This window comes from Triticum urartu, chromosome 5A, assembly GCF_056163025.1.
Source record: "Triticum urartu cultivar PI428250 chromosome 5A, HENAU_Tu73, whole genome shotgun sequence".
In the NCBI taxonomy this organism is placed as follows: Eukaryota; Viridiplantae; Streptophyta; class Magnoliopsida; order Poales; family Poaceae; genus Triticum; species Triticum urartu.
The window spans coordinates 573233843-573305931 of NC_141877.1; the positions used below are offsets into that span (position 1 = coordinate 573233843).

General features: G+C 48.1%; 3 protein-coding genes and 1 pseudogene across 3 annotated transcripts; 2 read left to right on the top strand and 2 right to left on the bottom strand.

Moving 5' to 3' along the window:
* Window positions 1-31192: 31192 nt before the first annotated feature.
* LOC147972986 (uncharacterized) lies at window positions 31193-32764 on the bottom strand. Its single transcript, XM_087524525.1, has one exon. The coding sequence runs from the start codon at window positions 32762-32764 to the stop codon at window positions 31193-31195; it is 1572 nt and encodes a 523-aa protein (XP_087380651.1).
* Window positions 32765-34549: 1785 nt separating this feature from the next.
* Window positions 34550-36200, bottom strand: LOC125554003 (cytochrome P450 81Q32-like). Its single transcript, XM_048717632.2, has 3 exons — window positions 35247-36200; window positions 35112-35164; window positions 34550-34853 (listed from the first exon to the last, which is right to left on the bottom strand). Exons 1-3 carry the CDS (start codon window positions 36198-36200, stop codon window positions 34550-34552), a joined length of 1311 nt encoding a protein of 436 aa, XP_048573589.2.
* A 4418-nt stretch (window positions 36201-40618) lies between these two features.
* LOC147972987 (uncharacterized) lies at window positions 40619-43031 on the top strand (annotated as a pseudogene).
* A 536-nt stretch (window positions 43032-43567) lies between these two features.
* On the top strand, window positions 43568-46002 carry LOC125510664 (cytochrome P450 81Q32). The gene is made up of 2 exons (XM_048675908.2): window positions 43568-44557; window positions 45256-46002. The coding sequence occupies exons 1-2, from the start codon at window positions 43637-43639 to the stop codon at window positions 45868-45870; spliced, it is 1536 nt and encodes a 511-aa protein (XP_048531865.2). The 5' UTR covers window positions 43568-43636; the 3' UTR covers window positions 45871-46002.
* The last annotated feature ends 26087 nt before the right edge of the window (window positions 46003-72089 follow it).

A 72089-nucleotide genomic window follows, 5' to 3' on the forward strand; every position in this document is an offset into this window, starting at 1 on the left:
GAGTTGTTGCGCTCGCCGTGGCACCGAGCATTGTTAACATCGTCAACGAACATGAGGATTCAGGAGATGACTTTATTTTGACTGGATGACACTAGGGACCCACTAGGGCCATAGTCGTATGTACGCAAGTGCCGCCTTATTATGTACAACTATTTTTTTTGCTTTCTCCTGGTTTCCTGACATCACGGTCCCACACCATTGTCAACCTATGTAGTCAATATAAATGAGAGAATTGCACAAGGTGCGGCCGACAGCTGGGACCAAGCAGCTCGAGCAGTATTTGTGTTTTTGAGGCGTGAGCATTGCAGAGTTTTTCTTGGCGATGATTTCGTTGTTGTTCAGAGGAGAGCAGGGTATTAACTGGGCGGGCTGTGGCCCGTCTAGCCCAGGCCAGATATCCAGCCCAGATACTAATTTTTTCAAGATGAAAATGGCTAGCCCAGCTATACGTCTTTTTGAGGAATACCCAGGGAAGGTCAACTTGTTATTCTCCGCCCCGCTGGGCTGCAAATCTTTCGTAGGAGGGATGCATTAGGCTTAACAGGAAAATGGGCTTTAAAAATAATAAATGGGGTGTAATTATAAAAACTAGGCAGTAACTATAAAAAATGCACCAAACACGAAATTAGTTTCTAAAATATTATTTATGGATTTTGAAAATCTTAAATTTTCATTGTTGCGCGTGCAATGTTTCGTTGGATTTTTACGTAATACAAATTTATATTTAATCTGACTAGAAATTTCGGGATAAAAATATTTTGAAGCCCATCAAAATGTGGGAAATTTTATTGAATTATGTCTTCAACGGTTGGTTGAAATTATTAATCATTGTCCTGGCTAGAAAATGGGTTGTACTTTTAACAAACTGTAAATGGGTTGTTGTAAATTGCATTAGAATTCCAAAATGGGCTGTACATTCTTACAAAACGCAATGGGCTATAAGTTCTCTACCACACACTTGTGGGCCTACTAAGTGACTCGTCCCCTAAAAAAATAAGTTGACGCGTATGCAAGGCTTTCCCAACTTATTATAGTCAACACACGGTTCTAGCAGCAGTGGCCGTTGGATGTCTATCCAACGGATGTCGTGCTTCTTCTTCAATCTCGGATATTCTTAGCTTCGGCCGCCCAAAAAATGATTCCTCCCCCTGACATCCGGGGCGCACCGTTTCGGAGGCTGACCTGTGGGCCTACTAAGTTGGAGCGTACCAAGGGCTTTGTCAACTTAGTCAATAATAAACGTTTCTAGCTTCAGTGACCGTACGATGTCCATCCAACGGCTGTAGTGCTTCTTCAACCTCTGGTCTTCTTGGTCTGGCCGCCCAAAGCAGCGCCGGTCGTGCCGCCTGCTCCTACCTCCCATGGCTAGCTGTGCTGCCGCGGAGGCCTCACCGCCCCCATACTACTCCCACCGCTGGCCAGGCCATCCCTCCCCTCACCCACACCCCATGTTATTCTGCGGTGACGGCAGCCTCACACCGCAGCCGAACCAGTGAACCCTCGTACTCCTCTCCGTGCGGGCTTCCACTGCTGCGTCTTCCCCGGCTCCGCGTCGTCCCCTTCCTAGGCCTCGCTGTCGTCCAGACCACCCCCCTGGTGCTCTCGGCGCGGCGTGGTCAACGTGGTCAACGACCGACTTCCATCGGAAGAGTACTGTACGTGGAGAGGCTGACAGCTGGGTCTAGGCGGCCGCAAGGAAGTGCCTCCTTATTATGCGCAAAATAATTGTTCCTCCACCTTACAGCAGGGACCCACCGGACGGGCCACCTTATTTCGCGAAAAAAATGTTTCCCCCCTGACTGCTTGGACCCACCGGACGGGCCAGCGTATTTCACGAAAAAAACGTTCCCCCCGCTGTCAGGTCGGACCCACCGGAAGTGCCTCCTTATTACGCACAAAAAAAATGAATACTCCCCCTGCTAGCTGTGACCCACCATGGTGGGAGGCTGACTTGTGGGCCTACTAAGTTGACTGGGATGGGGGCCTTTGTCAACTTTAGTCAATATGAACGATTCTAGCTCCAGTGACCGTACGATGTCCATCCAACGGCCGTAGTGCTTCTTCAACCTCTGGTCTTCTTGCTCCAGCCGCCCAAAGCAGCGCCGGTCGTGCCACATGCTCCTGCCTCCCGTGGCCGACTGTGCTGCCATTGAGGCCTCACCACCCCCTACTATTCCCACCGCTGGCCAGGCCCTGCGGCGACGGCAGCCTCACACCGCAGCCGAACCAGTGAACCCTCGTACTCCTCTCCGCCCGGGCTTCCACTGCCGCGTCTTCCCTGGCTCCCCGTCGTCCCCTTCCTAGGCCTCGCCGTCGTCCACCGCCCTGGTGCTCTCGACGCGGCGTGGTCAACGTGGTCAAGGAATGACTTCCATCGGACGTGGACTGTACGTGGAGAGGCTGATAGCTGGGTCCACGGCCGCAGCAAGGAAGTGCCTCCTTATTACGTGCAAAATAATTATTCCTCTACCTGATAGCGGGGACCCACCTGGTCGAAGCGTACGTAGCGTTGTCATTCTGGCCGCGAACGTGTACGTACATATATACTGGTCGATGTAGAGGCGCGCACGTGTCATAGTAGAGGCGCGCACATAGCATGTACACGTACGTACAGCGGTCAGGGTGCAAGAAAGAAAATACGGCCACGTATGTGTACATACGGGCGGGGTCTCGAACGCCTACTCGCGCATATGTACGGAGAGGGCTCGTGTACATGGCTGGGTCGGAATGGAGAAACAGCGTCGTCGTCGTGTTCATGGGGAGGCAACGGAATGTGGCGTGTTCATGGGGAGGCAACGGAATGCGTCGTGTTCATCGGGAGGGCTTGGACAGAACATGCGATGGAAACGAGGCCTGGTGTACCGCGGAACGGAGGAAACGGCCTTGTGTTCGACCGGCCACGTTCAAAAGGGGATCTTGTTCATCGGGAGGGGTGTGGCGTACCGCAAAACGGAGGAAACGGACCTCCTACGGTCGAAACGGGGGTCCTGTTGATCGGGAGGGGTGTGGCGTACTGCAAAACGGAGAAAACGTACCTCCTACGGTCGAAACAGGGTTCCTGTTGATCGGGAGGGGTGTGGCGTACCGCAAAACGAAGGAAACGGACTTGTGTTGGAGCGCTATGGTCGAAACGGGGGTCCTGTTCATCGGGAGGGGTGTGGCGCACCGCAAAATGGGACTCCAAGGGATAGTGTTCATCTCCACCGTCGACCTCCTCCAGCCTCCACGGGCTCCTATTCATCCAGCCTCCACGGGCTCCTGTTCATCCAGCCTCCACCGCGCGCTACTCCATCGGCTACTGTTCAACCACCCCTCCACCGTCTATTGTTCATCCAGCCCTCCACACCACGGGGTCCTGTTCAACCACCCCTCCACGGGCACCTCTCCACAGTCTACTGTTCATCCAGCCCTCCACACCACGGGGTCCTGTTCAACCACCCCTCCACCGTCTACTGTTCATCCAGCCCTCCACACCATGGGGTCCTGTTCATCCACCCCTCCACGGGCACCCCTCCACCGTCTACTGTTCATCCAGCCCTCCACCACACCACGGGGTCATGTTCATCCAGAGGCAACGCCACCGCTCACTGTTCATCCAACCCCCCCCCCCCCCCCGCAAAGCTCGTTGTTCATCCCATCGATCGGCTTCAGTTAGCAGCAGTAGTGAAGGGAATCGCTCGATCGGGTTCAGTTAACAGACATCGATCGATCGCTCGGGTTCAGTAACGCGTAGCCTGTAGTGAAATCGCTCGGGTTCAGTTAGAGCCCAACACCTCACTCAGGTTCAGTTAGAGCCAACACCTCGCACACACGCGCGTACGTGTACAAGAGAAACGCGCATCGCTCGGCCCCCGACCTCCCACCGTAACCGGGAACTCCCCGAAATATTCCTCCCCCTCGCTTCTACCACGGTTTTTTCCGTCATGGACGGCCCAAAGAATGTCATGCAGCTGTGTCTCCAGCCCGCCCAGGACAAAAGGCCCATTTTCTGTCATGATTTTTTGTCATAGAAGTAGGAGCCCACCACATCTATGATGATACCGGGTTTTGTCACAGTTATCGGCATAGAAGTGTCATATGTATGACAGAAAAAAAATTCATTTGGCCCAAAATGTCACGGATGTGTCTTTTTTTGTAGTGAAGGGATAAGGTACAATTACCTTGTCAAGTTCTACTTTCCTCCCACTCACTTCTTTCGAGAGAAACTCCTTCTAAAGAAAGGATCCATTCTTAGCAACGAATATCTTGCCTTCGGATCTGTGATAGAAGGTGTACCCAAGAGTCTCCTTTGGGTATCCTATGAAGACACATTTCTCTGATTTGGGTTCGAGCTTATCAGGTTGAAGCTTTTTCACATAAGCATCGCAGCCCCAAATTTTAAGAAACGACAACTTGGGTTTCTTACCAAACCCCAGTTCATAAGGTGTCATCTCAACGGATTTAGATGGTGCCCTACTTAATGTGAATGTAGTCGTCTCTAAAGCATAACCCCAAAATGATAGCGGTAAATCAGTGAGAGATATCATAGATCGCACCATATCTAATAAAGTGTGATTACGACATCCAGACACACCATTACGTTGTGGTGTTCCAGGTGGCGTGAGTTGCGAAACTATTCCGCATTGTTTCAAATGAAGTCCAAACTCATAACTCAAATATTCACCTCCACAATCAGATCGTAGAAACTTGATTTTCTTGTTACGATGATTTTCCACTTCACTCTGAAATTCTTTGAACTTTTCAAATGTTTCAGACTTATGTTTCATTAAGTAGATATACCCATATCTGCTCAAATCATCTGTGAAGGTGAGAAAATAACGATATCAGCCGCGAGCTTCAATGTTCATTGGACCACATACATCAGTATGTATGATTTCCAACAACTCTATTGCTCGCTCCATTATTCCGGAGAACGGAGTTTTGGTCATCTTGCCCATGAGGCATGGTTCGCAAGTACCAAGTGATTCATAATCAAGTGATTCCAGAAGTCCATCAGAATGGAGTTGCTTCATGCGCTTTACACCAATATGACCTAAATGGCAGTGCCACAAATAAGTTGCACTATCATTATCAACTCTGCATCTTTTGGCTTCAATACTATGAACGTGTGTATCACTACTATCAAGATTTAGTAAAAATAGACCACTCATCAAGGGTGCATGACCGTAAAACATATTACTCATATAAATAGAACAACCATTATTCTCTGATTTTAATGAATAGTCGTCTCGCATCAAACAAGATCCATATATAATGTTCATGCTCAACGATGGCACCAAATAACAATTATTTTAGTCTAAAACTAATCCTGAAGGTAGATGTACAGGTAGCGTGCCGACGACGATCACATCGACTTTGGAACCATTCCCACGCGCATTGTCACCTCGTCCTTAGCCAATCTTTGCATAATCCGGAGCCCCTGTTTCGAGTTGCAAATGTTAGCAACTGAACCAGTATCAAATACCCAGGCACTACTGCGAGCATTAGTAAGGTACACATCAATAATATGTATATCAAATATACCTTTCACTTTGCCATCCTTCTTCTCCGGCAAATACTTGGGGCAGTTCCGCTTCCAGTGACCAATTCCTTTGCAGTAGAAGCACTCAGTCTCAGGCTTAGGTCCAGACTTAGGTTTCATCACTTGAGCAGCAACTGGCTTGCTGTTCTTCTTGAAGTTACCCTTCTTCCCTTTACCATTTTTCTTGAAACTAGTGGTCTTGTTGACGATCAACACTTGATGCTCCTTTTTGATTTCTACCTCCGCAGCCTTTAGCATTGTGAAGAGCTCAGGAATCGTCTTATCCATCCCTTGCATATTATAGTTCATCATGAAGCTCTTGTAGCTTGGTGGCAGTGATTGAAGAACTCTGTCAATGACACTATCATCAGGAAGATTAACTCCCAGTTGAGTCAAGTGGTTGTGGTACCCAGACATTCTGAGTATATGTTCACTGACAGAACTATTCTCCTCCATCTCGCATTTGTAGAACTTATTGGAGACTTCATATCTCTCAATCCAGGCATTTGCTTGAAATATTAACTTGAACTCCTGGAACATCTTGTTGGGGAACGTAGCAGAAATTCAAAATTTTCTACGCATCACCAAGATCAATCTATGGAGTAATCTAGCAACGAGGGAGGAGTGGATCTACATACCCTTGTAGATCGCGCGCGGAAGCGTTCAAGAGAACGGGGTTGATGGAGTCGTACTCGTCGTGATCCAGATCACCGATGATCCTAGCGCCGAACGGACGGCACCTCCGCGTTCAACACATGTACGGAGCAGCGAAGTCTCCTCCTTCTTGATCTAGCAAGGGGGGAGGAGAGGTTGATGGAGATCCAGCAGCACGACGGCGTGGTGGTGGAAGTAGCGGGATTCCAATAGGGCTTCGCCAAGCGCTGCGGGAGGAGGGAGATGTGTCATGGGAGGGAGAGGGAGGCGCCAGGGCTTAGGTATGGTTGCCCTCCCTTCCCCCCACTATATATAGGGCCAAGGGAGAGGGGGGAGGCACAGCCTTGGCCCTTCCTCCAAGGAAGGGTGCGGCCAGGGAGGAGTCCCTCCTCCCCAAGGCACCTCGGAGGTGCCTTCCCCCTTTAGGACTCTTCCTTTCCCTTGATTCTTGGCGCATGGGCCTCTTGGGGCTGGTGCCCTTGGCCCATATAGGCCAAGGCGCACCCCCTACAGCCCATGTGGCCCCCCGGGGCAGGTGGCCCCACCCGGTGGACCCCCGGGACCCTTCCGGTGGTCCCGGTACAATACCGGTGACCCCGAAACTTGTCCCGATGGCCGAAATAGCACTTCCTATATATAATTCTTTACCTCCGGACCATTCCGGAACTCCTTGTGACGCCCGGGATCTCATCCGGGACTCCGAACAACTTTCGGGTTACCGCATACTAATATCTCTATAACCCTAGCGTCACCGAACCTTAAGTGTGTAGACCCTACGGGTTCGGGAGACATGCAGACATGACCGAGATGACTCTCCGGTCAATAACCAACAGCGGGATCTGGATACCCATGTTGTCTCCCACATGTTCCACGATGATCTCATCGGATGAACCACGATGTCAAGGACTTAATCAATCCCGTATACAATTCCCTTTGTCTATCGGTACGACACTTGCCCGAGATTCGATCGTCGGTATCCCGATACCTTGTTCAATCCCGTTACCGGCAAGTCTCTTTACTCGTTTCGTAACACATCATCCCGTGATCAACTCCTTGATCACATTGTGCACATTATGATGATGTCCTACCGAGTGGGCCCAGAGATACCTCTCCGTTTACACAGAGTGACAAATCCCAGTCTCAATTCGTGCCAACCCAACAGACACTTTCGGAGATACCTATAGTGTACCTTTATAGCCACCCAGTTACGTTGTGACGTTTGGCACACCCAAAGCACTCCTACGGTATCCGGGAGTTGCACAATCTCATGGTCTAAGGAGATGATACTTGACATTAGAAAAGCTTTAGCATACGAACTACATGATCTTGTGCTAGGCTTAGGATTGGGTCTTTGTCCATCACATCATTCTCCTAATGATGTGATCCCGTTATCAATGACATCCAATGTCCATGGTCAGGAAACCGTAACCATCTATTGATCAACGAGCTAGTCAACTAGAGGCTTACTAGGGACATGGTGTTGTCTATGTATCCACACATGTATCTGAGTTTCCTATCAATACAATTCTAGCATGGATAATAAACGATTATCATGAACAAGGAAATATAATAATAACTAATTTATTATTGCCTCTAGGGCATATTTCCAACAGTCTCCCACTTGCACTAGAGTCAATAATCCAGTTCACATCGATATGTGATTAACACTCAAGGTCACATCCCCATGTGACTAACACCCAAAGAGTTTACTAGAGTCAATAATCTAGTTCACATCACCATGTGATTAACACTCGATGAGCTCTGGGTTTGATCATGTTATGCTTGTGAGAGATGTTATAGTCAACGGGTCTGAATCTTTCAGATCCGTGTGTACTTCGCAAATTTCTATGTCATCTTGTAGATGCAACTACTACGCTACATTTGGAGCTATTCCAAATAACTGTTCTACTATACGAATCCAGTTTACTACTCAGAATAATCTGGATTAGTGTCAAAGTTTGCATCGGCGTAACCCTTTACGACGAACTCTTTTACCACCTCCATAATTGAGAAAATTCCTTAATCCACTAGTTACTAAGGATAACTTTGACCGCTGTCTTGTGATCCATTCTTGGATCATTCTTGTACCCCTTGATTGACTCATGGCAAGGCACATTTCAGGTGCGGTACATAGCATGGCATACCGTATAGAGCCTATGACAAAAGCATAGGGGACAACCTTCGTCCTTCCTCTTTCTTCTGCCGTGGTCGAGCTTTAAGTCTTAACTTCATACCTTACAACTCAGGCAAGAACTCCTTCTTTGACTGATCCATCTTGAACACCTTCAAGATCATGTCAAGGTATGTGCTCATTTGAAAGTACCATTAAGCGTTTTGATCTATCCTTATAGATCTTGATGCTCAACGTTCAAGTAGCTTAATCCAGGCTTTCCATTGAAAAACACTTTCCAAATAACCCTATATGCTTTCCAGAAATTCTATATCATTTCTGATCAACAATATGTCAACAACATATATTCATCAGAAATTCTATAGTGCTCCCACTCACTTCTTTGGAAATACAAGTTTCTCATAAACTTTGTATACACCCAAAATCTTTGATCATCTCATCAAAGCATACATTCCAACTCCGAGATGCCTACTCCAGTCCTTAGAAGGATTGCTGGAGCTTTGCATACTTATTAGCATCTTTCAGGATTAACAAAACCTTCCGGTTGTATCACATACAACCTTTCCTCAAGAAAATCGTCGTGGAAACAATGTTTTGACATCCTATCTGCAAGATTTCATAGATAATGCAGTAATCGCTAATATAATTCCAACAGACTCTTAGCATCGCTACGAGTGAGAAAGTCTCATCATAGTCAACTCCTTGAACTTGTCGGAAAAAATCTTAACGACAAGTCGAGCTTTCTTAATGGTGATACTTACCATCATTGTCCGTCTTCCTTTTAAAATCCATCTGTACTCAACAGCCTTACGACCATCGAGCCGTTCTGCCAAAGTCTACACTTTGTTTTCATATATGGATCCTCTCTCGGATTTTATGGCCTCGAGCCATTTATCGGAATCCGGGCCCACCATCGCTTCTCCATAGCTCGTAGGTTCATTGTTGTCTAGCAACATGACTTCTAAGACAGGATTACGTACCACTCTGAAGTAGTACGCATCCTTGTCATCCCACAAGGTTTGGTAGTGACTTGATCTGAAGTTTCATGATCACTATCATAAGCTTCCACTTCAATTGGTGTAGGTGCCACAGGAACAACTCCATGTGCCCTGCCACACACTAGTTGAAGAGACGGTTCAATAACCTCATCTAGTCTCCACCATCCTCCCACTCAATTCTTTCGAGAGAAACTTTTCCTCGAGAAAGGACCCGATTCTAGAAACAATCCCTTATTGCTTTCGAATCTGAGATAGGAGGTATACCCAACTGTTTTGGGTGTCCCATGAAGATGCATTTATCCGCTTTGGGTTCGAGCTTATCAGCCTGAAACCTTTTCACATAAGCGTCACAGCCCCAAACTTTTAAGAAATGACAGCTTAGGTTTCTCTAAACCATAGTTCATATGGTGTCATCTCATCGGAATTACGTGGTGCCCCTTTTAAAGTGAATGTGGTTGTCTTTAATGCCTAACCCATAAACTATCGTGGTAATTCGATAAGAGACATCATGGTATGCATCATATCCAATAGGGTGCAGTTATGATGTTCGGACACACCATCACACTATGGTGTTCCAGGCTGTATTAGTTGTGAAACAATTTCCACAATGTCTTAATTCTGTGCCAAACTCGTAATTCAGATATTCATCTCTATGATCATATCATAGATATTTTATCCTCTTGTCACGACGATCTTTCAACTTCACCCTGAAATTACTTGAACCTTTCAATAATTCATACTCGTGATTCATCAAGTAAATATACTCAACATCTACTCAAATCATCTGTGAAGTAAGAACATAACGATATCCACTACATGCCTCAGCACTCATTGGATTGCACACATCAAAATGTATTACTTCCAACAAGTTGCTTTCTAGTTCCATTTTACTGAAAACGAGGCTTTCAGTCATCTTGCCCATGTGGTATGATTTGCATGTATCAAGTGATTCAAAATCAAGTGAGTCCAAACGATCCATCTGTATAGAGTTTCTTCATGCACATCTACCAACAAACATGGTTCGCATGTCTCAATCCTTTCAAAAATGAGTGAGTCCAAAGATCCATCAACATGGAGCTTCTTCATGCGTTTTATACCGATATGACTTAAGTGGCAGTGCCACAAGTAGGTGGTACTATCATTACTATCTTTTGGCATGAACATGTGTATCACTACGATCGAGATTCAATAAACCATTCATTTCAGGTGTAAGACCATTGAAGGTGTTATTCAAATAAACAGAGTAACCATTATTCTCTTTAAATGAATAACCGTATTGCGATAGACATAATCCAATCATGTCTATGCTCAACGCAAACACCAATCTCGATGGTAGAGGGAGCGTATGATATTTGATCAACCTTGGAAATACTTCCAACACATATCGTCATCTCACCTTTAGCTAGTCTCCGTTTATTCCGTAGCTTTTAATTTGAGTTACTAACACTTAGCAACCGAACCGGTATCTAATACCCTGGTGCTACTAGGAGTACTAGTAAAGTACACATCAACACAATGTATATCCAATATACTTCTATCGACCTTGCCAGCCTTCTCATCTACCAAGTATCTAGGGTAATTCTGCTCTAGTGACTGTTCCCCTTATTACAGAAGCACTTAGTCTCGGGCTTGGGTTCAACTTTGGGTTTCTTCACTAGAACAGCAGCTGATTTGCCGTTTCATGAAGTATCCCTTCTTGCCCTTGCCCTTCTTGAAACTAGTGGTTTCACCAACCATCAACAATTGATGCTCCTTCTTGATCTCTACTTTTGTGGTGTCAAACATCGCGAATATCTCAAGGATCATCATATATGTCCCTGATATATTATAGTTCATCACGAAGCTCAAGCAGCTTGGTGGTAATGACTTCGGAGAACCATCACTATTTCATCTGGAAGATCAACTCCCACTCGATTCAAGCGATTGTTGTACTCAGACAATCTGAGCACAAGTTCAACAATTGAGCTTTTCTCCCCTAGTTTGCAGGCTAAGAAAATCGTCGGAGGTCTTATACCTCTTGACGTGGGCACGAGCCTGAAATCCCAATTTCAGCCCTCGAAACATCTCATATGTTTCGCGACGTTTCAAAACGTCTTCGGTGCCTCAACTCTAAACCGTTTAACTGAACTATCACGTAGTTATCAAAACATGTATGTCAGATGTTCGCAACATCCACAGACGACGTTCGAGGTTCAGCACACTGAGCGGTGCATTAAGGACATAAGCCTTCTATGAAGCAATGAGGACAATCCTCAGTTTACTGACCTAGTCCGCATTATTGCTACTATCAACTTTCAACTAAATTTTTCTCTAGGAACATATCTAAACAGTAGAACTGAAGCGCGAGCTACGACATAATTTGCGAAGACCTTTTGACTATGTTCAGGATAATTAAGTTCATCTTATGAACTCCCACTCAGATAGACATCCCTCTAGTTATCTTAGTGATTACATGATCCAAGTCAACTAGGCCGTGTCCGATCATCACGTGAGACGGACTAGTCAACATCGGTGAACATCTTCATGTTGATCGTATCTTCTATACGACTCATGCTCGACCTTTCGGTCTCTTGTCTTTCGAGGCCATGTCTGTACATGCTAGGCTCGTCAAGTTAACCTAAGTGTTTCGCATGTGTTCCGAGGCCATGTCTGTACATGCTAGGCTCGTCAAAACCCGTTGTATTCGAACGTAAGAATCTATCACACCCGATCATCACGTGGTGCTTCGAAACGACGAACTTTCGCAACGGTGCACAGTTAGGGGGAACACCTTCTTGAAATTTTAGTGAGGGATCATCTTATTTACTACCGTCGTTCTAAGCAAATAAGATGTATAAACATGATAAACATCACATGCAATCAAATAGTGACATGATATGGCCATCATCACTTTGCTCCTCTTGATCTCCATCTTCGGGGCTCCATGATCATCATCGTCACCGGCATGACACCATGATCTCCATCATCATGATCTCCATCATCATGTCTCCATGAAGTTGCCTCGCCAACTATTACTTCTACTACTACAGCTAACGATAAAGTAAAGTAATTACATGACGTTTATGTTGACACGCAGGTCATAAATAAATTAAGACAACTCCTATGGCTCCTGCCGGTTGTCATACTCAACGACATGCAAGTCGTGATTCCTATTACAAGAACATGATCATCTCATACATCACATATATCATTCATCACATCCTTTGGCCATATCACATCACATAGCATACCCTGCAAAAACAAGTTAGACGTCCTCTAATTGTTGTTTGCATGTTTTACGTGGCTGCTATGGGTTTCTAGCAAGAACGTTTCTTACCTACGCAAAGACCACAACGTGATATGCCAATTGCTATTTACCCTTCATAAGGACCCTTTTCATCGAATCCGATCCGACTAAAGTGGGAGAGACAGACACCCGCCAGCCACCTTATGCAACTAGTGCATGTCAGTCGGTGGAACCGGTCTCACGTAAGCGTACGTGTAAGGTTGGTCCGGGCCGCTTCATCCCACAATGCCGCCGAATCAAGATTGGACTAGTAACGGTAAGCATATTGAACAAAATCAACGCCCACAACTACTTTGTGTTCTACTCGTGCATAGAATCTACGCAATAGACCTAGCTCATGATGCCACTGTTGGGGAACGTAGCAGAAATTCAAAATTTTCTACGCATCACCAAGATCAATCTATGGAGTCATCTAGCAACGAGGGAGGAGTGGATCTACATACCCTTGTAGATCGTGCGCGGAAGCGTTCAAGAGAACGGGGTTGATGGAGTCATACTCGTCGTGATCCAGATCACCGATGATCCTAGTGCCGAACGGACGGCACCTCCGCGTTCAACACACATACGGAGCAGCGACGTCTCCTCCTTCTTGATCCAGCAAGGGGGGAGGAGAGGTTGATGGAGATCCAGCAGCACGACGGCGTGGTGGTGGAAGTAGCGGGATTCCAACAGGGCATCGCCAAGCGCTGTGGGAGGAGGGAGATGTGTCATGGGAGGGAGAGGGAGGCGCCAGGGCTTAGGTATGGTTGCCCTCCCTTCCCCCACTATATATAGGGCCAAGGGAGAGGGGGAGGCGCAGCCTTGGCCCTTCCTCCAAGGAAGGGTGCGGCCAGGGAGGAGTCCCTCCTCCCCAAGGCACCTCGGAGGTGCCTTCCCCCTTTAGGACTCTTCCTTTCCCTTGATTCTTGGCGCATGGGCCTCTTGGGGCTGGTGCCCTTGGCCCATATAGGCCAAGGCGCACCCCCTACAGACTATGTGGCCCCCCGGGGCAGGTGGCCCCACCCGGTGGACCCCCGGGACCCTTCCGGTGGTCCCGGTACAATACCGGTGACCCCGAAACTTGTCCCGATGGCCGAAATAGCACTTCCTATATATAATTCTTTACCTCCGGACCATTTCGGAACTCCTCGTGACGTCCGGGATCTCATCCGGGACTCCGAACAACTTTCGGGTTACCGCATACTAATATCTCTATAACCCTAGCGTCACCGAACCTTAAGTGTGTAGACCCTACGGGTTCGGGAGACATGCAGACATGACCGAGATGACTCTCCGGTCAATAACCAACAGCGGGATCTGGATACCCATGTTGGCTCCCACATGTTCCACGATGATCTCATCGGATGAACCACGATGTCAAGGACTTAATCAATCCCGTATACAATTCCCTTTGTCTATCGGTACGACACTTGCCCGAGATTCGGTCGTCGGTATCCCGATACCTTGTTCAATCTCGTTACCGGCAAGTCTCTTTACTCGTTTCGTAACACATCATCCCGTGATCAACTCCTTGATCACATTGTGCACATTATGATGATGTCCTACCGAGTGGGCCCAGAGATACCTCTCCGTTTACACAGAGTGACAAATCCCAGTCTCAATTCGTGCCAACCCAACAGACACTTTCGGAGATACCTGTAGTGTACCTTTATAGCCACCCAGTTACGTTGTGACGTTTGGCACACCCAAAGCACTCCTACGATATCCGGGAGTTGCACAATCTCATGGTCTAAGGAGATGATACTTGACATTAGAAAAGCTTTAGCATACGAACTACATGATCTTGTGCTAGGCTTAGGATTGGGTCTTTGTCCATCACATCATTCTCCTAATGATGTGATCCCGTTATCAATGACATCCAATGTCCATGGTCAGGAAACCGTAACCATCTATTGATCAACGAGCTAGTCAACTAGAGGCTTACTAGGGACATGGTGTTGTCTATGTATCCACACATGTATCTGAGTTTCCTATCAATACAATTCTAGCATGGATAATAAACGATTATCATGAACAAGGAAATATAATAATAACTAATTTATTATTGCCTCTAGGGCATATTTCCAACACATCTCATATGCTCCATGATGTTCAAAACACCGTTGAAGTCTCGGTTCTAAGCCGTAAAGCATGGCACACTGAACTATTGAGTAGTCATCAGCTTTGCTCTGCCAGGTGTTCACAACATCTGGCGTTGCTCCTACAGCGGGTTTGTCACCTAGCGGTGCTTCTAGGATGTAATTTTTCTGTGAAACAATGAGGATAATCCTCAAGTTACGGACCCAGTCCGTGTAGTTTCTACCATCACCTTTCAACTTAGCTTTCTCTAGGAACGCATTAAAATTCAATGGAACAACAACACGGGCCATCTATCTACAACAACACGGACATGTAAAATACTATCAGGTACTAAGTTCATGATAAATTAAAGTTCAATGTCAGGACCCTGATTCTAAGTCACACCGATCTAGCCTGTAACACCTCATATCACTTTGCGGCCTCACGCACGGTATTCCCACGGGTGTCGCCTTACCATGGCCCGGGACCGTTTGCGCCTTTTGGCTCTCATATATGATAGTGTCGCTAGCATCCATATGACAGAGAACCCGGGCCGACATGACTAGTCATGAACCCAAAGTGGCACTAACTTACGGGGACAGGCATACATGAATCAACATCGAGCATGTCGGTCAACAGCGTGCGAATCCGGGCTGTAGCACTGGGCTAACAGGACTCCAGGAACCCGGGTTGTAGCAGGCTAGGCAGGACTCCGGATGTCACCGTGTGACATTTCCCTGAAGGGACAGACGCGGGAACGAAGTGAATCACATGCCGGCCAGTCAAGTGTTCCGGAGCAGTAGTGCTGGGCTAGCAGGACTCCGGTGAACCGGGCTGTAGCGGACTACTATGGCTCATGGAAGCACAAGACTACATTTCCCCATAAGAGAGGCTACCAAGGATAAACAACTAGGTTGTCGGATCCCACACATACCAAGCATTTCAATCATACACACAATATGCTCGATATGTGTGAATACAACATGGCATCACAACATAACTCTACGACTCAAGTATTTATTCATTAGGCTCTGAAGAGTTGGATATTATAAACATGGGTCTCATGACCCAACATTCAGAGCATACCAGACAAAGCACATGCGGAAGCTTAACATGTCTGAGTACAGACATCTACAAATGAAAAAGGCTGAGAAGCCTGACTATCTACCAGATCCTGCCGAGGGCACAAGATCGTAGCTGTGGTAAAAAGCTAAATGTCGAAGTCCACGTGGAACTACTAGCGAGACTGAAGTCTCTCTGCAAAAACATAAATTAAGCAAACATGAGTACAAATGTACCCAGCAAGACTTACATCAGAGCTAACTACATATGCATCGGTATCAACAAAGGGGTAGTGGAGTTTAACTGCAGCAAGCCAGCTTTGACTCAGTGGCTAACCTGAACTACGACTGCAAGCAACTCTTTTAAGGTGGCGCACACGAGTCCACATATTCACCATATCAATACACCACTATCGATCCGCTCCCGTCTCCCTACGAGAACGCAATCCATAGCACTCACGCTTATCTTGCGCATTTTAGAGTATCCACTTTCACTTGTCTATGAACTATGCAAGGGGTCCAAGTTTCCATATTCGAGGAATCCGGCTATTCGAATAGATAATGAAAACCCTGCAGGGGTGTACTTCTTCACACACGCTCTCACCACTTATCACCATATACACGTCATGTATCTCGGCAACCTTCAAGTGGAAACCTGGCGAGGGTGTCAACCACGACCTGACTAACCACACAAATCTCTAGTACAGGTTTATCGCCTATTCGAGTTCCATCCGCGAGGAGATCCGGCCGGAGTTTCGCTCACAGCCCCAAACGATGTGTGCAGGGTTCCCTAGACACCAAACGGGCGCCCGGTACACCGTGCCACGGTGTATCTACCGCATCATAGCCCACCCCTAGGGTCAGCGCTACGCACGACCGCCAACACATATCCTATAAACACCAGAAACTAGTTGCAACTCCTAGACAGAGGACTAGGGCAGTTAACAAGTCGAGAGTGTCAATTAAGGATCCCAATGAGCGGTAGTAGTTGTTCATGGATCACCAACACAGAACTCAGTTACTGAGGACGGTTTCAATGAGACAACCCACCATGTACTCCTACATGGCCTCTCACCGCTACCTTTACCAAATCGTGTTCACACACTTAGCTCACACATAGTAGGACATGTTCATCGCCATTCCAATTCATCCCCGATGAATCAGACCTGACTCAACTCTAAGTAGTAGCAGGCATGACAAACAAGCATGAATGAGTAGGCACATCAGGGCTCAAACAACTCCTACTCATGCTAGTGGGTTTCATCTATTTACTGTGGCAATGACAGGTCATGCAGAGGAAAGGGGTTCAGCTACCGCAGCATATAACAGTTGAAACGGTGTTGTCCTAATGCAGTAAAATAGAGCAGGAGCGAGAGAGTGGGATTGTATCAGAATGAACAAGGGGGTTTTGCTTGCCTGGCACTTCTGAAGATAGTATAACTCTTCATTGGTGTCATCGAATTCGTCGTCGAAACACGTCTACTGAGAGGGGACAAATACCGGCATCAGAGAAGGAAAACACAATCAATGCAATGCACAATATGATGCATGATCATGACATGTCAATATGCTGTGTTTTGAGCTAATGCAACTAGCAACATGTTAAATATAGTTGGTTTGAACCCTAGGTTCAAATTCAAACTCCATATGTGAGGGTTTAAATGCCATTATATGATTTGGCCTAAACAGCAGCCATAAGTTGTTCTAACATGCATGAAAATGGTACAGATGGATAGAATGGAATTTTCTGATCATTTTCATATATAGTTTATTTCATTCTAAGCTACGGTTGATTTTCTATGATTTTTAGAAGTTTTGGCTATTTTCTGGAATTTCTTGTAAAAGAATAAATCTAGAAAAAGAGTTACTGCATCAGCACTAAGTCACTGTGACGTCAGTGGATCAACGGGGCGGTCCAGGTCAAACCTGACCAGTGGGGCCCACTAGTCAGTGACTCGGTCAACTAACAGGGTTAATTAGCACTAACTAAAAGTTAATCTAGGCTAATTAGTCCCTGGACCCACACGTCAGTGGCTGTGGGTTTAAAATTAAGTTAATTTAACACTTAGCTAATTAACAGGGACCAGGGCCCACTTGTCAGTGGCTAACCTAACTAACCTAAATAGGATTAGCCCTAACTAACTTAGTTAGCAAGGCGGGGCCTGCATGTCAGTAGCTAAGCTAAATTAGCTAGGTTTAGTTAATCCTAATCTAGGTTAGTTAGCAGGGCGGCCCCACCTGTCATTGAGCCAGGGGAGGTCAAACCCCTTGGTCAACTGGGGCTAACGCGCCGGCGTTTAGCCGCCGGCGGCAGCAGACACGGCGGAGGGCGCGGGATTCGCCTACAGGGCGCCATTTGGCGCGCGGAGCACACCTACGGGATGTGGACGCTCGTCCGCATCCACCCGATGTGGTGGCGCGGCCAGGGAGTGGTCGGAGTGGCGCCGACGACGAGCTCGGCGGCGGCCAAAGCTCGGGTGCAAGTGGGGATGGGGCTGCGGTGCGCAAATGAGCGCGGCGAGGTGCTACGGAGGCTCTACGCGGTGCGGGGAGCATGTTGGGCGCATGCCCGGGACCAAATGGTCACCGAAGCATCACCGGCGACGAGCGCGGGCGGTGGCGCATTCGGACGTCCACGAAGCAGCGACTACGGCGTACCAGGGAGGAAATAGAGAGCGGGGTTAGATGGAGAGGCTCACGGCGAGTGCGGTGGCGCCAGAGTTAGCTCGGGGGAGAGGCTGGTGCGGTCGGAACGGCGACGACGATCTCGGCGGCCGGCGGCGAAGATGAAGATGATGGAGTCGCTTCGGGCGCCCCGCGGGCGTGTGATTCGTCTTGGAGCTTCGTGGCATTAAGGCGGAGCCTTTGGGCATGGCGGAAGGGTGAGGGGTGGCTCTGGACATGGTGGCAGAGAACGGCGGCGGCGGTCGCTCTCGGGTGAGCTCGGGGACGAGGCTAGAGGGCGAGGGAGAGAGCAGAGAGTGAGGGGAGAGGCAAAGGGGGCTGCGGGGCATCTCCAGACGCGTCGGGGGCGCCTCGGTGGCAAGCAGGAGGTGGAGCTCGGGCACGCCCACTGTCGACACGCCTCTGCCTACTGGCAGAGGTTGAAGACAGCCGCTTCAGGCCAGTGGGCTGGGCCACCAGCTGGAGTTGGGCCAGGTGGGCTGCCAGGTGAGCGCCAGGTAAGTCTCTCTCTCTCTGCTTTCTGTTTTTCTATTTTTCTATAATTGTTTTGACTTAATTAAAATGCTAAGGCATTTCCAAAAATCATGAAACTAATCATGGCTACTGTTTATAACATATGCAATAGTAAACATTTTAGTTTATGATTATTTGAGCATTTAAAATATTTTATAGCATTTAAATGCCCAAATGCAAATAGAATATGATTTAATTCAGAGCCCAAATATGTCATGGAAAAATGTGCAACACCTCTGGTTATTGCTTCCAGCATTTTCCAGAAATGATGAACATTTTTTAAAACCATTTGGAAACACTAAGAATATTTTAATTGAACCTAGTGAATTCCTTTGATGCTAGGGTTTAAACAATCCCCATTACAACTTTCTGAGAAAATTTAACATGATGACAAGATGAATATGCAAGGACAAGCAGAGGCTAAGCTAGGGCTGTGACAACTCACCCCCACTAAACAAGAATCTCATCCCGAGATTCAAGACGTGAGGTAAGAAGACAGAGGGGGCACAAGACCAACACAATCTTCACGATCCAGACGTCTTTCTCGAGGATGTTGATACATTACATCACCTTGATCTCGATGTCTTGCTTTGAGAACTACGTCCAACATGAAAACGAGTAGAAAGAGACAATTTTTAGAAGAATCAATCTTCTTGAGGTTCGAGCAACTTAGGATCATCTTGATGATCACAAGATCAACTCACGGAATGCGACATAGAAACATCTCTGGAGCTGAGAGGCAAAACTTGCATCAGGAGCGATAGAAGAAACAATTTGACGAGGGTTTCAAAGTAGAGAGGGAAATTGCCATGATTCCAAAACGGGGCACCTCGGGGAAGGTGACTCGAAGAACTATTCTCTTAAGTGGAAAAAAGAATTACTTTTGATATCTACATCATTGAAACTCTTTGTACCAGCCTAAGGCAATCACAATCGATCGTTTAGCGGAGTTCAAAGGAATGGCATATCCGGATTCGAATGGATGATGTGGACTACCTTGTTGAAGACAATGCAAGGAATGATTTTTGCTTATCATCAGGAATGGATGGGACCCATGGTAGGACCACTTTGAAGATGATTCTGAGCAGCAATGGCTGAGAAGGGCAGCCCATTGGAAATTGGCACAGGGCGGTGCAAGCTAGGAACAAAATGAAATGTCGGGAATGTTCCAACCATCATATACGCCTGAGATTCAGATCTGGTTGGTAACAGGATAATTCAGACAACATGTCTGGAAAAGAAAATTTGCAACACAAACCGACGAGATGACATTGCGAGATTCTCGGGATATGAACTACGATAGCAAGCTCCAAAACATGAGCTGGTTCTGCTACATACATGTGAGCATGTTGTCCAAGATATGAATGACCACCTAGTAGTCTTATAATAAAACACTATCGAGTTCTGGTCGGGAACCATCATCAAGGATTTTGAAGTCTTTACGCAAGTCCATGGATTAGATCCCAAGCATAGACTTCTTTTCCTTGAACAAATCAATCAGTGGCTTGGTGTGCTAGGGACACATATAGAACGAATGTTGCAAGTCTCCGAACCATAGAATACTTTGCACGTATGCATGACCGATTTGGGATGATTCCAAAAGAAGCAAAATTGACTTTCTCGAATCCACGGCGACAACTTGCATCAGATGCACATGAATTAGAGGAAGTCACTACTTCCATCCAAACATATGCTTCATGAACGGAACATGAAGGCATTGTTACAAAGTTTCCAACACTAGCTTAATGTTTAACACGAATCATGGGGAAGACAAGATGCTGCTGATGAGCTCAACAACAACTCATCGGAATTTCCATATCACTGGACTTCCACCATCATGTGAACACGGTGATAGCATTGGTCAGACCAAGGGATGTAATGGTTGCTCGACGAATCAACCATGAGTAAGACAACATTATGAACATCGCTGGTTCTGATTTGACTTGACGATAACCCATACTCAAGTCAAAGTTTTGACAAGGCAATAGATCCAACAACTGATCACGAGGACCAATCGATGGAGATATCATCTTTCTTCAACACACACACACATACACACAAAAATATATCCCTTAACATGAACTAAGTCAGGCAAGCTTTTATCTTCCAACTCTCCAAGTTGTTGTCTAGCTCAACCAACTAGCTCAGGGATATCCAACACAGATTCTTGGAGAAGGGGTGATTTATAACAAAACCAACTTGATCACGAACTCAACATAGCGGTCAGGTGACAACCAGGTAATACTTCCGAGAAGATCTTCGGAAAATCACGAACCACCAATATGTTACTAAGCTCGAGAACAATCTTGCTTTTCAGAGCAAGACGATATGATCAAATAAGCAAGGGGTTGAATAATCCTAACTCATTGATCGAAGAGTGCACCGGAAATAAAGACTAGGCAAGCAACGGGGTGGCTAGGAGTATTGATTTCACACATCATGATTCACTTGTCGGCATTCCGGTTACAATAACACGGGAACCGAGGGATGAACAATAATGGCAAGAAGTATCACTATATCAAGAGTTCATAAAAGGTGGTGCAATTCTCATGACATTCCTGACGTAAAGAGGGCAACACTCCAAGGTAGAACAGAACAAAAGCTAGATTGGCATTTTGATCTGCGGGATACAACTACTTTGACCCAATCCTGGATATGGATGAGGTACTGGAGTTCGTTTCTCCTAGTCATTCTGAAATAGAACGGCTCGACGGACCACAAGAATAATAGGCATCGATGAACACGAATGCACAACTATTCCTGACTATCAATTGATAGACTAGGGTCGGAATACAACTAAGGAGGGTCAACCTAAGGAACATATAACTTTCTGGGTTGTGGATGCATAGATTAGTATGTCAAACCAAGTTCAACATGTTTCTTCCGGATAACCCATGCAGGAAGGTAGAACTGGCAGGATCACAATTATGAATGGAGAACTCCTCAAGAGTACTCTGATTGTGATATTTTGGTTCAAAGAACTTTTGCCTTAATGGTTCATGGTATTTGGAAGAAAGAAATACCACGGACCTCGAGGACTGTCGCAAGGTTACTAATATCCTAAAGGAATGAGCAAACACTATCAACAGGAAGTAAGTAGGGTGAATCTCGGGTTCAAAAAAACCCAGGAGTAGAACACCTACTACTAAGTAGCATCACGGGATGCTTTCGGGAATGATGGCCAGAATCATCACACCGGGAACACAAAACATGGCTAGATTACTAGGTGACTCCCTAAAACACCTAGGGTCATAATAATAGCTCCAACATATATTTCGAGGTAGTAGAGTACCTCAACAGACCGTTAGTGTGCTTAATCTGGCCCAAAAGGACATCGGGAACATGGAAAGGATTTGCAAATGCATCAGACTATTTAGAAACCTGGGATGACTCGGACAGCATACCGGCTGTAAATGCTCAAAAGATTTGAGACATCCTGCAAAATGGTGGCATAACCACTCATCAACACAATATCAAGGTTCCGAGATCAACTGTTGACATACGGAGGTAGTAGGAACGGAACTGAGGCTTGAAACTATCAATTCTATAAGTCTATGGATTAGTAACACGTCATCCTGATAGATAGATGAGAAGGCCTAGTTCTTAATCCCCGTATAAAAGAAGAGTTGACTCAGATCAGAAGGGCATAAGGTATAAGGAGTAAAAAGAGCCTTACGTTCCCTTCCACAATCAATTCCCTTACATAACTAAAGCATTTCTAGACTCAACTTCGACCAGTTTGGCTTGGTAATCCTACAGGCAGTCGAGCTCTGATACCAAAGCTGTCAGGACCCTGATTCTAAGTCACACCGATCTAGCCTGTAACACCTCATATCACTTTGCGGCCTCACGCACGGTATTCCCACGGGTGTCGCCTTACCATGGCCCGGGCCCATTTGCGCCTTTTGGCTCACGTATATGATAGTGTCGCTAGCATCCATATGACAGAGAACCCGGGCCGACATGACTAGTCGTGAACCCAAAGTGGCACTAACTTACGGGGACAGGCATACATGAATCAACATCGAGCATGTCGGTCAGCAGCGTGCGAATCCGGGCTGTAGCACTGGGCTAACAGGACTCCAGGAACCCGGGCTGTAGCAGGCTAGGCAGGACTCCGGATGTCACCGCGTGACATTTCCCTGAAGGGACAGACGCGGGAACGAAGTGAATCACATGCCGGCCAGTCAAGTGTTCCGGAGCAGTAGTGCTGGGCTAGCAGGACTCCGGTGAACCGGGCTGTAGCGGACTACTATGGCTCATGGAAGCACAAGACTACATTTCCCCATAAGAGAGGCTACCAAGGATAAACAACTAGGTTGTCGGATCCCACACATACCAAGCATTTCAATCATACACACAATATGCTCGATATGTGTGAATACAACATGGCATCACAACATAACTCTACGACTCAAGTATTTATTCATTAGGCTCTGAAGAGTCAGATATTACAAACATGGGTCTCATGACCCAACATTTAGAGCATACCAGACAAAGCACATGCGGAAGCTTAACATGTCTGAGTACAGACATCTACAAATGAAAAAGGCTGAGAAGCCTGACTATCTACCAGATCCTGCCGAGGGCACAAGATCGTAGCTGAGGTAACAAGCTAAACATCGAAGTCCACATGGTACTACTAGCGAGACTGAAGTCTCTCTGCAAAAACATAAATTAAGCAAACATGAGTACAAATGTACCCAGCAAGACTTACATCAGAGCTAACTACATATGCATCGGTATCAACAAAGGGGTAGTGGAGTTTAACTGTAGCAAGCCAGCTTTGACTCAGTGGCTAACCTGAACTACGACTGCAAGAAACTCTTTTGAGGTGGCACACATGAGTCCACATATTCACCATATCAATACACCACTATGGATCCGCTCTCGTCTCCCTACGAGAACGCCATCCATAGCACTCACGCTTATCTTGCGCATTTTAGAGTATCCACTTTCACTTGTCTATGAACTATGCAAGGGGTCCAAGTTTCCATATCCGAGAAATCCAGCTATTCGAATAGATAATGAAAACCCTGCAGGGGTGTACTTCTTCACACACGCTCTCACCACTTATCACCATATACACGTCATGTATCTCGGCAACCTTCAAGCGGAAACCGGGCGAGGGTGTCGGCCACGACCTGACTAACCACACAAGTCTCTAGTCCAGGTTTATCGCCTATTCGGGTTCCATCCGCGAGGAGATCCGGCCGGAGTTTCACTCACAGCCCCAAACAATGTGTGCAGGGTTCCCGAGACACCAAACGGGCGCCCGGTACACCGTGCCACGGTGTATCTACCGCATCATAGCCCACCCCTAGGGTCAGCGCTACGCATGGCCACCAACACATATCCTATAAACACCAAAAACTAGTTGCAACTCCTGGACAGAGGACTAGGGCAGTTAATAAGTCGAGAGGGTCAATTAAGGATCCCAATGAGTGGTAGTAGTTGTTCATGGATCACCAACACAGAACTCAGTTCCTGAGGACGGTTTCAATGAGACAACCCGCCATGTACTCCTACATGGCCTCTCACCCCTACCTTTACCAAATCGTGTTCACACACTTAGTTCACACACAGTAGGACATGTTCATCGCCATTCCAATTCATCCCCGATGAATCAGACTTGACTCAACTCTAAGCAGTAGCAGGCATGACAAACAAGCATGAATGAGTAGGCACATCAGGGCTCAAACAACTCCTACTCATGCTAGTGGGTTTCATCTATTAACTGTGGCAATGACAGGTCATGCAGAGGAAAGGGGTTCAGCTACCGCAGCATGTAACAGTTGAAACGGTGTTGTTCTAATGCAGTAAAATAGAGCAGGAGCGAGAGAGTGGGATTGTATCGGAATGAACAAGGGGGTTTTGCTTGCCTGGCACTTCTGAAGATAGTATAACTCTTCATTGGTGTCATCGAATTCGTTGTCGAAACACGTCTACTGAGAGGGGACAAATACCGGCATCAGGGAAGGAAAACACAATCAATGCAATGCACAATATGATGCATGATCATGACATCTCAATATGCTGTTTTTTGAGCTAATGCAACTAGCAACATGTTAAATAGAGTTGGTTTGAACCCTAGGTTCAAATTCAAACTCCATATGTGAGGGTTTAAATGCCATTTATATGATTTGGCCTAAACAGCAGCCATAAGTTGTTCTAACATGCATGAAAATGGTATAGATGGATAGAATGGATTTTTTTATCATTAATCATACATAGTTTATTTCATTCTGTGCTACGGTTGATTTTCTATGATTTTTAGAAGTTTTGGCTATTTTCTGGAATTTCCTGTAAAAGAATAAATCCAGAAAAAGAGTTACTGCATCAGCACTAGGTCACTGTGACGTCAGCAGGTCAACGGGGCGGTCCAGGTCAAACCTGACCAGTGGGGTCCACTAGTCAGTGACTCGGTCAACTAACAGGGTTAATTAGCACTAACTAAAAGTTAATCTAGGCTAATTAGTCCCTGGACCCACACGTCAGTGGCTGTGGGTTTAAAATTAAGTTAATTTAACACTTAGCTAATTAACAGGGACCAGGGCCCACTTGTCAGCGGCTAACCTAACTAACGTAAATAGGATTAGCCCTAACTAACTTAGTTAGCCAGGCGGGGCTCGCATGTCAGTAGCTAAGCTAAATTAGCTATGTTTAGTTAATCCTAATCTAGGTTAGTTAGCAGGGCGGCCCCACCTGTCATTGAGAAAGGGGAGGTCAAACCCCTTGGTCAACTGGGGCTAACGCGCCGGCGTTTAGCCGCCGGCGGCAGCAGACGCGGCGGAGGGTGCGGGATTCGCCTACAAGGCGCCGTTTGGCGCGCGGAGCACAGCTACGGGATGCGGACGCTCGCCCGGATCCAACTGTGGTGGTGGCGCGGCCGGGGAGTGGTCGGAGTGGCGCCGGTGACGAGCTCGGCGGTGGCTGAAGCTCGGGTGCAAGTGGGGATGGGGTTGCGGTGCGCAAATGACCGCGGCGAAGTGCTACGGAGGCTCTACGCGATGCGGGGAGCGTGTTGGGCGCATGCCCAGGACCAAATGGTCACCGGAGCATCACCGGCGATGAGCGCGGGCGGCGGCGCGTTCGGACGTCCACGGAGCAGCGACTACGGCGTACCAGGGAGGAAACAGAGAGCGGGGTTAGATGGAGAGGCTCACGGCGAGTGCGGTGGCGCCGGAGTTAGCTCGGGGGAGAGGCTGGTGCGGTCGGAATGGCGACGACGATCTCGGCGGCCGACGGCGAAGATGAAGATGATGGAGTCGCTTCGGGCGTCCCGCGGGCGTGTGATTCGTCTTGGAGCTTCGTGGCATCGAGGCGGAGCCTTTGGGCATGGCGGAAGGGTGAGGGGGTGGCTCTGGGCACGGTGGCAGAGAACGACGGCGGCGGTCGCTCTCGGGTGAGCTCGGGGAAGAGGCTAGAGGGCGAGGGAGAGAGCAGAGAGTGAGGGGAGAGGCAGCGGGGGCTGCGGGGCATCTCCAGACTCGTCGGGGGCGCCTCGGTGGCAAGCAGGAGGTGGAGCTCGAGCGCGCGCACTGTCGACACGCTTCTGCCTGCTGGCAGAGGTTGAAGACAACCGCTTCAGGCCAGTGGGCTGGGCCGCCAGCTGGAGTTGGGCCAGGTGGGCTGCCAGGTGAGCTCCAGGTAAGTCTCTCTCTCTGCTTTCTGTTTTTCTATTTTTCTGTAATTGTTTTGACTTAATTAAAATGCTAAGGCATTTCCAAAAATCATGAAACTAATCATGGCTACTGTTTATAACATATACAACAGTAAACATTTTAGTTTATGATTATTTGAGCATTTAAAATATTTTACAGCATTTAAATGCCCAAATGCAAATAGAATATGATTTAATTCAGAGCCCAATATGTCATGGAAAAATGTGCAACACCTCTGGTTATTGCTTCCAGCATTTTCCAGAAATGATGAACATTTTTTAAAACCATTTGGAAACACTGAGAATATTTTAGTTGAACCTAGTGAATTCCTTTTATGCTAGGGTTTAAACAATCCCCATTTCAACTTTATGAGAAAATTGAACATGATGACAAGATGAATATGAAAGGACAAGCAGAGGCTAAGCTAGGGCTGTGACATTCAATAATCAAATTACTTAAGAATTCCCACTTAGATAGACATCTCTCTAATCATCTAAGTGATCACGTTATCCATATCAACTAAACCATGTCCGATCATCACGTGAGATGGAGTAGTTTTCAATGGTGAACATCATTATGTTGATCTTATCTACTATATGATTCACGCTCGACCTTTAGGTCTTAGTATTCCGAGGCCATATCTGCACATGCTAGGCTCGTCAAATTTAACCCGAGTATTCTGTGTGTGTGCAAAACTGGCTTGCACCCGTTGTATGTGAACGTAGAGCTTATCACACCCGATCATCACGTGGTGTCTCAGCACGATGAACTGTAGCAACGGTGCATACTCAGGGATAACACTTATACCTTGAAATTTAGTGAGAGATCATCTTATAATGCTACCGTCGAACTAAGCAAAATAAGATGCATAAAGGATAAACATCACATGAAATCAATATAAGTGATATGATATGGCCATCATCATCTTGTGCCTTTGATCTCCATCTCCAAAGCACCGTCATGATCACCACCGTCACCGGCTTGACACCTTGATCTCCATCGAAGCATCGTTGTCGTCTCGCCAACTATTGCTTCTATGACTATCTCTACCGCTTAGTGATAAAGTAAAGCAATTACATGGCGATTGCATTTCATACAATAAAGCGACAACCATATGGCTCCTACCAGTTGCTGATAACTGTGTTACAAAACATGATCATCTCATACAATAAAATTTAGCAGCATGTCTTGACCATATCACATCACAACATGCCCTGCAAAAACAAGTTAGACGTCATCTACTTTGTTGTTGCAATTTTTACGTGGCTGCTACGGGCTGAGCAAGAACCGTTCTTACCCACGCATCAAAAACCACAACGCGGTATAGTGATTGCTTTTTGATCTTCAGAAAGAACCCTGTTTATTGAATCCGATTCAACTAAAGTTGGAGAAATAGACACCCACTAGCCACATGTGTGCGAAGCACGTCGGTAGAACCAGTCTCTTGTAAGCGTACGCGTAATGTCGGTCTGAGCCGCTTCATCCAACAATGCCGCTGAATCAAGAATCAACTAGTGATGGCAAGCAATATGTATATACCCACGCCCACAACTCCTTTGTGTTCTACTCATGCATATAACATCTACGCATAAACCTGGCTCGGATGCCACTGTTGGGGAACGCAGTAATTTCAAAAAAAATCCTACGCACACGCAAGATCATGATGATGCATAGCAACAAGAGGGAAGAGTGTTGTCCACATACCCTCATAGACCTTAAACGGAAGCGTTATGACAACGCGGTTGATGTAGTCGTACGTCTTCACGATCGACCGATCCTAGCACCGAAGGTACGGCACCTCCGCGATCAGCACACGTTCAGCTCGCTAATGTCCCACGAACTCACGATCCAACAGAATGTCGAGGGAGAGTTTCGTCAGCACGACGGCGTGATGATGGTGATGATGTTGTTACCGGAACAGGGCTTCGCCTAAGCACCGCTACGATATGACCGAGGTGGATTATGGTGGAGGGAGGCACCGCACACGGCTAAAAGATCAATGATCAACTTGTGTGTCTATGGGGTGCCCCCTCCTCCATATATAAAGGAGTGGAGGAGGGGGAGGGCTGGCCCTCTACTATGGCGCGCCCTAGGGAGTCCTACTCCCATCGGGAGTAGGATTCCCCCTTTCCAAGTAGGAGTAGGAGAGAAGGAAGGGAAGGAGAGAAGAGAAGGAAGGAGGGGGCGCCGCCCCTCCCCTAGTCCAATTCAGACTAGGCCTTGGGGGGGGCTGCCCTAGGCAGCCCCTCTCTATTTCCCCTAAAGCCCAATAAGGCCCATGTACTCCCCGGGGGTTCCGGTAACCTCCCGGTAATCCGGAAAATGCCCGAACTCATCCGGAACCATTCCGATGTCCAAACATAGGCTTCCAATATATCGATCTTTACGTCTCGACCATTTTGAGACTCCTCGTCATGTCCGTGATCAAATCCAGGACTCCGAACTACCTTCGGTTCATCAAAACACATAAACTCATAATACCGATCGTCACCGAACGTTAAGCGTGTGGACCCTACAGGTTCGAGAAGTATGTAGACATGACCGAGACACGTCTCCGGTCAATAACCAATAGCGGAACCTGGATGCTCATATTGGTTCCTACATCTTCTATGAAGATCTTTATCGGTCAAACCGCATAACGATATACGTTGTTCCCTTTGTCATCGGTATGTTACTTGCCCGAGATTCGATCATCGGTATCTCAATACCTAGTTCAATCTCGTTACCGGCAAGTTTCTTTACTCATTTCGTAATGCTACATCCCGTAACTAACTTATTAGCTACATTGCTTGCAAGGCTTATAGTGATGTACATTACCGAGAGGGCCCAGAGATACCTCTCCGACAATCGGAGTGACAAATCCTAATCTCGGTCTATGCCAACTCAACAAACACCATCGGAGACACCTATAGAGCACCTTTATAATCACCCAGTTACCTTGTGACGTTTGGTAGCACACAAAGTGTTCCTCCGGTACTCGGGGGTTGCATGATCTCATAGTCATAGGAACATATATAAGTTATGGAGAAAGCAATAGCAACAAACTAAACGATCATCGTGCTAAGCTAACGGATGGGTCAAGTCAATCACATCATTCTCTAATGATGTCATCCTGTTAATCAAATGACAACTCATGTCTATGGTTAGGAAACATAACTATCATTGATTCAACGAGCTAGTCAAGTAGAGGCAAACTAGTGACACTTTGTTTGTCTATATATTCACACATGTACTAAGTTTCTGGTTAATACAATTCTAGCATGAATAATAAACATTTATCATGATATAAGGAAATATAAATAACAACTTTATTATTGCCTCGAGGGCATATTTCCTTCAACTTGCCGGTAACAAGATTGAACTAGGTATTGAGGTACCGACGATCGAATCTCGAGCAAGTAACATACCGATGACAAAGGGAACAACGTATATCGTTATGCGGTTTGACCGATAAAGATTTTCGTAGAATATGTAGGAACCAATATGAGCATCCAGGTTCCGCTATTGGTTATTAACCGGAGACGTGTCTCGGTCATGTCTACATACTTCTCGAACCCGTAGGGTCCGCACGCTTAACGTTCGGTGACGATCGGTATTATGAGTTTATGTGTTTTGATGTACCGAAGGTAGTTTGAAGTCCTGGATATGATCACGGCCATGACGAGAAGTCTCGAAATGGTCGAGACATAAAAATCGATATATTGGACGACTATATTTGGACATCGGAATTGTTCCGGGTGAGATCGGGCATTTACCGATGTACCGGAAGGTTACCGGAACCCTCCGGAAGGTATATGGGCCTTATTGGGCCATAGTGGGAGAGAGGAGAAGGGAGCAAAGGAGGGGGCGCCCCCCCCCTTTTCCTTCCTCCTTCCTTCCCTTCCTTCTCTCCTAATCCAACTAAGTTGATCATTGATCTTTTAGCCGTGTGCGGCGCCCCCGTCCACCATAATCCACCTCGGTCATATCGTAGAGGTGCTTAGGCGAAGCTCTGTTCCGGTAGCAACATCATCACCGTCATCACGCCGTCGTGCTGACGAAACTCTCCCTCGACACTCTGCTGGATCGTGAGTTCGTGGGACGTCACCGAGCTGAACCTGTGCAGATCGGGAGGTGTCGTACCTTCGGTGCTAGGATCAGTCGATCGTGAAGACGTACGACTACATCAACCGCGTTGTCATAACGCTTCCGCTTACGGTCTATGAGGGTACGTGGACAACACTCTTCCCTCTCGTTGCTATGCATCACCATGATCTTGCGTGTGTGTAGGAATTTTTTTGAAATTACTGCGTTCCCTAACAATTGGTATTGTATAATCATCATGATTTAGAGTGCCCTTTTGTGATTGTATTATTAACTCCTAATTATCACCACATATTTTATCATTTTCACTTGTAACATTGCTCCCGAAGTTACAAACAATAAATATATCTGTTGATATATTTCTCTTATATAAAAATACGGCCGGGCACAACAATGTGACCCAAATACAACCACACAATGATATGCATAGAAGAGATACAACTCAACAAGTGACCTGCTCGCTTTGGCGCTGATGGTTTTAAAGAGAACATGTGGTAAAAACATGGGATTGCTTGCTATGTAACTAGGCCATTAGTCACTAGTTTTGTCCTAACACGTTGACCCAAGAGGTAAATGATCTCCGCAACTTCTCAGAGGAACACACAACCCATAGTTTGAGAAAAGCTTCGGCTACCGTCTTCCAGTTATGAATCAGCTGATCCTGCTGCACCTGACGAATCATCACAGTACTTTTAATGTTCCTACCTTGTCGTGTGGCTCTGCGCGCCCCGGATGTTCTTTCCACGCTTGTCTTCTCCACACATAGGTGCGCGCTTCCATGGTTAGACCTCCAACATACCTGGTATGTCATAGCATCGGCATTGTGTTGAAGATAATCTATCGCCTTAGGTAACAAGATCTTGTCGAGTTGGTCTGGGTGAACATTTACATGTGTGAGGGGTTGCTTCTCTCCATCGATCACCTCTATCGTGGGACGGGGAGACTTGGGGTCCTCCAAAGAGTCATGAGGCAGGAGTAGAATTCCAAGCTTCAAAGGCGAGAAATTCTCCAAAGAAGACATGTCATCATGACCAGTAACTATGGTTGACCCCGACAGGTACTCGGATAGTGAGATGGAACGCAACAAAAACACTTCGCAGACTGATTCAGGAAATATGCTTGAAAATCTAAATTTGTTCCCACCTCCATTGTTGCAGTTGCTACCACCACGACTAGAAGGCACCACGTCGTGGTCGTATCCTTGACAACATAATGGATCTGGACGGAACCATTTAGTCAAAGTTCTGTGGATATGGTCACAGTGTTGCACGTGTGCAAAGTAGGAGAAATCTTGTGTAGGGAGATGGGTGATCTCTCTGATGACAACATCGGCCGTGCACTTGAAGTGAGGCGTCACTAGTCGCAAGCACTTGACTGTAGTTCCAATTATGTCTGTACTCTCCGAAAGACGCATCATAAGCCCGAGCCTAAAATTGTTCTTGGGCACCTTGCGGTCTTCGTAGATAAAAGTTATCGTGGCCTCTAACCCACGATCATTGAAGCCAACGGAGTGTATGCGAAAGAAGTGATACTGACCTCCGGGCTGCAACACCTGGTAGGTCAATGTTTTTCCCGCGAAGATATGCCCAATAAGAGGGTCAAAGAACAGGTGATGGCGTGGTGTCCCGCCGAGCTGCACATACCTCATAAATTCACCAGCATCATCTGCGAGCCTCTCAAATCTTCGAACGGCAGCAGCGGTGACTCTGCCCGCGGAGAAATGATCATTGCCGCGCCTGATGAAAGAGGAGATGAATGTCTTGGTTGTGTGAGCAACCCGTCTAGAAAATGAGGATTTCCTTGCCATCTGCTCCGCCTCGTCTTCCTCCCGAAAAAGTTGCCTGCATCTGCGCGCTGCATCGTCGCAGTCCTGGGCAGAGTGCTTCACCTTCTTTCGCCAATGGAGCACCGACGTGTCGGTGATCTGCCACTTGTCGGACGTCTGGAGCGCGGCCTCCATTTTGATGCGCGCCATCTCCAGCCTCTCTATGCCACCATCTCCTGATGACTCCCCATCTGTTTTGTCCTCGATTTTGCTGGTGGGGGCTATACCAGAAATAATCCGGTTAACTGCTTCTGCAACAATGGCAGACTTCACCATCTCAGCCATGGATTGTGATACGTGAGTAGTGTGTTTAGTAAGAGACTAGCTGCGATACTCAAGAAAAGAAATGGACTAGCCCTGCTGCTCTCCATGGACACCTCTCACTTCTGTTGCTTTTATTACTACAAACTTGCTTTCGTTGGTTGTGATGAATCAAGTGAGTGACGGAGATACCTAAGCCTGCTGTGGCAAGCAAAATATCTTACAACAACCAGCCACACGAAGAATTTGCATATTCGTGAAGAACAAGGGGGTAGGGATCGATAGAGCCGGCTGTTTTTTTACCTTACTTGACATAATCAAGTATCTGGGACACATCATGCATGACATGGGAGTATGGAACACCGTATGCATGACATATCGGTGAAAAACATTGATTACTAGCAGGCAGAAGGCGTGGCGACTCCTAATGGGAAGACTGCATGGTTTCGCATCAGATAAGACAAACAAAACAAATTAGATCTATCTGCGTATATTATGGTGAATGGCTGCAGTACACTGCATATGGTTGATCCGGTGAGAAGTATGATTTACTCAACATTGGGCCTGATGATTTACAAGCGACCTTCTTTTTTTATGTAGAAAATCGAACTACGAGTGAACTTGCGTTTTATTTTTTCATGTGAGCTATGTTTTTTTTAATGCACATTTGTAGTTGCTATCATTGTTTTGGACTTTTCGGTTTAGCCAACGTTGAGATGTCTCTACTGTCTCTATTCAATGTTGTTTTCATCTCATATTATCTTGCTAATATATTGTCAAGGTGATAAATTAACAGAACAAAAATCACACTCATGTAATGTACCTCACAAGGATCCTTGTGTTAAACCATTTTGGAGTGACTCCAAAATGATCCAGACCTCCACAAATATGTTTGCATCATGAAAATTGACACCAAGAAGAAACTAAGCAATGTATGTTGTCAAAACAAATAAAAAATCCTCACAAAAAAATCAGAATTGTTTTGATTTTCTTTTTATTTATTTCGGTTTTGCTATATCCTAGGTGCCTGAAAATTTGCTTTGCGCCAGTCACTTTTTTCTAGTTAATCCCAAGCTTTTTGGAAAAAATCATAGCCCCACTATCCATCTTAGCGGGAAGCCATGGTCTCACTAAGAGGGAGTCACAGCCCCATTATCTATCTTAGCGGTGGGGGTGCAGGGGATCGCCGAGGGTTTTCTCCGGTGGTGCAGGGCTTAGAGGGTGGCCCAGGCAATGGCCAGCAACAACGGTGGGGAGAGGTTGAGGGGAGGGAGGACAACGAGGCGGTGCGCGACGGGTGGAGGTAGGTGGATGGAGCAGGGTATGTTGCAGGAAAGAGAAACTGCTCTCGGGACGAAGAAGAGGGGGGGGAGAGAAGATGGACAGTGAGGGTATTGGATATTGATCCGATGATCAAGAAGAAAAGTGGCCAATGAAAACTTTTCTCTAGGCACCTATTAAATAGACTGTCCCTATTTATTTTCAATTTTACTGTTTACAAAGGAGCAATGAGAGCATTCAGATCACTAGAAGGGCACATCCGCGTCACTACGTATCTTTTACTTCATCCATCACAAAATAAGTATCTTAACTTTGTATTGTTAATTTTACTGTAAAGTTGTAATACTAAAGTTGAAATACACTTATTTTAGGACAGAGGGAGTACTGTACAGCAGTTGTACATAACACCTGCACGAACAGGCTAGCATGGAAAGCAAGAGCTTAATGCTTGTCAGAGCAAGGCTCAATATAAATCCGTGGCGCGGTACAATTTACCTCCACGACGCGCGCCTCCCCAGTCCCCACCGGTCACAGCCCCCGCAGGACATCGGCCATGGCTGCCCGCGGTCGGCACATCGCCTGCAGCGGCACCGCCTTGGGGAGCGTCAGCCCACCTCCTTCACCCATGTCAACCTCATCATCACCAACCCTGTCCCAATGGAAGCACTGCACCAGCGTGCCCAGAACCAGGCCCAGCATCCGCAGCGCTAGGGCCTCGCCGGGGCACTTGCGCCGCCCCATCCCGAACGGCATCATGAACAGACCCTCGGCCTTCCCGTCCTCGAACCGCTCTGGCCTGAACTCCAACGGGTGCTCCCACGCCGACGGGTCCCTGTGGATGGCGTACGCGTTCACGAGCAGCGTCGTGCCGCTCGGGACGTGGTAGCCCGCCACCGTGCAGTCCGCCGAGGACTCGTGCGGGATCATCGCCGGGACGGGCGGGTACAGCCGGAGGGTCTCGCTGATGACGCAGTGGAGGTAGTCGAGGTGCGGCAGGTCGTCGGCGCGGAGCAGGCGGGTGGTTCCGACGGTTGCGTCCATCTCGGCCTGCGCTTTTGCTAGGGCGTTCGGGTGGTTGAGCAGCAGCGACATCGCCCACTCCGCCGTCGTCGCCGTTGTCTCTGTCCCCGCGCTGAACATGGTCTGCCATGGAAAGGAAGACACGAAGAATGATCAGTCAAATCACTGAGGTTGGTAGCACTGAGACTGAGATGGGAGCGCTTACCATGCACAGAGCCATGGTCACCTTGTCCGTGTAGATATCCGGCTCTGTCTTTTGCAAATCGAGCAGCACGGCAATCATGCTCTTCTTCTCCCCCTCGCCGACGCCGTCGTCCAGCCTCCGCCGCTCGGCGTCGATGAGCCGCCGCAGGAACGCGTCCCTCCTGCTCACCGCAGCCACGATCTTGTTCCTCACGCCGAACACATCGAACCACCGTAGCACCGGCAGGAAGTCCCACATGTTGGCCCCGCCTAGCAGTGGAACGATCTCGTCCAGCGACTCCTTGAACTCCTGTGCCTCCGGCGACATGTCCGTATCCTCGGCCCCCTCGGCGCGGGACGTCTTCGTCTGCGCGACGGTCTCCATCAAGGCGCTAAGGGACACCTCAAACAGGCTCCGCTTGAGCTCCACCAGCGCGGTGCCGCCGGGGTCGGCCGCGGCGGCATGTGCCAGGCAGCGCGCCATCGCGCGCACCTCGCTGGCGATGTCCGCGGTCATGCAGCCCACCCGGTGCGCGGAGAGGAGCTGCACCGTGGCAACGCGGCGGAGGTTGCGCCAGTAGGGGCCGTAGCGGGATGTCGGGAGCGTGGTGCAGCCGAAGCACACCAGCTGCAGGGAAGGGAACCGCGGGCGGTCGGCGAAGGTCACGTCGTGGTCCGTGAAGCACTCCCTGGCGCCCGCAGCCGATGACACGACCACGGCGGGGCGCGAGCCGAGGCGCAGGGAGAAGACCGGGCCGTGGCGCGCGGCGAGGCGGGAGAGCGCGGCGTGGAACGGCCTTTTGAGGAGGTGGAGGTGGCCGAGGAAGGGGATGGCGACGGGGCTCGGCGGAAGCTGCGTGCTCTTGGTTTTACCATCGTTCTTGCGGCCGCGGAGGAGTGGGTGGCGTAGACGGAGTAGTGAGGTGATGAAGATGAAAAGGGCGGCCGCGCCGGCGAGGGCGGTGACAGTGTCCATGCCGTTGGAACTTGAAGGAGCAGAGCTGGTTTCCCGGTCGATTCAGTGGCTTGTTTGCGCGGTATTCTATAAGGTCCTCGATATGATTTGGCTCGTAAGTTTTGGATACGAAGCCAATGGCCGAACTGGGAGTGCCATATGCAAGATCCAAGGTTCGAGTTCAGAAAATATAAGCACCATTTGGCCTGACGATGGCAAAGCCATCCAACCCGTATGCCAATACGTCATGGACATATCAATTTACGTCAAGGACAAATGAGGAGAAACTTTGAGACTGGAACTATGCGCTTGGGATCATCGCAGCATCTCCAGCAAACCAATATCTTCAGTCCAAATTTCAGTTTCTTTGGACCTCATGATCCTAGGATCCTCGCCATGTATTTGCTCTTTCCATTGCTTCCTGCTTAATACTTACTCGGATTCTTTTTAGCTTATAGAAAAGAGTATCAACATTCACAATATCAAATCAATATTTTTAGAATTATTAATTATGAAATGTAGTTTTATAGTATATATAGTTAGTATTGTGAATGTTTATATTTTTTTAATGTAAATTTGGTCAAACTTGGTTGAGTTTGACTTGACAGAAATCTAATATGCGAAGTAAAAAGGACCGGAGGGAGTATATGAATGCCAGCAGCGCTGGATCTTTCAAAAAAAATTAAGGACATGCGGTTACTGCAGGGCTGGTCTTAATAATAGAGGGGTTCTTCAGTTTTTTTTAGACAAGGTTCTTCAGCTGTCAGTTTTGTGGATTTCGATGTCGACCAGATGGTTGTGGCCTGACTGGCCTCCAAAATCAAATAGAGCTTTTCTAGACAAAAAATATGACTTAGAGCTACATTTTTTTTCTAAAATAGAGCTACATTTTTTTAGATGACAAAATAGAGCTTTTTTTTGGGTGGGGGGGGGGGGGGGGGGGGGTTGATAAAATAGAGCTACATTTTTTTTGAGACAAATAAAATAGAGCTACATGGGAGTGCTCCACCTACTCGCAAAAGCTATTTGCTTGGATCGGCCCAGTAATAAACGAACGGGAGGCAGTTCCTACCGGTTTGTTGGGGGTTGGTATGGTTTTGTAATCTGATTTTTGGTTAGATTTTATTCTTTCTTTCTAATATTTATTTTTGTCTTCTCCTAATTTTATTTATGTTCTTCCTTTTTCTTTTTCTTTTTGCAATTTTGTTTCTTGTTCTGTTCGTCTTTTTTGTTTATTCTTCACTTTCCAATTAATTACAATATTTTTTTACAAATTATTTTGTTGTAGAATGATTTTAATTTTTAAAAAGTTTATGTTGAACTTTATGTTCTTAATTTTTCTTTCCGTAATTTTTTTTCTTTCATTTTTTTGTTTATTTTTCACATTCCAGTTTCATTACATGATTTTTTTAAAAAAATGTTGTAAAATGATTTGAATTTTTATAAAAAATGTTGAACTTTATGTTCTTACTTTTTCTTTTTCTTTTCGTAATTTTGTTTCTTGTTCTTTTCATTTTTCTTGTTTATTTTTCACATTCCAGTTTAATTACATGATTTTTTAAAAACAAATTGTTGTAAAATGAGTTGAGTTTTTATAAAAAATATATTTAATTTTATGTTCTTCATTTTTTTGTTGTTTTGTTTCTTGTTCTTTTCATGTTTTTTTTACTTTCCAATTTAATTACATGATTTTTCTAAAAACATTTTATTGTAAAATGAGTTGAATTGTTTTTGAAAAAAATTATGTTTAATTTATTTTAGTTTCTTCATCTCATTTTTCTTTTATTTTCCCATTTTTTTCTACTTTCCTTTTGTTCTCGTTCTTCTTGTTACCACATATCATATATACCTAAAAGAGTCAACCCTATTAATTTATTTATCATGTAAGCATGTCACTCACCACACAATTATGAATTGGTTAATGCCTGCCTCAACATGCAATCATGCATGGGAAAAAACTAACCACAACATTCAACAATGCATGAAAAAATATTTTCCATTCAATTATTCTACTTGTATTCAATAAAATATTCTATAACTATACATAATAAAATATAATAAGTCATGCATATTTTTAAATTAGGTTTTCATCTTATCAACCCAAAAATTTATTAAAATTCATCAACCAATTCCCGCATCAACTAATGGGGTATCACCTAGTTTATAAAATATGCATAGTCCTAATATAAACATAATTGTGTTATATTTCCAAAAAAATATGTTGGTGGGTAATTTCAAAGTGGAAATTGTGCATTTTATGAACGTTCATCTTGAATCTAAAAATACTGTTCATATTGTATAAAAAAATTCATCGCGTATTTCGTTAGGGTTCATCATGCATTTTAAAAATTGTTCAACATGTATTTAGAAAATCTTTAGGGCGTATTAAATATGTTCATCCTATGTTTTAAATTTTTCTTCATCTATTTTTTCTATGAAAACTTGTTTTTTTCAAAAGGAATATTTGTATTTATCATCTTGTATTTAAAAATCTTGTCCACCATGGATAAGAAATGTTCATTGTGTTTTTTCTAAAGGTTCACTATACATTGCTTAAATACAAGATACGCACGTTGGCGTGCTCAATATCCCAAATAACTCCAGGTGTTTTGGAATCCTTATTCCGGCTACTCATTGAGGAGGGTGAGATCCTTTGCGGCGGCCTCCAGCACGTCACGGCGATCTCACTGCTCCTCGGCGATGAAGGCATAGAGACGGACATGTGGTGGCTTTTGGTTCGTCCTTGCTTGAACAGAGATTAGAGACAGGCACGTGGTGACTTTTGGTTCATCATGTGAATTTTCGGACTCCTGCAAAGTCTTCGCCGATGTGAAGGAGTGCTCGATGATGTGGCGGTGCATCTTGTATCCGCCCTAGATATGGATTGGGTCTGGGAGTGTCGGTCAACCTTAAAGTTTGGGCTAGATTGTGCGGTCCGGTTTAGTTACAATTTTCTGTCCAAGCAGCCTGATATAGGGCTCTGGTTGTAGATGCTCTAAGAGCACTTACAAGCGAACCCCAATACCCGCGTGAAACGTCCGTGCGGGCTACCTGGTCAGTACTCGGACGAAAAAACGTCACCCAACCGGGCGCCTCGTATTCGGCACAAACGCCCGGACTGCCGGCAACCCCAACATCCAGCCCATATCTGGGGCAGATGGGGATGCCCGAACACGAGTGCCACATCGGATCCGGCCCACTATGGCCTACCCGAACCCACATAAATTGGACCCTATTCGCACTCCGAACAAAACCCTAGTCGCATTCCACACTCCACTCCACTCTCCACTTCGCATAAGCTCCCGTCCGACGATCTCCCACCGTCTCGTGCATGGCGGGCAGTGGATCCGAGTTCTACACATCCATATCCATTAGGCAGGAGCTCGTCCCACGCGGTCCCGATGAGGAGATGGGCGTCCGCCTGCCGCAACGCCGCTCTCGGGATGAGGCAGCTCGATGGCAGTAGTCGGAATCCTTCTGTCGAAAATCGTTGCGTCCACCCAAATGGCACTAGATCCAGCGCGAGGTGTGCCGCCCTGCCTCACCGGAGGCGGTGCGGTCAGTCTGGCGTCCCAACGCGCTGGTGGATGCGCAACCGCTGCGTTGGCGCATCGAGGCGGAGGTGAACGCATGGATGTCGTCCAATGTAAGTATGGCTTGGCGTGCCCGTCGTGCGAGGCAGTGGGTGCGTGAGGCAACAGCGGCCCTCGCGGCGGACGTTGTCGAGGTGGAGTTGCACTTTTCGGCGCCGCGTATGATGGTCGGCCACCTCAAGCGCCGCAACCACCACGGACATGGACTTGACGGAGCCGGACGAGCCCTTGCAGTGGATGTTGCCGATGCGGGCGTTGAAAATGAGGTTCGCTGTGAAATTGTTTTTTTGTGATGTCTCAATGCGTCCGCGAGCATTTGATGCCCGAAGTTCGGTACTTCTGGTTGTAGAGTGTCAGCGACGGTCGGCGTGGAACGGCCTTATGGATAAACCTGCTTAACTCTTGGTGGTCCTTTTGCGCCAGGAGACCAGAGCACACACTAGCGATGGCGTGTCTAGGCCGCAGCGGTGACGGTGACGCTGCCGGCAGAAATCGTCGTAGACAACATATGCCGGCAGGTAAGAGCATCTCCAGTCGCGCCTTCAACATGTCCTCCTTAAGTGTTTTTGCCGTGTTGGCACCTAAAAAACGGCCCAGTCGCGTCCCCAGAAACCCGTTTTTCGCCGGTTCGGGTCGAAACTGGTGCCGGCGGACCCAGGCCGAACCCGGCTTCCTGGGGGGAGCCTGGGGCGCCGGCACAAACGAAAAGAGCGCGTGGATCCGCTCTGTCGGCGAGGCGAGCGTCTCTTCCCGCCGTTTCTTCCCGCTTTTTCCTCACTTCCCTCCCGCACACTTCCTTTCTCCCGCCAATCTCCCTCCCGCTCGCCTCCCTCCCAGCCGGCTGCCATGCCACCGAAGAAGCACGTCCCCCCTCCCCCTCCCCCCGCGCGCGGCGGCAACCGCGACCGCCTCCGTCGCCCAGCCGAAGCAGAGGAAGCCGAGGGCGTCGTCGATCAAGCCATCGGGCATGTCAAACGCCGAGTGGAGGGCGAAAATTCAGCGGCGGGAGGCTGTCATCACCGACGGTGGAACAGGGCCATCGCCAAGAAGGCCCGCGACAACGCGGCGCGTGCGGTTGCGGCTGCCTCGGCGGACCAAGCGAGGCCGAGGCGACTCGCGCGGGGATGATGAATCCACCCGGAAGCCACGCCCAGTACGCGCCCTGGGGCTAGCAAGGCTTCGGCTCTCCGCAGCCATGGGGATCGCCCTCCCCGGGCTACGCCGACGGGGACGCGCACGGTGGGTTCAACCCAAACGTCACCTTCCCCATGGATACCCGGCCCAGCACACGCCCTCTCCCGCCTTCGCCGGCGTGCAGTACCCTTCATACAACTACTCGCTGCCCGCCTACGCTTCCTCCCCGACGCCCCCGCTACGTCGTGGCCCGCTGCCCTTCTCGCACCTCGGCGACACCGACGAGACCGAGGCCGACATGGACGACATCATCGCGGCAGGTTTGGCCGCGGCCGCCGCGTCTCCCGGGTTCGTCACCCAGGACGAGGTGGTGGATCTCAGCGGTGGCATGGACAGCGAGCTCGGCTACGTCTACGGCGAGGACGAGCAGGAGGAGGAGGAGCCGACGCCTGCGACGGCAAAAGGGCGCAAGAAGAAGAAGCGGGCGGCCAGGACAGGCGAGCCGCGCATCAAGTGGGCGTCTAAGGAGGAGGAATGCCTCGCCGAAGCAGGAAAGTCGTCTGCCTCGACCCGACGACCGGCACGAACCAGAGCATCGACACGTACTGGGACCGCATCAAGGCCGAGTTCGACGAGCGCAAACTCGTCGACCCCTACTTCAAAGGCGTCTACATGCAGCGCGGCTCCAAGGCGATGGCGAACCATTGGGGCCGTATCCAGGGGGCGTGCAACAAATGGCATGGGGTCGTCGAAGAGGCCGCGGCTCGCCCGGAGAGCGGCGCCAGCGTCGAGGATCAGGTATGCCACGTCGGTCTCCCGCCTCTCTTCGCCGTGTACGCGCGCCAACTGTTTGTTCCTTCGCGCAGTTGCTGCGCATGTTCATCCTGTACCAGCAGAGCAACAGCGACGCCGAATTCAAGTACCTCCACGTCTACAAGCGCATTGACAAGTGCGAGAAGTGGGCGGAAGTCCGGCGCACCCTCGGCAAGGCCAAGGAGACCTACAAGCCGGACGCGCCGACTCCTGGCGCATCGGAAGGGCGGCCGGACGGCAACAAAGTTGCCAAGAAGGGGAAATACGCCGACGCGGCCACCGCTCGAGTGCAGGAGTCCATCGAGCACTGTCTCGCCGATGCGCAGGCCCGGGCCGTCCTTCGTGAAGAGAAGACCGAGGCGTGGTGGTCGGCGTTGATGTCGAGAAGCGCCGTCAAGCTCGACCTGCTCCGGACGAACGTCGCCGCGAAGAAAAGAAACACCGACCTGGCTTTCCTGCTGGGTGGGGCGGACATGCTCCAGAGCACCGACGAGGCGGTCAAGGCGTGGTACTTGGCGGAGCGCGGCCTCATCCTGAACCAGCTTCCCTCAACAAGTCCGCCGACGCCGACGCCGACGCACACGCCGCCGCCGCCGCCGCCAAGCCCGCGTGACGCCTCCACGACGCCCAGCACAACCGAAGTCACGCCGACACCGCCCAGCACAGAGGCTGCTCCGACACCGCCAAGCCCGCGCACGCCAACTCTCCCGACGCCTGGGGCAGAGCTCGCCGAGTGATGCGTTGCGCACGCGAACTTCTGCCGCTCTATTTTTTTATACGCCGAACTATGGCTTGCGATCGCCCGACTTATGACGTCTTTTGTGAGCGGGAACGACCAAGTTCAATTTTTTCGCGTCCTGGAGGCGACGCCTGGGGGCGTGACTGGGAGTTAGGTCGCCTTCAGGGACCGAACTAGCGCTGGTTCATCTCCAGACGCTCTTTTTTAACGTTTGGGGGACGAACGGCTTGAGATGCTCTAACTCGGTCAGCATCGGGGATTGGCTTTCCGTTGCACTGCGTCCTGGCTGAAACAATTAACTCGGTCAGCTGTGTAGACTAATAGCCAGAGATTGAGTCCCACCTCGGCACGTTTTTTTGGCCTCTGTGTGGGTCTCGTTTTTGGTTGGCTGGCTATGCATGAGAAAAGCTGTTCATGCAGGACCGTGACGAGCCCAGTTAGGCCTGTGTAATGATAGCATATGGATGTAGATGCTCCGTGATAAAAAAAATAGTTTGAGACATATGTGTTAATTTTTTCTTCCCAATGCAGGATATTACTGGTGAGCCTCATAGAAAAAAAAATAAAAAGTAGACTCTCATTACGTATCCATCCCTACTCTCTACTCTACTTCAACTTTATTAGCTTCATGTATTGGATCATAATTTTTTTTTCCAAACACCTCCTTCCTGTAGAGGATCCGGCTGCTCCATCCGAATCATCACCTTGGGCCATGCATTGTACATGACCACTTGTATACTCTGCAAGTAAACGAAGCCGCTCACAAAGTCAGTGAATGGACAACTACGTCAGAGCTTTTCCCTATTTTAATTCATCAGAGCTTCTTGTTTCGGAAGGAAAGGTCGCAAGATACAGAACCCCAATTCGAGTTGGCCTTTTGCATTCGGAAGGAAGGGGTCCGGATCCAAGCTCCGCGCGGGGAGCAAGACATGCCCACCTCCCACGCAGTACGAACCAAATAATCAATAACTCTGTCAGACTGTCATGGGCGCTAACCTCCATCGCCATGGACGTCAGGCATGGCGTATTACGCAGCTTAAGCTGCACCGCAAGGCAAGCCAAGCCAAGCCATGGGGACCCGGCCCGGCGCGTGATACAGTATATAGGCCCGCCATGCATCAAGACAGACACATCATCAGAGCATCCATCACTTCCCCACAGACCACGGACGGTCAGCCATGGATAAGGCATACATTGCCGTCCTCTCCTTCGCCTTCCTCTTCCTGCTCCACTACATTCTGGGCAAGAAGAGCGATGGCAGCAAGGGCGCCGCGCACCTCCCGCCGAGCCCCCCGGCCGTCCCGTTCCTCGGCCACCTCCACCTCGTGGAGAAGCCGCTGCACGCCGCGCTGTGCCGCCTCGGGGAGCGCTACGGCTCGGTCTTCTCGCTGCGGCTCGGCGCGCGCAACGCCGTGGTGGTCTCCTCGCCGGCGTGCGCCAGGGAGTGCTTCACGGACCACGACGTGGCCTTCGCCAACCGGCCCCAGTTCCCCTCGCAGATGCTCGTGTCCTACGGCGGCACCTCGCTCGTCAGCTCCAGCTACGGCCCGCACTGGCGCAACCTCCGCCGCGTCGCCGCCGTGCGGCTGCTCTCCGCGCACCGCGTCGCCGGCATGTCCGGCGTCATCGCCGCCGAGGTGCGCGCCATGGCGCGCCGCCTGTGCCGCGCCGCCGCGGCGTGCCCCGCCCGGGTGGAGCTCAAGCGGAGCCTGTTCGAGCTCTCCCTCAGCGTGCTCATGGAGACCATCGCGCGGACCAAGGGGACCCGGTCGGAGGCGGACGGCGACACGGACATGTCCCTGGAGGCGCAGGAGTTCAAGCAGGTGGTGGACGAGATCATCCCGCTCATCGGCGCCGCCAACGTGTGGGACTACCTGCCGGTGATGCGGTGGTTGGACGTGTCCGGCGTGAGGAGCCGGATCCTGGCCACGGTGAGCAGGAGGGACGCCTTCCTCCATCGGCTCATCGACGCCGAGCGGCGGAGGATGGAGGAGGGCGGCGACGAGGGCGAGAAGAAGAGCATGATCGCCGTGCTCCTCACTCTGCAGAAGACAGAGCCGGAGCTCTACACTGATCAGATGATCATCGCTCTGTGTGCGGTAAGTCCCTCTTCCACTTTGGTTGCTTCTCACACACCCGAGTACTTCAACTGTCGGTTTCTTCATTAAGGACATTGGCAATTTGGCATCATCAGTAGATTTTTGACTCGTTTAAGTCATCAGATAGCAACAACTCGACCAGAGTCATTATGTTAGTCCAGTACTCCACTTTTTATCTATCTTATCATATATCTAATCAGATAGTGGTCACTCAACGTAGGCGAGTAACACGGCCATGTCACTTAGCTGGATGAATCCCACTTCCCACGTGTTTATTTCTAGTAATTTAATTTTGGCCTTTTCCCACTCTCCAGTACTTGACGTTAAGGCTCTCTTTGTCTTTGTAGGATTTGTGCAGTATTCTACTAAATCTTTGAATTTTTTTACTCAATAAGTCTCGAACGTTCCGAATTTAAGCATGTCATCCCGAATGTTTTTCAATAGCAACTTTAGTTGCTGCAAGGTGACAGTTTTAGTTGTTAACCCATGACAACTCTATCCCAGTTCGTTTTTTATCAGAAAATTGCCATGTTTGTCAACCTCGCCGTAACTAAGGTTGCCATGAAAAAGGTTCGGATAGTCATGCTTACAATTTGAATGTTCGGGATTTATCTATTCCAGTTTTTTTATGAATCTGCTTCCAATATTCTACGTACAAGAATATACTAAAATTCATTCTCTACAATAATTCATTGCAGAATATGTTTGTGGCCGGAACGGAGACCACCTCAAGCACGATCGAATGGGCAATGTCGCTCCTGCTGAACCATCCGGCGGCGCTCAACAAGGCCCAGGCTGAGATGGACGCGTCCATCGGGACCTCCCGCATGGTCACCGCCGATGACGTGCCCCGCCTCAGCTACCTCCAGTGCATCATCAGCGAGACGCTACGCCTGTACCCGGCGGCGCCGCTGCTGCTGCCGCACGAGTCCTCCGCCGACTGCAAGGTCGGCGGCTACGACGTGCCGAGCGGCACGATGCTGATCGTGAACGCGTACGCCATCCACAGGGACCCGGCCGTGTGGGAGGACCCGACGGCGTTCCGGCCGGAGCGGTTCGAGGACGGCAAGGGCGACGGGCTGCTGCTGATGCCGTTCGGGATGGGCCGGCGGAGGTGCCCCGGCGAGGCGCTGGCGCTGCAGACGGTCGGGGTGGTTCTCGGGACGCTGGTGCAGTGCTTCAACTGGGAACGGGTGGACGGGGTGGAGGTGGACATGACGGAGGGGGTCGGGATCACCATGCCCAAGGCCGTGGCTTTGGAGGCCGTGTGTAGGCCGCGCGCGGCCATGCACGATGTCCTTCAGAAGCTCTGAGGATGGAACTTCTTGGCATCACTTGTGTACAGTAGTTTCCAGTAGCATCGTGTCGTATGCATGGCTTGATACCGTTTTGATGTACCGAATAAACTTGTTGCGACTTCAGAGCATAATAACCTTGCCATCATCTGTGATTTCTTGCACAAGCTAGGGTCTTTGTATAGTCTATCATAATGATTATCCCTAGGGCAACTCCAATAGCACGACACATTTGATCCGCACATGTCTGGATAGAAACGCCAGCCCAATGTGCAGACGCAAATCCAGATCACGTCCGTTCGGGATCCGTCTGAGCGCATTTTTAGCCCGAACTTACCTTTGATTTGTGTCTACAAAGACATGAGATGGACACGTCACGCATCCTTTTGGTGTCCGTCTCGGGCACGCGTGGTGGTCAACCAACCAACGTTGCGGTCGTGACCCGCACGGCAACCACTGGAATCGTCCAGGCCACGTCCTTTTAAATTGGCAAGCGTGCGGGAAAGGGGGCGGCCTCACCCATTTCTCCTTTCTCACTCCAGTCAACATCTGAGCACGCGTGTTTCCTCGCCAGCTGACACAAACCCTAGTCCGCCAGCATCGCAAGGGAGTTCTTCAGCAAAGGTGGCAAGCATGGCAAGCACAAGCATAAGGTCGTCTCATCGTGAGGCCCGCCAACTTCACCTTGGCACCACGATAGTGGTAGGGGGCATCACGGCCACGTGACCGGCTGTACATCCCGGTGCACCGCACACGGTACCACTGGGAGTACCGCGTCCCGCTTCCGTGGCCGGACGTCAATCTCTTGCACGAGTGGCACCTCGACCCCTACCACATTCCGGTGTCGCCCATGCCGCAATCTAAGCGTGGCACGGTCGAGATCCGCAACCGGCGTCTCTCCTCATGCCAGAGCAACGCCGTGATCCAACGTACACGCCCCGCTCCTCGAATTGGGATGTCTGGTTCGCGACTGAGCATGACGTGCGCCGCCGTCCAAATCGACGCCTGCCCTCCACCGCCGCCGTCGGCGGTGAGGCATGAGGACGAGGATGAGGAGGCAACATTCCTGAAGTCACTGGAGGAGGCGATCTAGCGCGCCATCGAGGAGTCCCAATGCGAGAAGGACGCCGATGGGTTGGCCTAGAGGAGGCGCTCCAGCTTTCGACAGCCGGTGACCAGGTCTACCCATTGCCACCACCGACACCGCCCGCACACGCGCTAGTGTTGGACACGTGCCAGTGGGTGGGCTCGTGTGGGAGTGGGCCTCTGCGCCGTCCGTTTGGCTGGGCGCGACGGAGAAGGAGGAGGACGCGTACCTCGCCGAGTGGAAGGGCCACGTGCTGCAGGAGGAGCGGGCAAAAAATTGTGTTTTGTTTGCATCGGCCGGTTACAGTTGTTCTTAGGGCCTCTTTGATTCACAGGAAACTGGAAGTGCGAGAACAGAAAGAGAAAATATATAGAACTGGAGTGACGTGCCTACTTGTATCTTATGGCATACCAGAGAGTGTCTGATGCCACGGAGAAAACAAAGAGATTGTACTAAAAAGAGGTTGTAGTGAATGTTTGATTTTATATGAAATGTAGTACAAATGATTCTTTAGAAAAGAATTCTATAGAATTAATCGTAAGAATCAAATGACCAACATAGAAAAAATTCCTAAGGACTCTAATCCTCTGAAAAACTTATGAAATCCCTTTCAATCAAATGAGCCCTTACAGTTCCTTGTTACCAAATTCATGTGCTATTTGATCAAAAATTTCAAACGACGAATAGTTTTTGAAATTATGATTAAAAAACATAAATGTTTTCTTGAATTTGAGAAATTTCTTAAAAAATGTATATTATTTCAAATTTCCAAACATCTTTTGAAACATGAACAATTTATGAATATCTTTTGAAACATGAACTTTTTTAAAGATTTGTTGGTTTTTTTGTTTGTCCCGTATTCCTTCTTTTTCCTTTTCTCTATTTTTTATTTTATTTTATTATTTTCCTAAAACAAATCTTGAATCATTTTAAACCATATTTTTTATTAAATCCGTGAACTTTTCAAAATTCTGAACATTCTTAAATTCGCAAACTTTGTTTTCAAATCCATGAACTCGTTTTAACTACTACAAACTTTTTCAGAACCCGTGATTTTAAAAAATCCTGAACATTTTTTTTCAAAGTTTATGAACTTTTTTTGAATTCAACGACTGCTTGGAACGGCCCAACAGGCACACGACAGAAGCGATGCCGTCGCCTAGTTGGGCCAAGATCTGGGTGTAAAAAAATTATATTATATTTTTTCGTTTTATTTTCTTTGATTGTTAATTCATTTTTCTCCGTTTTAACTTTATTGTTCGTTTTGAAACCTGTTTTGTAATATGAAACATTTTTGGAATACAAAAAAATATTCTTGTGTTCAAATATTGTTTACAAATTTGGAAAATGTTATTGAAATTTTTTTGTTCACAATTTAAAGAAACGTTTGCGCTTCGAAAAATGTTGACTCAATAAAAGTATGTGGTTTGCAATTTGTGTACAACATCAATTGTTGGGAATTTGTTAACAATTTTTGAAAGTGTGTTCAAGTTTATAAAATTTTCATACACAATTTAAAATATACAAAACTCCGTGCCTTAAACCGGCATGGTGCCTTAAATTGGTCATACGAGACCATGAAAAAATGGGCAATTTCAAGGATGTCGAGAAACAACGTGCTTTCAGATTGAGCCTTCGGGCCTGCCTGGGCACCCTCCGTTGAATATGGTCTAATTTTGGACATTCTTAAAATGAACCCACCTTATGCAGGAAGGTGTGTATGCCCACGGTAGGCATCCATGTTAGGTTTGAACGATTTTCAAACTCGTATGCAATTTGCGACACATCCAGTCATTTATCGACCTCTTTTTTATCGAGAAAACTCTAGAATATAGAATTTATCAAAAACCAAAACAACTTGGCATGGTGCCTTGAATTGTTCATAGAAGGCCATGAAAAATGTTGGCATCATTTCAAGGATGTCGAGAAACAATGGGCTCTCAGACGGAGCCTTCTGAGCTAATACCCTACGTTGAACATGGTTTAGATTTTGACATCCATCAAATGACCTCAACTTTGGCAGGAAGGTGGGCATGCCTATGGTAGGCATCCATATTAGGTTTGAACAATTTCCGACACCGTATGCAAGTTAAGACACGTCTGCCCATTTATCGGCTTTTTTTGGACCAAGAAAACTCCAGAAAATGCGGAATTTATCAAAAACTAAAACAACTTGGCATGGTTCTTTAAGTTGGTCATATAAGCTAATGAAATAAAATTGGGTTCATTTGAAGGATGCCAAAAAAGTGCTCACAAACGAACACAATGGACCGGCTCAGTCAGGCGGACTCTTGTGAAAAAGGTATTTAATTCATGATTTTTTTTCAAATCGATGATTTTTTTTTTCAAATTCATGAAAAAAAAACATTCAGATAGATGAACTCTTTTAATTTCATGAACTTTTTTCCTCCTTGAAGCTAGGGGTGGGCATAAACGACAAACCGAAGACCAAACCGATACCGAAACTAAAAAACAAAATTTAGTTTTTTGTGATGGTATTGGAAAATTTATGCCAAACTATTTTTGAACTTCTTTTTGCAGCATGCATGTATATACCTATAGGCAGCACGTTGTGCCGTTCGTGGTTTTAGTCCCACCTCGTCTAGTTACACGGAAGGAGGCAGGAAGTAAGGGCGGGCATATTAACCGAAAACTGATGTAACGAACTGAAAGAACAGGGACGAAACCAACATTTTCAGTGTTTATTTCGGTCATTAAATCTATAGAACTGGAATTTAATAGGTAACTTTGTTTTTTACACTTGATTAACCGAAAATACCTAGAAAACAGAAAATACATATTATTTAAAAAAATCGCAGCGGCATTGTATTGCATATCCCAGCTGCCCTAGCCCAGCTGGCTGACACACCTTTCTAAACCTCTTTGTCATGTTCTCATCTCCGGGTTTTTTCCACCTACACGTTTTGGTTTAGTACCACCTCAGATTGCTCTTGAGGAAAGAAGCGTGTGAAAGACTATAAAGGCAGCTGCTTACCCATCAAATTTGTCTGAACCTGCCCGTACCAAAACATGTAGCATAAGAGGGTTTGCCTAAACTTCGGTTTTGTTCGGTCAAACTATTGACCGAACCGAATTTTCCTTCAAATAAAATTTGGTTTTCTTGTTGTATAGAAACCGATCGATTTGTATTTTATATAAAACTAAAATTCTTTGTGACCCAAAAAACCGAACTAATCACGTGAATTGGACAAAAATCGCGATTTTGATAAAATTTCATGATATTAAAAACATTCATTAATTTGAAAAAAGATTTACGGATTTGAGGTTTTTTCATGAATTTAAGAAGATGTTCACGAATTTAGGCAACAGAAAGAACAGAGAAAAAGAAGAAGAATAAATAAAAATGAAAAATGAGTAAAATCAAAGAAAAAAAGACAAACAAAACAAAAAAAACATACTAAGAAAATGCACGACAAGAAGAGTAAAAGAAGTAACTAGGCATAAAAAGTGAGTTGTCCCAGACTCCCAGTTGGTTATAGCGGTGGAAGTATCCTACCTCACGCGCCTAATTTTTGAAGGTTAAAAAAGTGAAAATAAAAATAAATGGGCCAGGCCCAGGACCGAGGTAAAAAGAAGAAAAGGTAATAAGAAAACAGAAAACGAAAACCGGAGTAAAACGGATTAAAAAACCCATCCAAACAAAAAAGAAAAAACAGAGTCCGGAAGCATAGAAAATAAGAAGGAAAAGAAGTATTACTAAACATATAAGGTGAGCCGGTTGAGTTGGTTGTTGTGTTCGAAGGAAACAGAGAGATTTTGAGTTCGAACCTCACCACTCGCGAAATTTATTGAAGGCTGAAAAAATGAAAATGGGCCGAGCCCATGATGCGTGGGTGGGGGGTGCGCCAGTTTATGAATGTCTGTACATGCGGAGGTGGGTATACCGGGGAGGGGTGGAGCGAAGCAAGGCTCAAAAGGTAATCAAGATGATCTATTTGCGAGACCACGAAATAATATTTAGGGTGTGTTTGGAAGCCAAAGTATTTTTGTGGTTTCATAGAAATACTGTGGTTTCTGAAAAAACTTTGGTATTCAATACTTTGAGTCGTTTGGATCAAAAAAATACTGCAGTTCAACAAACCATGGTATCTCTAAAACTGTGGTATTTTTGTTGTATATAAAAAAGAGGCCCTGACCTCTTTTTCTAAAACTGAGAAAGCACTGGCTGCTTGGTCTCTCTTGTGTCTAACTTCTGGCCATCAACGCATGTGATGCATAAATCGATAGCTAGCCCATCGATAAAAACCTTGGTATTCAATACTTTGAGTCGTTTGGATCAAACTTTGGTATATCAAAACTGAGAAAAACTTTGGTATTCAATACTTAGGGTGTGTTTGGAAGCCAAAGTATTTTTGTGGTTTCATAGAAATACTGTGGTTTCTGAAAAAACTTTAGTATTCAATACTTTGAGTCGTTTGGATCAAAAAAATACCGCAGTTCAACAAACCGTGGTATCTCTAAAACTGCGGTATTTTTGTTGTATATAAAAAAGAGGCCCTGACCTCTTTTTCTAAAACTGAGAAAGCACTGGCTGCTTGGTCTCTCTTGTGTCTAACTTCTGGCCATCAACGCATGTGATGCATAAATCGATAGCTAGCCCATCGATAAAAACCTTGGTATTCAATACTTTGAGTCGTTTGGATCAAACTTTGGTATATCAAAACTGAGAAAAACTTTGGTATTCAATACTTAGGGTGTGTTTGGAAGCCAAAGTATTTTTGTGGTTTCATAGAAATACTGTGGTTTCTGAAAAAACTTTAGTATTCAATACTTTGAGTCGTTTGGATCAAAAAAATACCGCAGTTCAACAAACCGTGGTATCTCTAAAACTGCGGTATTTTTGTTGTATATAAAAAAGAGGCCCTGACCTCTTTTTCTAAAACTGAGAAAGCACTGGCTGCTTGGTCTCTCTTGTGCCTAACTTCTGGCCATCAACGCATGTGATGCATAAATCGATAGCTAGCCCATCGATAAAAACCTTGGTATTCAATACTTTGAGTCGTTTGGATCAAACTTTGGTATATCAAAACTGAGAAAAACTTTGGTATTCAATACTTTGAGTCGTTTGGATCAAAAAAATACTGTAGTTCAACAAACCGTGGGCTCAAAAGGTAATCAAGATGATCTATTTGCGAGACCGTGGGTGGAGCGAAGCAAGGCTCAAAAGGTAATCAAGATGATCTATTTGCGAGACCACGAAATAACACTTAGGGTGTGTTTGGAAGCCAAAGTATTTTTGTGGTTTCATAGAAATACTGTGGTTTCTGAAAAAACTTTGGTATTCAATACTTTGAGTCGTTTGGATCAAAAAAATACCGTAGTTCAACAAACCGTGGTATCTCTAAAACTGTGGTATTTTTGTTGTATATAAGAAAGAGGCCCTGACCTCTTTTTCTAAAACTGAGAAAGCGCTGGCTGCTTGGTCTCTCTTGTGTCTAACTTCTGGCCATCAACGCATGTGATGCATAAATCAATAGCTAGCCCATCGATAAAAACCTTGGTATTCAATACTTTGAGTCGTTTGGATCAAACTTTGGTATATCAAAACTAAGAAAAACTTTGGTATTCAATACTTTGAGTCGTTTGGATAAAAAAATACTGTAGTTCAACAAACCGTGATATCTCTAAAACTGTGGTATTTTTGTTGTATATAAAAAAGAGGCCCTGACCTCTTTTTCTAAAACTGAGAAAGCGCTGGCTGCTTGGTCTCTCTTGTGTCTAACTTCTGGCCATCAACGCATGTGATGCATAAATCGATAGCTAGCCCATCGATAAAAACCTTGGTATTCAATACTTTGAGTCGTTTGGATCAAACTTTGGTATATCAAAACTGAGAAAAACTTTGGTATTCAATACTTTGAGTCGTTTGGATCAAAAAATACTGCAGTTCAACAAACCGTGGTATCTCTAAAACTGTGGTATTTTTGTTGTATATAAAAAAGAGGCCCTGACCTTTTTTTCTAAAACTGAGAAAGCGCTGGCTGCTTGGTCTCTCTTGTGTCTAACTTCTGGCCATCAACGCATGTGATGCATAAATCGATAGCTAGCCCATCGATACGTCCGGCTAGAGGCGGACGTACACGTACACGAGCTGAAAACGTCGACCTTCAGTGCATGTGTTAACTACCTCGGTCTTTGATTGATTACAAGAGATAACTCTACCATAGATCTTAGCAGCTAGGAGAACATGCTCCTGCAAGGCTGAATGCATATGGTGGCTATTAGTACAAGCTGATCCCTGAGTGTAGCTGAATATGCATGCAGCAACGTAACAGTCGATGCAAACCCAAAGAAAACTGAGAAAAACTGCCACTTGCCAAACACCTCGGCAGTTTTATCAAAACTGAGAAAAACTATGCTTTTTAGAAACCGAAGTATTTATTGCCCATGTATTGTAATACTTAGGTTTTGTAATACCATGGTTTTGAAAAAACGTTGTTGCCAAACTAGGCCCAGTGAACACATGTGATCCTTGAACCATAGTCTCCCCATTTGTGTCCTAATATGTCACCATGGTGGTTGTTGTTTAGAGTCAAAATTGGTGATATGATTAGCATGTGCAATCAAAATACATAATGATCATAAAAAAATCTCGGTGTCATGTTGTGATTGATCGTTGAGGGAGTCCTGGATTAAGGGGGTGTTCGGGTAGCCGGACTATACCTTCAGCCGGACTCCTGGACTATGAAGATACAAGATTGAAGACTCCGTCCCGTGTCTGGAAGGGACTTTTCTTGGCGTGGAAGACAAGCTTGGCGATACGGATATGAAGATCTCCTACCATTGTAACCGACTCTATGTAACCCTAACCCTATCCGGTGTCTATATAAACCGGAGGGTTTTAGTCCGTAGGACAACGTACACATCAACAATCATACCATAGGCTAGCTTCTAGGGTTTAGCCTTCTCGATCTCGTGGTAGATCTACTCTTGTACTAACCATATCATCAATATTAATCAAGCAGGACGTAGGGTTTTACCTCCATCGAGAGGGCCCGAACCTGGGTAAAACTTCGTGTCCCTTGCCTCCTGTTACCATCCGGCCTAGACGCACAGTTCGGGACCCCCTACCCGAGATCTGCCGGTTTTGACACCGACATTGGTGCTTTCATTGAGAGTTCCTCTGTGTCGTCGCTATCAGGAAGGATGCCTCGCCCCGTCTTTAAAGACAGCACCGTTGCTAAGGGAGCTTTGGCTGTCGGCCAAACCCTCCGGCTAGGTGGTTTTCTTATGACCGCCTGTTCGGCTTCTGCGCCGACGATGACCTCTCATGTCAGCTCGGAACTTGCCGAGCAGTTAGATCCAATGAAGCTTTCCTCCATAAACGAGCTCTTGGATCGCTTCGCCGCCCTGGGAGTCGCTACGAATTACGACCAGATCGGGCCTAAAACCGATCCAAGAGAGATTAATTCTCCCCAAGTCACCCATCACGTTGCCGTGGTAGAGGGACAGTGCGGTGACCCTTCATCTATCTTAAGGACTCGCTACGTCCGGATTCCCGATCCCGCCAAGCCGGATACCCGCGGAGAGGAGGATATCACTCAAGACCTGAACTTAGAGTCAGGCAACGGGCTGGATTCATTAGACAACATCCAGGAATCCAAATTTTCGAGTTCGGGAATTCCTCGGCCTCTGAGCCTTAGATGGGGTGAGGCTTCGGATTTAATTCCACCCACCCACCCCAACATAAGCGATCTATCCAAAATCAGGCAAGAACCCGATGAAACAGTACATCATTATTGGGCCAGATTCCTCTTAGTTAAGAACAGGCTAAGGGACTGCCGTGAGGAAGACGCAATCTCAGTCTTCTGCGATAATTGCACGGACAAGGGAATACTCAACGCCATAAGTCGCCGTGATATTACACGCTTCGCTGACTTGGCGTCCATTGTACGAAAGTACTGTGCGATGGAAAGCGCCTGGAAAACCGAAATAAAATTTTGGGACAATCTGGCCCTGAATACAAACCCAGTCCGAAATAAAAGGGTGCATCATCACTAGTCACCCGGGTCAAGCACTAAAAAGCAAAAACCCTCTACAGGGCATGGAACCGTACTGGAAGGATGGCTTAATGGACCCTGTAAAATTCACAGTACAGAGGACACCGCACCAACTCACAGCCTCAGAGCATGTTGGATACTCCGGTAGGTGGCCAAAATTGGCGAAAATCTCCTAATTCCGGAGGCCACAGAAAGCCACCCCAGAGACACCAATACGGTATTAACAGTCTTCGAGACTTTCACATCAAATAATATGCGAAAAAGGACACTCCGCAGCCTTGCCGAAGTCTACCAAGTAGCAACAATAAACCCATGGAGTGACACGGCTATTACCTTTAACGCCAGTGATGAACCTAAATTCTGAACAGCCCGAGCACCAGCCGCATTGGTCCTTAGTCCAATAGTGGACGGCTTTCGTCTTACCAAGGTACTCATGGACGGCGGCAGCGGATTGAACCTCATTTATGAGGAGACCCTTCAAAAAATGGAAATAGACTGAAACCGCATTGAGCAAAGCAGCACAACCTTTAGAGGAATAATCCCCAGTCGGGAAGTGCGCTGTATAGGAAAAATCACACTAGATGTGGTGTTCGGCACGCCGGATAATTACAGGTCCGAAGAGGTCACGTTCCAGGTGGCTCCGTTCAGCAGCGGTTATCATGCTCTGCTAGGGCGGGAAGCGTTCACAATCTTCCAAGCAATACCCCATTACGGGTACATGAAGCTCAAGATGCCCGGGCCTAACGGGATCATCACTCTCGCTAGTGATCCGGACATAGCACTCCGCGCCGAAAACAAGACAGCCGCACTGGCCCTCGAGGCACTATCCGAAGCCCTAGCGGCTAAGGAGCTGACTGCGCTGCGCTCTACGGTGAATAGGGACGATGTGGTACTCGACAAAAGATTCAAGTCCACCTCCTTTAAACCGGCGGATGAAATAGTCAAATTCCAAGTCCATCCAACGGACCCCAATAAAACAGCTTCCATCGGGGCACAGTTAAACCCTGATGTCGACGCCGCATTGCAAGAGTTCCTACGAGAGAACTGGGACATTTTCGCCTGGCACCCTTCAGACATGCCAGGAATCCCACTTAGGCTGGCCGAGCACAGCTTAAATATCTAAACAGGATTCAAACCTGTCAAATAGGCTCTTCGGCGTTTTTCCGAACCTAAGAGACAGGCCATGGGAGAGGAGCTAGCAAAGCTATTGGAGGCCGGATTCATCAGAGATATAAAACATCCAGACTGGCTAGCAAACCTGGTGATGGTACCAAAGAAGGACAAATCCTGGCGCCTGTGTGTCGATTTTAAAGACCTTAACAAGGCTTGCCCAAAGGATCCCTTCCCCCTCCCCCGCATTGATCAAATTATCGACGCTACCGTAGGACACGATTTGTTGTGTTTCCTCGACGCATATTCTGGCTACCATCAAATCAAGATGGCAGAACCAGACCAAGCCGCAACGGCATTTATCACACCATACGGGCCATTCTGCTTCAACACGATGCCCTTCGGGCTCAAAAACGCCGGCGCAACATATCAGCGCATGATTCAGACATGTCTGGCAAGCCAGATCGGCAAAACAGTGGAGGCATATGTAGATGATGTGGTCGTCAAAACAAGACATGTTGAATCTCTAGTAGATGACTTGAGGCTCACATTTGATAACCTCCGAACATACGACATCAAGCTCAACCTGGAAAAATGCGTTTTCGGCGTTCCAGCCGGAAAGCTCTTGGGCTTCATTGTATTCGGTAGAGGAATTGAAGCAAATCCAGCTAAGATCCGAGCTCTGTCACAACTGGGTATCCCAAAGGACCTCAAACAAATACAAAAGTTAATCGGATGCGTGGCGGCTCTAAGCCGCTTTATCTCCCGCTTGGGAGAAAAGGCCCTACCCCTTTACCGCCTCCTTCGGCGCACCGAACACTTCAAATGGACGGATGCAGCCACGGCCGGACTCGACCAAATAAAAGTCATAATGGCAACAAACCCAGTTCTGGCCGCGCCAAACATCGGCGAACCAATGCTATTATACATTCCGGCAACACATCAGGTTGTAAGCGCAGTGCTCGTCGTCGAACGAGAAGCGGACGGACACAAATTCCCCCTTCAAAAGCCGGTCTATTATGTGTCCACTGTCCTCACTCCCTGCAAATCACGGTACCCGCATTATCAAAAGATTGCGTACGCGGTATTCATGGCATCCCGGAAGCTACGGCACTACTTTCAAGAGTGTTCAATAACAGTAGCCTCGGAAGTACCACTTAACGATATTATAAACAACCATGACGCAATGGGCCGGATTGCAAAATGGGCCATTGAGCTCCTCCTGTTCGACATAACTTATAAGCCACGATGAGCCATCAAGTCGCAAGTCTTGGCCGACTTCGTCGCAGAATGGACGGAGGCCGGACTCCCTAAAGAGTACGACACATATTCAAATTGGATCATGCATTTCGACGGCTCCAAGATGTTGGCCGGACTGGGGGATGGCGTCGTTTTGACGTCCCCCACAGGAGACACAGTTCAATACATACTACAGATTATGTACACGGACTCCAACAACGCAGCCGAATATGAGGCCCTCTTACATGGTCTCCGGATGGCAGTATCCATGGGCATCCAACGCCTAGAGGTGCGCGGGGAATCGAACCTCGCAATATCCCAAATAAATGGAGACTTTGATGCCAAGGATCCAAAAATGGCAGCTTACCGCAATGTCGTCCTAAAAATGTCAGCTCGGTTCGAGGGGCTTGAACTTCATCATATAGCCCGGGAAAATAATCAGGCGACAGATGTCCTGGCATGCATCGGCGCAAAACGCGATGTAGTCCCCCCCACCATCTTCTTGGAAAGGCTGTTCAAGCCATCCGTAGTAGGGGAAGGGGAGCCGAACAATAACAGCCTAGACTCAACCGCACTGCCCGACACCCAACATTCTGACACAATCGGAGACTCTACCAATGAAATAACACCTTCAGCCCACATAATAATGGCCGTTATCGCCCCGTGGACAGAACCATTCCTCGCCTACCTTACTAGGCAGGAACTCCCCGAGGACCAAAATGAGGCACTGCATAGTGCGGCGATCCAAAGCCTACAGAGTCCACGAGGGAGAGCTTTATAAGAAAAGCACTACCGGAGTCCTTCAAAGGTGCATCTCCGAAGAGGAGGGGCGGAACCTCCTGGCTGAAATTCATGCCAGACTTGGCGGTCATCACGCTGCAGCCCGGTCCCTTGTAAGTAAGGCCTTCCGTATAGGCTTTTATTGGCCGACGGCCCGGGCAGACGCTCAGGACTTAGTCCAACGATGCACCGGTTGCCAGCTCTTTGCAAACCAAAGCCATATGCCACCCACCGCCCTCCAAACTATCCCCATTACTTGGCCCTTCGCGGTCTGGGGGCTTGATATGGTTGGACCCCTTAAAGGCGGAACCCACAAGCAAAAATACTTACTGGTCATGGTGGATAAGTTCACCAAATGGATAGAATCCAAGCCTGTTAAGACGGCCGAATTCGGACCGGTGATAGACTTTATATCCGGGGTTGTACACCATTACGGCATCCCCCACAGCATCATCACTAATAACGGCACGAACTTCACGGCTAACGAGGTAAAACTCTGGTGCAAAAACATGGGCATCAAGCTCGATTATGCTTCCGTCTATCACCCACAAACTAACAGCCAGGTCGAACGTGCAAATGGTCTTATCATGAGCGGCATCAAACCCAGATTAGTGCGGTCTCTCAAGGAATCTAACACGCACTGGGTAGAGGAGCTCGACTCCGTACTCTGGGGGCTGCGGACCATGCCGAATCGCACCACCGGATACACACCATTCTTTATGGTGTACGGCGTAGAGGCAGTTTTGCCTTGCGACATAATTCACGACTCACCTCGAGTGCGCATGTACGAAGAAAGAGAAGCCGAACTTGATCGGCAGGACAGCTTGGACGCATTGGAGGAGGAGCGTGACGTGGCAAAAGCCCGTTCCGCATTCTATCAACAGCAGGCTCGAAGATACCAAAGCAGAGAAGTACGGGCCAAAAATTACAACGTTGACGAATTAGTTCTACGACTACCAGACAAGAAAAAGGACAAACTCAAGCCCAAGTGGGAAGGTCCCTTCATAATTGACCAAGTCCTGACTGGTGGAGCGTACCGCCTGCGGGATGCATCGGATAACCGACTCGAGCCAAACCCATGGAACGCAGCCCGTCTCCGAAGATTCTATGCCTAGCGTCGGACTCTGTGTTTGTCTCCTTCCTCTGTCCATTTTTATATTTTCTGTCTTACATTTCTCTTCTTCTTCTCTCTCTCTCTCTCTCTCTCTCTCTCTCTCTCTCTTACAGCCTCTAAAGGCTCATAAAGTGACACGCTATCCACGCTCATTAAACCTGGGGGCTTCTTTAAACAGAAGCTTATTCATGCGGGCTTCATGCCCAACACATGTGTCACACTTCCGCATGTACCTTTTATTCACCATTATATGCATCGATATGACTTAAGTTTTGGCCAAGCTGGGTTGCTTGGCTCCTGTGCTTACCCCTACGTTCCCGATTGTTCGGCTAGGTGGTAAAGGGAGCACCTCTGCGATTGTTACTGCCGGGTCAGCCGGACGTGTACCTCAGACTGGGTGAAGCTGAAAGCTAGCGTTCTTAAGGGAATATTCGGTCGGTGAACTAAAGATGATCTTTTTTTTATTTTTATCTATACGCCCCAGATGTTCTTCCTGCGTTTCTTTTCGCAGCATGGACATGCACCTTAGGGCATGCCTCCCAGGGAAAGGAACCCCTAACGGAACTATTCTCCCTGAAAGATGTTTCTTACTAACCATGTAATATAACATACCTAGTCGGGCACTTGTCTGTTCACGCCCTAATGACCCCTACGCCTGGTCTCCATGCATTCGCCGGTTCCTATATAACCGCATGGGAATTCGGACACACTCCGGACCGTCAGGTCCCGAGGCTGAAGCGAAAAGGTCGGCCATGACAAATGATCTACAATCCGGCTAGAAGGCATTATAAATGTCAATTAAATTACATAGTCATTTTGACTGGTTGTATTCCTCTTCAATACCATCTAACGGGCTGTCTAATTTACAGTCCTGCTGGGAATACTTTGCGGCCAACTCTACTTGGCCGTATACTAAGCTTACAGGGATCTCCTTCCCATCGGGTCCTACAGGACCGATCTCGGCCATGTGGTTGGGGTCAGCCTTTGTGTACCGCGTCTTCACCATGGCCCAGGCCTCCCTAGCGCCTTGACGGCAGGATGATATCTTCCATAATTGGAAGCACCACCGTGCTCCCTTTAGCTTCTCCGCAAGCTCTCCAAGACCTTCGGGCATGGAGACAGATGGCCACAGGGCCTGGGCGATGCCTCGCATCGCCTGCCGAACTCGATCAAGCAGTTGCGAGAGCTCGGGAAGAAGGTCACCCGTAGAACCGGGCATCTCCTCTGCAGGACGACCTGTTAGCACACCTACAGACATTGCTCTGTTAGTCGACTTCCCCGCCGAACTTTCTTTCAAAAGGTTCGTTCAAGCACTTACTAAATATGCCGCGCCGAAGCCGCTGATTCTCCTTCACGGAGTCTGACAGCTGGGCACGAACATCTTTCAGCTCGACGCCCAGCTTGGTGTTGGCATCTTGGAGATCGTTCTTCTCCCCCATCACCTTTATCAGCACCCTCTCACCAGCCTTTAGCTGGCATAGGAGGTGTTGCCTTTCCGTATTCAATCCGGCGCCATCTGCAATTTCATTTGTCAGATTCGCACCAAAGCCGTGCTTCGCAAAATACTTATCTTTCAAAGTGAATATTACCAGAGGGGGTCTCTTTAGGCTCCCCTGCCGCGGCTAGTGCGCCCTCAAGTTGGGTTTTGCACTCTTCCAGCTCCTTGGACAGTAGGGAATTCTTTTCCGTAAGAACCTGCATCACAAATGATCCTTAAATCAGTTATTCTAACTGTTTCAAGTCTCGGGGGCTACTGGTATATACATATAATTACCAGAATTTTCTTACCCGTATGTCTTTTACATACTGCTCCGTGGCTCTGACTAGACCATTTTGAGCGGCACGGAGATACGCATCTCCCGAGTTGAAGGCATCTAACGCCCCTCGGGAGAAACAAGCGTCGCGAAGAACTGTCCGGCGACGCCGGTGGTTCATGGCACTCTCCACCTCAGAGTTGGCGGCAGACAACCCGTCCACATCCTCCGCCGGAGGAGCGTCTGGCGCGCGCCTTGCGTTCGCCTCCGCCTCCTGACCAGGCTTTGGAGCTTGGCTGGTGGAGGCGCGATTGGCAGCCTCTCCGGATGTAGTCCGGCGAGGTCTCTTTGTACTGAAAAGAGCGCGAGTGTCAATATGCCTCTAAGGTATAACACCTGGGATAAGGGGGCGCGCCATACCTTTGCGCTGACGCCTCAGTCCGGACTGCACTTCTTTTCTGCCCGCGGGGCCCTACGGCCCCTCGTTGGCTTGTCGCCGCAGGTTCGGCCTTCCGCCTTAAATACCTCCCCTGCAAAGTTCGGTTGCAATTAGGAAACTGAACACGAGTGGGCGAACACCTATTCGGGGTACTGGGACTTTGATCTCAGGTACCTGGGGGGTCAGGATTAGCCCTTGGTAATCGGCTGTAATGGCCACCAAGGCGTTGTCCTTGCTCAGTTGATGGAACACTCCATCAATCAACTCCACAGATGTGTCCGGATCCTCTTGGGAGGCCGGGTCGAGGGACCGTCCTGGGTCCTCGGGTTGTGGAGGAGGGCTGCTTATTTCCTTAACAGCCCGGCGCAGTTCCTGCGTTGAAGTCGTCAGACTGAATATTTAACAATGGGAATACAAAACGGATGGACAAGTAAATACGGCCGCTTACCCAGCTTGGGGGGTTGTGCATGGAGAATCCGCCCTGAGGGTTGACGCGGAGAAATTCCTCCTCTTCTCCCTTATATAAAGTGGAAAAGATCTTTAGTAGAGCGGCAGCTGAATCTGGCCCCTTACGGCCGTAGCGGGTGGCGTCGTCCTCCCTGTTGAAGTCCCGCATGGGGTGGCTTCTATACTAAAGCGGCTGCACCCCCCGCATAATGCATTCAGCCATAACCCCGATCATGGTTAGCCCGGAATGGGCTAACAATCTTATTCGGCCCATCAGGTAAATGATGTCCCTGTCACCTCCCCTCTGAGGGCTCCGTGGGCGCCAGCTTAGGCGCTTCTTTAAGGAAGCACTGTTTAATTCAGGGAGGCCGATCCGGACAAGATCCGGCAGCGGGACGTCTTCTATATAAAACCACTCCGAGGGCCAGTCTTCGGACGCCTTCTTTGGGGTTCCGGACAGATATCCGGTCCCGGCGATGCGCCACACTTCGGCTCCGCCCACTTGATACATTGACCCCTTCTTGGAACGGGGCACGAAGCAAAATAGCTCCTTCCACAGTCCGAAATGAGCTTCGACACCCAAGAACAGCTCGCAGAGGGCTACAAAGCCCGCGATATGCAGTACTGAGGCAGGCGTGAGATTATGTAACTGGAGGCCGTAGAACTCCAGCAACCCCCGGAGAAATGGATGGATTGGAAATCCGAGCCCCCTTATTAAGTAGGGGACGAGGCACACCCGCTCTCCTTTGGAGGGATTAGGGGCATTCTCTGCTTGCTCTCCGCCGTTGTAGACGGCAAGACCGGCTCGAACCAGGACCATATAGGCCGGGGGGAGAAATCCCTTGGTCTGGAGTGTCACTAGCTCGCTATGCGGGATGGAATATCTCTCCCAATATCCAGGCTTAGGGCTGGAAGGGCGAGGGGAGGAGTTGCAACGGCTGGCCATGGTGGAATGGACCTTTGTCGGATGCGCTCTGATGAACACTCGCGGAGGGGAGATGGTGTGGATTGGATCTAAATCCTCGTCCCCTTAAATAGGGCAGCTCATTTACGCGGCTAGAGGTGTGAATGTAAAAACACTCAGACTTTTCATATTCGTTTGACACGTGGGGAGCGGTCATTTGGGCGTAGAAGCCAAGGAGCGCAACATCTACAAGAAACCGGACTTTATTCAAACAGGTACACCGAATTTGGAGGAGAACCTGCCTTGCAATGCCGAAGACAATCTGCGCGCCGGACTCAACGTCATTGAAGCCTGGTTCGGGGGCTACTGAGGGAGTCCTGGATTAGGGGGGTGTTCGGGTAGCCAGACTATACCTTCAGCCGGACTCTGGACTATGAAGATACAAGAATGAAGACTCCGTCCCGTGTCTGGAAGGGACTTTCCTTGGCGTGGAAGGCAAGCTTGGCGATACGGATATGAACATCTCCTACCATTGTAACCGACTCTATGTAACCCTAACCCTATCCGGTGTCTATATAAACCGGAGGGTTTTAGTCCTTAGGACAACGTACACATCAACAATCATACCATAGGCTAGCTTCTAGGGTTTAGCCTCCTCGATCTCGTGGTAGATCTACTCTTGTACTACCCATATTATCAATATTAATCAAGCAGGACGTAGGGTTTTACCTCCATCGAGAGGGCCCGAACCTGGGTAAAACTTCGTGTCCCTTGCCTCCTGTTACCATCCGGCCTAGACGCACAGTTCGGGACCCCCTACCCGAGATCCGCCGGTTTTGACACTGACAATCGTCCTTGAAAGATTGATGTGCGTCTCAAATTTCTAGCTTTTATGTGAAATTAAAAAAACCAACTGTCGCCATCGTGTAGGCCGCATCTGCCTTCTCCGCCGCATCCATCTCCTCCTGCTCCGCCCTCTCCAGCTCATTCTTCTGCCACTGCAACATTTGAAACGGATGGCATGCATGATCATTCTTGCGTCGTCATCCAAATCCGCCACCTTCAAGGGTCAGCATCTTCGCGTCCACCATAGTGGTTGCGATCTTCATCTTCCCCTCTTCAAGCATGACCTTCTTCTCTTCGATCATGGCCCTCTTCTCTTCGAGTTTGAGCTTCTTCTCGGTCGCCTTCGCCAACATGTCAAACATATCCGCCTTTTTTCCTCCTTGACGTCGGAGTGCTTAACATATGTATCCTCCTTCTTCATCAAGTTGTCTTCGAACCTCTCTGTCATCTTGACTGTCGCACATTCTCGCTTCGCCCTTTCCTCCTCCCACTACTTTCCCCGGGACCCTTTCTAAACTTCTTGGGTGGTTCTTTTGTTGGGTCGGTTGGGTCATGGGTTTCTTCCTTGGTGCCTTGGTTGACGTTCTTGGCAATGTATACGTTCCACTTGGGTTGTCCATTCAACTTCAACCAATAATGTATGACGGTGAAGTTTTTCTTCGCCAACTTTTTGAATACACTACACGCATGAGAAGGCTACATAATAAAATATTGTCAACAATGCATATAAAAACTATGCAAATCCGGCTACAATAGTATGCATACATATCCGGCTACAAAACTATGCATCTCTTGCTACAAAACTATGCAAATTTGGCCACAAAACTATGCATATCCGGCAAGTGATGTGCACATATTAACAACTTACTTGCTTGATGATTTGAGCACCTCTAGGCCGCCGCGCGATGAGTTGCCTCAAGTGGCCGCAATACTTCGACACGGCCTCTTGAATGGTGTATCATCAATAGTTGAGAGACTTTGATTCACTGTTGCGGATGACCGCGTCGAACTAGGGTGCAAAGCGGCAGGATGAAAGAAGATAGTGCGGGATTTTGCCATGAAAACATTGCGACCAGCTACAAAAGCGTGGGCTTTGCCTCAGTTTTGGATGGGCCGGGGATGTTGAAGTTTCATGTGACTTGTGTCTAGACTTCTTTAAAGTCACCCTAGTTTGGTTTGGTTTTGACGAAAATGTATGGTCCGGACTGCTCGACCATGGTCAGGTTCGCTGGGTCCAGACAGCTGCGTGCGGACAAATACGGACTGTTTAAGGGTCGGGATGCCGTTAGCGCAAAAAACAAAAATCCTTGCAGGAGATGCACCGCCGCATGATCCAATCCAATCACTTCCAAGTTCCAACCCCGAAACAACCCGCATGCAGAGTCGTTTTCGCGACGGAAGTCAGTAGCCACCGGCGGGGCCATCCGTCCGCGACTTCGAGCAAAACGACGCCGACGAGTGCGCGCACGAGGTGTGCTCGGCAAGCAGCGGTGGCGTGTCTATCCTCGTTGGCAACGGGGGGGTGGCGCAAATCGTCCGGCAGGTGATCTTTCCATGGCGATGGGAGCAGAAGGAAGCGATGCCTGACATCAGCCGTGGGTTTTTACTTGCACACGACGGTTCCTGGAACAATTAAGAGCAACTTCAACGACCGACCCAAACGGACAGCGTTTTCGTCCGCTTTTTGTCCATTTGGGATCGGCCGCCCGCCCGCCGTCCGTCTTTTTTTAGTTTTGGATCGGCAGGGCGTCCAACGGGCCGACCCATTTCATAACCGTACGCGCTTTAGATCATGCCAGCGGTCATGCCGTCGCTCTGGTTTTGGCGCTCCAGCGTGCGAGAAAGGTTCGTGCGCGCGAGGAAAGCGGCCTAGCGCGCGCTGGTTTTCGCGCTCCAGCGCGCGGGAAAGGTTCGCGCGTGCGCCGCGGCCGGCGCTCGTTATAGGAAGGCGTTCCCTCCACACTCTGTCTGCCGCCCACTCGTCTCGCCCCCTCTCACTAGCCTCGCCGTCTCTGCGCCACCATGTCGATCCGCCGCCTGGGCGCTTCGGATTTTTGCGGAGTCCGCGAGCGCCGCTCCAGCGCCTTCTTCTCCGAGATCTGATTTCGCGAGAAACATCTCATCCTCGGCACCTTCGACACCGCAGAGGAGGCGGCCTGCGCGCACGACGCGGCGGTGTGGCGCCTCCTGAGGCCTCGTCGGGATATGAATTTTTCCGACGTGTCGAGCCAGCGGGCGCATGATCTGGCACCTCTCCCGCGGCTTTTCACCGACGAGGATCGTCGTGTCCATCGGAGGCGGCAGCGTCGCCTCGCCATCACCGAGATAGACGTGGAAGCCATGGTGGTGTGGCGCGAACGCTTCCCGCAGGACATCGTCGACGAGCGCCGGTTCTACACGCAAAGGAGGTTGGAAAGGGACGCGAGGAGGACAGAGCGAGCCGCCTATCGGGAGGATAAGCGTTCGCGGAAGCAGGCCGCTCAATTGAAATTGAAACTACGAGAAACATCGGGTTGGGACTTTGAAGACGAGCAGCATGCTAACGCCTACATTCAGACGTTGGAGGAGGACATTACCAAGTCGGAGTCAGAAAGCGACGAGTAGTGGTCTTTTCTTTTATCTGTGTATGCTAAAACTATCTATGTATTCATTTTTATCTGAAAGAATGGCCGGCAGGGTTGGCGACGAAGCAGGCGGGCGAGAGTGTGCTGTTTAATGTGGAGAGGCCAATCCAATGTGCCACCGACCAGCGGGCCCGATGAGAAAAGAGGGCGAGCGCGCGCGTCCGTTTTGTGTCCGCGCCGACGCAAATCCGGCTCAAAAAGGTCCGAGAATGGGTTGGCAAGCGGACGAAAACGGACGCACGTCTGTTTAGGTCGACGCGTTGGACCGATTTTTTTTTCCATGTCGACCCAAACGAACGGCCACGAATAAAAGGAATCGCCCCATTGGAGTTGCTCTAACTTGGTCAGCTGGAGACTAATACTCGTACACAAGCTGAGTGATTGGCACGCTGTTGGCCACTGTTTGGGGCTCGTTTCTTCTAACTGATTGAACATGTCGTTGCATTAGCACGTGCATGTGGGCGAAAGAATTGTACACGCCTGCAACGGGTTTCAGGGCATCTTCAACGCCATGCATCAAAACAAATCCGGACAGCGGATAAGGGACGACCATCAAATCCATTACACCAAATGTATATCCCTTTCAAAAAAGAAACTAAAGTAATTGTCCACCATGCAACCCCGCTTTAAATGATAGCAATTCAATTATACATTTAAATTTTAATAAAAGCGTCGAATGTTCAACAAGTTGTTTAAATTCATTGGTATCAAATTCAACCATGCTTCACAAAAGCGGTCTTCGTCTCAAGCTTTTTCTCCTCGAACTTGACCTTCTTCATCGATGCATGTTTTTCAAGGATACACCATGAAGAGCCGCATCAATAATATAAAAGGAGAGTCAAGATGGTTGATACAAAGTTTTTCCGCATACAACGCTAAACCAAGAGGTTAGCAACCACACCGCCACCACAACAACAAACGGCACACGGCTCGCCTTGTTCATGTTCAAGACATGAATGACGAAGAGGTAGAACACATAGCATGAAGTAGCCAGACACTTGGGAAGCCATGCTATCGATGCATGTTGTTCACCCAAATTGGCTACTCCTTGAGCTTCATCCAACAATGCTTCAATGTGAAAGACTTGCCCTCCGTTCTTTGGTACATCACGACAGCATGTCCGGGCTATATAATGGCCTGATCATCAAGTCGCAACATTGAATGGATCAAATAATTGACCAACACGTAGAGTAACAAGAAGCAAAACTTACGATCTCCATCATTGACGCACTCGTTGGCCACATTCTTTTCACTTGTGCAATCGCACCGTAATACTTCATGATGGTGTTTGAAAAGGTGTACCACCGGACACCGGTTGAGTAGCAACTTCGCATTGCAGTCATGGATCACATCCAATTTGTAGGGTGTGTAGTGCTTGTGCTCATGAAACCAAGAATGCACATGTTATCAAAACGTTATGCCTTTTTGATTCATAGCTACAAACCCCACACTTATGACCAAGTTCCTCACTGAGTATCTTGTCATCGTGCTTGTTTCGTGTTAAACAAGGAGAAAGTAAAAAAAAACTCAATGGCATTTGACCGAACGCTTGCCGGGTGAGGTGTCTGCCATGGCTGGGGGCATACGATACCTGGGCTGCAAACGGATTCAGGGGTGCAACGATGGCGAAGTACAAGGCGCCTCAGTGGAGCAATAGTTGTCCGGCAAGAACTGAGCGTGGCCGGAACGGTGTAGGGGCAACAACGGTCTTGGTGGGTGCGGATACAAGGTAAGGGAGAGGGGCGAAGTCGGAGAGGGCTCCAGGAGGTTTTTTTGGGTGGGTCGGTTGTGTTGGAGTCCGACGAGCGGCCGTACGGACTCCCTCAAAAACCTCCAACAAGTTTGTTCCCGGTTAGGCATGATTCAAACAAGCATCCGTGGACGTTTGATGCACGACCTTGGGTGACACAAAGTGTCCAGACCACGATGTCCGAACGTTTAGAGGCGTTTAGATGGACGTGTTGGAAATTTCCTTACGATTCCAAATTGTGGATGATTCACAAAAAAACTAAAGATCAAATATCGTCCGTCCCTTGTAGCATGCTGCTTTCTTTAGTGATTTCTACATGTTACACCCTAGTTGTGCATTTGTGAAGCATGTCTACTAGATTATCCCATTGAGGACTTGTTTGGTTGAGATTGATTTTAAGGGGATTGAGAAGGATGGAGGTGGATTAAATCTTCCAAATCTCCTCCAATCCTCTCCATGTTAGAGGTTTAACCAAAAAAGGCCTAAAGCATTTGATTCCGATGTGGTAATATGCATGGTGAGTGGTGCACCCAACCAAGTTAAGAAGTATCCGACCTACACCAAACCCTAACCCAACACTCTCTAAATCGCTGCTTATGGTAAGTGATTCAAGATGACAAGTGGGAGAGGGCAAAAAAGGGAAACGACTAGGTGGTTGTTGTGTTGCTTTTCTCATCAGGATGTTAAATCTTGCTCCCAGAATCAACCCCGTTGAGCCCTTTGATAGGTTGCCTATGCTTTCCCAACTCCTTCCACACGTTGAATGAAGGGAGCATATGTGGCTTAACCTGCTCGAGCACCTTGCATCTTGCCATGTTAGAAGATCCCGCATGAATAAGGCTCTGGTACAGCTGCCCAGTTACCTTGCCACATCAAGCCGACACATGGGATCCACCATGTAGAATGGGGAGATTGGTCAAATGTGCTAGAAGTGGATTGTCAATGTAGCAGTTCCCATGAAAATGAATCGTTTCAGTTGACTTTCTCCCAAATGATGTTTTTAGGGTGCGAACCTTTGGATTTGCCAATACTCTATCCACCATCAATCCATGTGCCCCCGCCTATACTACCGCGCCACCCTACCATACTCGATCTGCCACATCCCCACCCCCACCCCCTTAAAGGTGATCCCGCACTCCGACTCAAAACCTGTCAGCCATGTGCCGCTCCTCTGTCTACAATGCCGCAACCAATCGCGTCGTCCCCGGGACGGTCGGCCACATTGCCCTACCTTGTTTCTTCTCCACCGAAGTGAGTGAAACAAAAAAACCGTTATCTGAGAAACAGCAAAACCGGTTTAAAATCGAAAAAATTTCTTTACATCAGATAGTAGTTTAGAGAAATCTTCATTAAACATGAAAACTTATGTTAGGGCATCTCCAACTGCAACTCGCAAATTTCCTCCCGCATCCATCCACGGACAGGGGGACCAGTCCGCGAACACGGGTGTGGGAGGCTGCCATCCAACCATAGCCGCATGTATTTTGACTACAACTCGAACCAATAGGACGAAATTCAATCCAATGGGCAGATTTCATATAAACACGTCCGGATTTCATATAAACATGACAAATTTCATTAATATGTCAAATCATTTCTAGTACGGCTCTAGAGGTATAATTAATACCTAATCAAAATGGCCGCGGGCGCCCGTTCCCCGTGTCCAGCCATGAGCCCCAGAAATGAAGCTTCGTTGTCTCTAGTTCCGCCTCGGCGCTCTCCAGCTCCGCCTCCGTAACCTCCTTCTCCGGAGGCCCGGGAAGTGAAGTTGTCCGCCTCCACTTCGCCGCCAAGCGACTAATCGGCCGACGATGCTGAGCCGACCAAGCTTGGCGTCAAGGGAGGGGGGAGCAGTGGCCTTCCTGGGACACAAGCTGCGGCGACCTACCATGCACTACTCTTCCTCATTGCCGGTGGCACCCGCGGACGTGCCGGCTTCGTGGTCGTCGCGGTGGGGCGTGGACTCGGCGATGTCCTCCTCGTCGTCGTCGGTCCCGTCGAACACAACATTGCCCGCATCATCGCTCTCCTTGTAGGCGGCCGCCACCCGCTGGTGGTACCGCCAGTGGGCTTTGGCGAATCTCGCGGGCGGAGTGACGGGACTCGAGTAACGCCTCCTGTTCTGCCAGGTCCGCGTCCAGCGCGACCGCCCTGCCAGCGGCGAGCTGCTTCTCCGTCTGCACGTGCTCCTAGAGGAGGCGGTTGTTGTAGGCGTCGTCGGCCTGCGCCCTCCGGAACTGCTCCTCCTGCACCATGTTCATGTAATGGGCACGTGCCTCGCCGATGGTCATGGTGCAATGCATCGGCGAGGGTGGCACGGAGGAGGAGGGCGCGTCGGTTCATCGTCGGTAGCGTCCTCCATTGGGACATCGTTGTCCTCCAGCTGCCTGACGGCCAGCCAGCAGGCAACAATGGTGATGACCCACAAGTATAGAGGATCTATTGTAGTCCTTTCGATAAGTAAGAGTGTCGAACCCAACGAGGAGCAGAAGGAAATGATAAGCGGTTTTCAGTAAGGTATTCTCTTCAAGCACTGAAATTATAGATAACAGATAGTTTTGTGATAAGATAATTTGTAACGAGCAACAAGCAATAAAAGTAAATAAAGTGCAGCAAAGTGGCCCAATCCTTTTTGTAGCAAAGGACAAGCTTGGACAAACTCTTACATGAAGTAAAGCGCTCCCGAGGACACATGGGAATTATCATCAAGCTAGTTTTCATCACGTTCATATGATTTGCGTTCGGTACTTTGATAATCTGATATGTGGGTGGACCGGTGCTTGGGTGTTGTCCTTACTTGGACAAGCATCCCACTTATGATTAACCCCCATTGCAATCATCCGCAACTACAACAGAAGTATTAAGTTAAAACCTAACCATAGCATGGAACATATGGATCCAAATCAGCCCCTTACGTAGCAACGCATAAACTAGGGTTTAAGCTTCTGTCACTCTAGCAACCCATCATCTACTTATTACTTCCCAATGCCTTCCTCTAGGCCCAAATAATGGTGAAGTGTCATGTAGTCGACGTTCACGTAACACCACTAGAGGAGAGACAACATACATCTCATCAAAATATCGAACGAATACCAAATTCACATGACTACTAATAGCAAGACTTCTCCCATGTCCTCAGGAACAAACGTAACTACTCACAAAGCATATTCATGTTCATAATCAGAGGGGTATTAATATGCATATAGGATCTGAACATATGATCTTCCACCAAATAAACCAACTAGCATCAACTACGAGGAGTAATCAACACTATTAGCAACCTACAGGTACCAATCCCAGACTTAGAGACAAGAACTGGATACAAGAGATGAACTAGGGTTTGAGAGGAGATGGTGCTGGTGAAGATGTTGATGGAGATTGGCCCCCTCCCGATGAGAGGAGCGTTGGTGATGACGATGGCGATGATTTCCCCCTCTCGGAGGGAAGTGTCCCCGGCAGAACAGCTCCGCCGGAGCCCTAGATTGGTTCCGCCAAGGTTCCGCCTCGTGGCGTGATAATCCCCAAGTGCAAGGAATCATCGTAGCAATTTCCAAAGGTGGAAGTGATAAGTACGGAGTGTCGAACCCACAAGGAGCTAAAGGTAAGATCAATATTCTCTCAAGCCCTAGCTACCACTGATACGACTCTACGTACACCGAACGTTTGCTTCCAACTAGCAACGAGAAATAAAACTAGGTTGTGGGTATGAAGAGGATAACTTTGTATGATATCGGAGAGATAAAATATAAAAGTAGGTGCTGTTATCATGAAGTTAGAATATATTACTAAATATTATAAATAGCGAGTGTGGAATAATGGTGGATCGGTGTGCGGAATTGTCCTAGGCAATCGTTAACAAGACCGGTAATCACTATTGCAGTTTCATATGAGGGAGAGGCATAAGCTAACATACTTTCTCTACTTGGATCATATGCACTTATGATTAGAACTCTATCAAGCATCCGCAACTACTAAATATCATTAAGGTAAAACCCAAGCATAGCATTAAAGCATCAAGTCCTCTTTATTCCCATACGCAACGACCCCCTTACTCGGGTTTGTGTTTCAGAACCTCACCAACCCACTATAAGCGAATCATGAATGTATTGCAACACCCTATAG

Bases quoted from the DNA above. Each gene is read 5' to 3' on its own strand.
- LOC125554003 (XM_048717632.2), bottom strand. From the start codon at position 36,200: ATGGACACTGTCACCGCCCTCGCCGGCGCGGCCGCCCTTTTCATCTTC. The intron at 35,165-35,246 runs GTAAGCGCTCCC...TTTCCATGGCAG, and splicing joins TGACCATGGCTCTGTGCATG to ACCATGTTCAGCGCGGGGAC. The intron at 34,854-35,111 runs GTCGCTGCTGCT...CGCCATCCACAG, and splicing joins ACGACGGCGGAGTGGGCGAT to GGACCCGTCGGCGTGGGAGC.
- LOC147972986 (XM_087524525.1), bottom strand. From the start codon at position 32,764: ATGGCTGAGATGGTGAAGTCTGCCATTGTTGCAGAAGCAGTTAACCGG.
- LOC125510664 (XM_048675908.2), top strand. From the start codon at position 43,637: ATGGATAAGGCATACATTGCCGTCCTCTCCTTCGCCTTCCTCTTCCTG. The intron at 44,558-45,255 runs GTAAGTCCCTCT...AATTCATTGCAG, and splicing joins TGATCATCGCTCTGTGTGCG to AATATGTTTGTGGCCGGAAC.